This window comes from Bos indicus, chromosome 29, assembly GCF_029378745.1.
Source record: "Bos indicus isolate NIAB-ARS_2022 breed Sahiwal x Tharparkar chromosome 29, NIAB-ARS_B.indTharparkar_mat_pri_1.0, whole genome shotgun sequence".
In the NCBI taxonomy this organism is placed as follows: Eukaryota; Metazoa; Chordata; class Mammalia; order Artiodactyla; family Bovidae; genus Bos; species Bos indicus.
Window position 1 is genome coordinate 49,062,947 of NC_091788.1, and position 61,757 is coordinate 49,124,703.

Here is a 61,757-nt window from a genome sequence, read left to right on the forward strand (position 1 = left end):
CCAGCACAGCCAACAAAAATATGTTAAAAAGAGCTGCCTGTAGCACAGGGAGCTGTTTGGTGCTCTGTGACTAAGGGGCAGGATAGGGTATGTGGGAGGGAGAGTCAAAAGGGAGAGGAAGTGTGTGTTTCTACCACTGTTTCGGTTTCTTGTACAAAAGAAACTAAGAATGTTGTAAAGTAATTATACACTTTTTTTTTTAAAGAGAATGACGTGCAATAGAGACCAGACTGTGGGTTGTCAAGGGGTAAGGGGAATGGGAAAGGATGAAGTGGGAGGTTGGTGTTAGCAGATGGAACCTTTTTAATATAGATTATCCACAGTGTCCTACTGTATAGAACAGAGAACTATATTTCCTATCATACTATATTTAATATGACAAGTCATAAGGGGAAAGAATATTAAGAATGTATATAACTGTCATTCTTGTACAACATTGTTAATCAGCAATTGTACAAAATGTTAATCAACAGTTCAGTGGCTCAGTCGTGTCCGATTCTTTGCGACCCCATGGACCGCGGCACGCCAGGCTTCCCTGTCCATCACCAACTCCCGGAGTTTACTCAAACTCCTGTCCATCAAGTCGGTGATGCCATCCAACCATCTCATCCTCTGTCGTCCCCTTCTCCCGCCTTCAATCTTTCCCAGCATCTGGGACTTTTCCAATGAGTCAGTTCTTCGCATCAGGTGGCCAAAGTACTGGAGTTTCAGCTTCAACATCAGTCCTTCCAATGAACATTCAGGACTGGTTTCCTTAACGTGAATAAAAATTGAGTAAAAAAAAATAAAAGATTCCCAGCATGCCCGGGGCCAGCGGCGTCTGCGCGCGGGTGGTTGCCTAGCGACCGGGCGGATCCCGGAAGGCCGGCGGCTTGGGGGCGGGATTTCCGGGGCGGTGGTTGCATCAGATTCTGGGAAGCCGCGGCGGCCTCCGCGAGTGCGGGATTCGGGTGATGGCAGGGTCTACCACGGAGCACGGTGAGCGCGCGCGAGGGGCGGGCGGGGCAGCCTGGGCCGCGGGGCCCGCGGGGCCACGCGGGAGCCGGGGGCGCCGGGTCTCTGAGGGGCGGGCCCCAGGGCGCGCAGAGGGCGGGCCCGGACCCCCGGGTTTTCCCGGCGGGTGCGCTCTTCCAACCCCGTCCGGGCCCTGCCGGGGCCGCCCCTCCCCAGGTCCTCCCAGACCTCGAGGCCTCCGGGTCCCCCTGCGCCCCGACCCCGGGGGCTGGTTCTGCGTTCCCCTGCCGGCCGCTGGGGCGGACCTCACCGCCTCCTGCCCCCTGGGATTTGGGGGGACAGGCACAGCCAGGGTCGTTTGGGGCCGCCCAGCCCCACGTTGACACTTAGGAACGTGGGGCCGAGGGAGCCGGACGCGGACGCACGGGAAGGGGTTGGGGTTTCACGAAGGCTGTCATCTGCGGCTGCAAGCAGTGGCCACGGGGACCTGCGCGGTCGCGGCGTTACTGCCCCGCCTTAATCGCCGCCCCCGGGGTTCCGTGAGCGTCTCAGGCTCTGTCCCCACGGGTCACTCGTGTCACCAGCCGGCAGACAGGCCGCCACCAGGCAGCCTCAGGGGCATGCTGGTTCCCTGCTCACCCTCCCTCCTGCAAGATCGCGGGGTGCCAGGCAGAGCGGATGTAGTCCCCGGATTCCGGAGTCCGGGGCAAGCTTTCCTTGGGAAGCACTCTCAGGGTGTCGTTTTATTCTCTGGCTGCCCTGCTTAGACTGTACACACTTCCCTGGCCTCTGGGGTCTCTCTTGTTCCTGGGGTTCCTGGCTGGGAGCTCTAAGCAGCTGGACCCGGTGACGTGGGAGGCCCCTGATGACAGGGTTGCTGGGGTACCCACCATCCCGGCACCCCACATTCCATCGGACAGGTGTGCCTGGATTCCAGCATTGGCTCCACCCACCCAGATCCTCGGCCTTCAGAAGTCCCCCCGGACTCCTGAAAAATAGCAGCTTGGTTGATAGCCCAGTCTCTGGGGCTGGCAGGGCTGGGGTTCCACCTTTGCCCCTTCCCCACGTGGGGCAGATTTAAAAAGTCGCAACTAGGAGGATGCAGTGAGCCTTATAGGGGTTGGTAGAGGTTAAGAATACTTGGCTGAAATGGGTGCTGTGTCCGGGTTGAAAGCCCAAGATTGTTTCTTTTCTTCCTTCCTCCGTCTCTCTCTTCCTTTTTCATTTGACATCAGAAATGACATATTCAGTTTTTTAGTTGTTTTTAACTGCTTCAGAACTGGAGATTTTCATAGCCTTAGTAAGAATTGTCCTGTTTTTGGAAGATTCCTGCATACATTAAGCTGTCTGGGCGGCTAACAGGTTGTCCTGGTCCTAAAATTAAGGACCACGTCTCCTAGCCCACACTCTGCCCTCTCTTGTTTTAGAGCTGACGCCCCCCCCCTGCCCCCCAACCTTCCCACACACACCCCTTGTCTAGGCTTTTCTCAAAGACAAGAACCTCGCACCATCCCCTGAGGAAACAGGAAACGAAATGGTAAGGGCTTCATACAGCTTCCAGAGTTCTAGATGTTCCAGGTTTCCGAGTTCTGAATGCTTTTTCCCCATGAGGTTAGAATCATCGATAGTGACCATCTTCCCAGAATTTTTAAGGAGTCCCTCATTTAGAATAACCTTCCCATTCCGTATCGTCTTTCTTAAGTTGGTAGTCCCCTGCGATGCCACTGGGCTTAAAGCTTCTCCTTTGTACCCTGAACACGAGGCCCATTCCTGGGTGTTTTAGAAAGTTGAGTCTCATCCCTCATGACCCCCAGGGTGGACTGAGCACATCTCAGAGGCCTTGCCCTGCAGGTCAGGCCTCTTCGGTGGCCGTGAGTTAGGTCAGACCTGCAGTTTAATTTTTTATACTGTAGAATTCCAAGTTGTTCGTAATAACAGTTGTTCAGTCGCTCAGTCGTGTCCAACTCTTTGCGACCCCATGGACTGCAGCACACCAGGCCTCCACGATCTCCTGGAGTCTGCTCAAATTCTTGTCCATTGAGTCAGTGATGCTCTCTAACCATCCCATTACAATACAGGTGCATTTAGCATTTTTCTCAGCATGAGTCTGTGCTGAACACATCTGTGGGGGCCTTTCATCCTCAGAGCACGCCTTCGTGGCTAATACTACCCTTGCCGTGCAGGCAGGAATCCTGAGGTTCAGAGCAGGTGAGTGATTTGTCTGAGGTCACACAGCTTGCCAGGGTCTGTATGACAGTAGCAGCAACCTTGAGTACTCTGCCTGGGTGACTCTGTTCAGATTAGCACCAAATGCCCCAGTTCCAGAGTGGGTCACGGCAGACAAGGGGAGCAGGCTGTATTTTCTGTGTTTCCCAACGAAAAATGAAATGCACGTGTGTGTAGACTGCAGATATTTGCTCATCCATGCACTCACGTCTCCCGGTATTCCCAGTCTAAGAGTCAGGGGAGATAGTGTCCTTGGGTGGTGATGAAAGCGCCCAGTGTCCACGCTCCCACCCCGCCCCACCCCTCCCCAGGCAGCGGTGCCATGCAGACACGTGTGTCCGGGCATCAGATGGTGATGCTCCCCAGGACCAACGAGTGCCCCGTGAAAGCTCACACCTGCTGTTTCGGGGGGAACTTGTCCAAGAGTTCTCAACAGTGTGCTCACATGGACGTGTCTCTTCATTTGTTCAGGAGACATGCTTCACAGCAGGGCACTTCCGTAGGTCTTGGTTCATTCGGGGATGTGCTTCAGGCACCGGCTCTGCCGGACGCTGCTGGGCGTGGGGCTGCGGCCGGGGGCAAGACTGGGCGTCGGGCTTTTGTGGGCTTAACGTCCAGCGGGAAGGGGTGGCCAGGGCGCAGAAGCCCAGTGCTGCCCCGGCATGGACCATTTCTTTCTTGGTCACTTCCCCGTGTGCGTGCTGCTGGCTGGCCCGAGTCCGAGGAGGTGGTTCAGGGCCAGGGCCCCTTCCTCTGAGGCTGCAGAATCTGGCAGAACCTCGGTGAGTCCTCCCCTGCCAGCCGCCCACAGCAGGGTGGAGCACGGGCGATCACTGTGGAGACTCTGCTGGGCCAGGTCTAGACGCGGCGGGGGTCATCCATCCGTCTTCCGGCCAAGCCCAGCCCTGCAGCCCGGAGACGGAGCACCATGTGGGCAAGTGACATCTGGACGTGCAGGGCTGTGCTCAGGAGGTGGGGCCCTCACTCCCGGGGGTGGGTGGCGTCGCCGCTGGTGCAGGAGAGCAGGGGTGCACGCGTCTCTCTGGTCCCCCAGATTCCTGTGTGTGTGTTGGGGGGGATGCTTTTGTTCCAGAAGGCTTCTCAGACCAGGAACCCCCTAGGAAAGAGAAATGGGCCTGAAGGGTCCCCCGGTGACAAATGGCAGCAGAGGCGGGTTTGGGAGCTGAAGGGGCCTTTCCAGGAAGGGCCTGACCCTCAGGGCGGGGTGCTCCCGGGGCCTCGCAGCCAGCGAGGGACGGGTGCAGACCCCCACTGCGCCCAGGCGGTCTTGGACAGAAACAGACCTGGCCTGGGCGCTTAGGAGGAAGGCAGGCCTGCGGGGAGGGGCCTGAGTGTCAGCAACTGCCTGTGGGCTCTTAGCCACTGAGGTCAGCAGGGCAGGGGCCAGGGTAGCCGCCTTACCCCCAGGCTCTGATTCTGAAGGTCTCGGGAGGCCTGGATCGGGTGCTTCTCGTAGCTGGTGGTGCTGCCTTGGCGCTGGAGCTTCCCCAAGCAAGAGCCTAGCTGGAGCGCAGCAGGAGGTGGGGGGGGCTGTTGGCAGGTGCGGGCAGCTGTACACGCTGTGGGGAAGGAAGGAGCTGGGGCCACGGCCTGTGTGCCTTGGGCTCCTCACCTGGCTCTCGGATTTGTGTAAGCTCAGCTCAGCGTTTTCTAAACCGTGGTGAGCACGGTGCACGATCAGGGCCTTCCCACCGTTGGAAGCTGTGTGTCTGGGTGGCCCCGCAGTGGGCTGGTGGATGCAGTGCTGGGAGTCGTGTGTGCGCGGGGCTCCCGGGGGAGGGGGGTCGGGGAAGCGATGGGCGCCCCGCTTCTGTGTCCACTCATTGCCTTTGGCATCACGGGCTCACTGCCAGACTGCAGTCTGGCCCAAACCCACAGCCACTTGAAAGCTGACCTATTTTTAAATTTGTTTCCTCAAGTTAGGCTGGAACGCAGCTACCACAGTGACCTGATGACTGGCCCTCTGCCCTGCGGGCTCCCTGCTCCAGACGGGACTCTTAGTAATAAACGCGTGTGTGATCCCTGGGTAAACTCCTCCAGGGCCATTACAGCAGTAACAACACAGGAGCGAGTAAAATAATAATGATGATAATAATAGTAGCTGATGGGCGCTGGCTGTGCGCCCGGCAGTATTTCAAACAGTTTACAAGTGTAATCTCACTAACACCGCGGCTTTACGAGGCGTGTGTGTGTGTGTGTGTGCGTGCGTGCGTGTGCATCTGTTTACCTGGGAGGGGGTCCGCCCAGCCAGGGAGGGGTGCAAACCCGCCGAGCCCTTGTCCCCTGACCTGCTTCGTTAGCGCTTTAAAGCCATCCAGTTGGTGAAACATTTGATGTGTTTTTCTTATTGTGAAAAGGACCTGTGCTTATTGCAGAAAACGCGGGCAGTGAGAGAAAAGAGGGAGCCTAAACGCCCCGGGAGCACCTCAGCCCAGGGCAGCCACTGTCCAGGTGGGCGGGTCCTAGGGGGTGCCTCTTCCCTGGCGTTCACCCGGAGTGAGGGCAGTCTGTCTGTCCAGTGCGATTCTGGGGGCACGAGGTGGGGGTCACGGGGGGCAAGGCTTCTTTGCGCTCCGGTCCCGGCCTAGGCGGCTGCAGCAGAGACGGGGAGGGTGGGCTTGGGGGGCGACGTGGGGCAGCCAGGTGCTCAAGGGCAATGTAGCCCCCGTGGGACGCGCACTGGCCCTCCCCCCAGCTCCATTCACCCGCCGGCAGGCCCTCAACGTAGCTTTCTGAACTGAGTCTCATCCAGCACGAAAGAGGAGCCCGCGGTCAGTGTAGGGAAGCGGGTGGGGGCGTCCGTGTGTCAGGAACTAGGGAGAAGAGAGAGCAGGAGGGGCCAGGCCCCGGGTGCGGCCGGGCCGGGCTCCTCCTGGCACATTCGGGCGCCTCCCGGCTCGGCGCCTCTGTGGAAGAAAGCGAGACCAGCCCCCTCCCCGCAGCCACGGGGCCTGTGCCTCCGCCTGCCCTGCCCCCCGCAGGAGGCGAGAGCACCGGACAGTGGCTGGAGCCGTGACACAGGGTCACGCAGTGACTGGGGGGCAGGAGCTGCGTGGCGAGCAGGCTCGGTGGGGTCGGGGCAGGATCTCAGGGTGGTCAGGGCCCAGGGCCTTCTGCTGGCAGAGGCTGCCGGCTGGTCCTCGCTCAGGCTGGGGTTCTGTCCTCCCACACCGGTCCTGTGGCTCCAGGGCAGAGCAGTGGCCTCGGGCCCCTGCCAGGGGCAGGCCTGTGCCAGGCGCTGGCCAGTTGGCTCCTCTCCGGGCAGGTGGAGCCGCCTCGAGCAGGCATTTCGGGGCGGGCTGCAGGCCTCCTCGGAGCTGGGCCTCGGCCGCTGGAAGCCTGGCCAGTGCTGGGTTTAGAGGGCTCTGCATTTCTCACCGCTGCCCATAGCCCACCCGGCGTGAGGGGACCGGTCAGCACCGGCCGTCTGGCACCCAGTGCCTAGCAGGGGTGTGTGTGTGCACGCGCGTGTGTAATTGAGGTGAGCATCACCAGCCGTGAGGTTAGCCACCTCAGTGTGCAGCTCACGCATCTGTGACATTCACAGCCTCCTGCAGCCGCGTTTGTCTGGTTCTGAAACATCCTCGTCCTGCCTGGAGCCCACAGGCAGTTGCTCCACACCTGTCCCTGCACCCCGGGCTTCCGCCCGTCCTGGGTGTCTCCTGCCCGGAATGGGGAGCCCCGGCCCTGATCCTGGGCTCGCCCAGGTCCCCGGGCCCACTGACATGCGTCCTCTGTCTTTGCAGCTCCCGACTACACGGCCATCCTGGGCATTAGTGACGAGGCGGCCCGGTTGCGGGCGCTGGACGCGTACCTCAGCACGCGTAGCTACTTGCAGGGCTTTGCCCTGTCTCAGGCGGACGTGGATGCCTTCAGGCAGCTCTCGGGCCCTCCGGCCGACCCGCAGCTCTTCCACGTGGCCCGCTGGTTCCGGCATGTGACCGCGATCCTGGGCAGCCCCCCCGCCGCACGCCCGCCCTGCGGGCTCCAAGCAAGTGAGTAGCAGAGCAGCTTCTGGCCGTGAGACCCTCCTTGCTGGCCTGGGGGCCCTGCCAGCGCCCCAAGGGGAGGTTAGGATGGAAGCCGAGGCGTCGACCCCCCAGGATCACGACCCCGCACTGCTGTGGTGGAGCCGCTGGCGGGTGGGGGCCCGCCTTGGCCGTCAGCTCCCTGACCCCGCTTGGACTTGACTTGCTTCTCCTTAAGTTTCCCCTGAGGTCACAGGTGTGTGTGCATCCACCATCGGATCCTGAAGCAGTGTTAGTGGTGGGAACCCTGCGCACCCAGAGCGAAGGCATTTCTGGGCTTTGAGAGGAGGGGGCTCAGAGCTCTTGCTCCCCCCGCCATCCCGGTTGTGGTGTGCAGGGGGCATCTGGCTGCTGGGTGGTCTCTCCCCTCCCATGAATCTGTAGATGAATCCGTAGTGGCCGGTGCCCTCGAGCAGCTGTCCCCCCAGCCTGGCTTGGGGTGTGCACCCCCTTGAGCGGGGGGTGGGGAGATCCACGTGCGGTCTCCGTGGTCCCTGCTGGACTGGGCAGACTGCAGGGTCTTTTCTAGATCCTTCAGCGGGGACAATCCCCTGGAGAAGGAAACGGCTACCCACTCCAGTATTCTGGCCCGGAGAATCTCATGGACTGTATGGTCCATGGGGTCGCAAAGAGTCGAGTGAGCGACTTTCACTTTCACCTGGACGTTGGGGACCTGCCCTCTGCCGGTCCCCTCTGTAACGGGGTGGAGGTGGGGTGGTGTTCCTCCTGGGTGGGGTGGGCTTTGGTTTCTGGGTGATCCTGCCGCAGACGCCCCTTCCCCAGTGGAGGTGGTGCTTCTCCCCAGGGCGTGGCCTCCCGGGTGGGGTCAGGGTGGGCGGGGCGCAGCCTTGGCATGGCCATCTGTCTGGAGCTGCAACCTCCAGCCTGGAGCTTGTGGGGAGAGTGGCACAGGAACCCATTGGGAAGGGCGGGTATCCGCCCCTGCAAAGGAGGGAGTGGGTTCCCCAGGGCAGGGAGGCCTTCCTGGTGCCCCGACACGGACGCCTCCAGGGTGCCTGCGGGGACCCCGAGTGGCAAGATGCCTGGTGGACTGGGGCTCAGAACCCTCAGGGTCGGTGTCCTCTGCTGAGTCCCTGGGTGCCAGTGGCCGAGCGTCTGCCTCGCTGGTGCGTCTCAGACGTCCCCCAGCCTGTCCTGGGCGGGTGCCCCCCACCCCGGGGCGCTCTCTGTCGCCCCCCACTGCCCCATCCCCCTCCCAAGAGGAGTTTCAGGGCCTGCTCTTGCCCACAGAGGGTGGCTCATGGCCCTGCGGGTCCCCAGGGTGTGACCCTGTGAGCCGCCCCTCTTGCGAGGCTGTGGTGCGTGTGGCGCCCGGGGTACGCAATCGCGGGCTGGCACGTCCCCTTTGTCCCCCCACTCCCAAAACCCTCCCAAAACCCTCCCTGCCCGGAGCCTCACTCTCCGGGCCTCAGCGAGCCGGGCATGCTGGTGGTGTGCTGGTGGGTCAGAGCTGCGCTTCTGCACGTTCCCGGACGGGGGTGCCAGGCGCAGGCGTGTGTGCTGTTCCCAAGCAGCCAGAGGAAGGCTGGGCACAGCTAGGGGGCTGCGCCCGGCAGAGACCATTGGTGCCGGGCGTGGGGCAGTGGGTCCCCCAGGGCCTCTGGCGACCCCCCCATCTCATTAAGCCAGGGCCCTGGGGACGCCTCCCGACTCTCTTTGGCCAGGGGATTTTGAGTGCCCATTTCTGTGACTGCTCACCAGCTCTTGGGCAGTAGCTGCTCTCCGGGGGACGCAGAAGTCCGAGTCTGACCCTGTGTCCTGGAGGGTGTCCCCCTGCATGTGCCCGCTGCTGGGTCCTGTCGCTGCCGCCCCCTTGCACGAGCCTTCAGTCCTGCGAGCCCCGCCTTTGCCCCGGCTCCGGGCATGCGTGTGAGCAGCTCCGGCCAGCTCCCCGTCACCCCCGTGGCAGCGGCATCTCTTGTGTGGGGACCTGCAGCGTCTCGGTGGGGGGAGCAGCAGGCGGCGTCCCAGCGGGCTCTGAGGCGTGTCTCCGGTGAGGCCTGGGCAGCTGCTGACCACAGGAGCCCTTCCGTGTGTCCGCAACTTGGGCCTGGAGTCGGGAGCTGCTGGGTGGTTCTGTCTGTCCCCCCGCACCCGCTGGTGTGCACACACGCACACACACACACAGCCGTCTCCCACCCCTTCACCGGTCAGTTGCATCCTCTGGGTGGCCTGTAGCCGGGCCCAGGGCTGAGTGTGACCCTCGGGGAGCAGCGGGAGGTCCTCTGGCGGCAGGACGGTCGCCTTGCAGACGCGGCAGCGGGGTGGGGGTGGCGTTGAGACCAGGAGCCTGTGCCCTCAGGGGTGCAGGGGCCGCGCAGGCCGTTGAGCTCGGCCATGTTAGGCGTGCAGCAGTGCCTCGGGGTGGCAGAAGGGTCACTGGTGCCCCGAGTGGGGGTGGAGGGTGTAAAGACTTGGTGTCTCTCCCGGAGCCTTGGGACACAGCTACCCCCCAACCCCACCCACCTCCCAGGCCCTCGTTGCAGACCGTCAGGCCTGCCCTTCATGCATTGGGAGGCTCGGGCTCACAGCCACAGGGCAGGGGAATGGCCAGGAGGAGATCGGGGTCAGGGAGGAGGGCGGGGCTTCCCTGGTGACTGTAACCTGAGGAGGCTGGGCTCCGTGAGCCCCCTCCCCGCCCCCGTGACATGGCCCGCGGGCTGTTCCCAAAGGCTCTGGGACCAGGTGGAGGTGCACCCAGGGTGCACATCAGAGCCATGCCTGGGAGCCTGCATGTTTCGGGGGTGGGGAGCCGGCCGCCTGCTGATGGAGATGAGCCTGGGCTGCAGGCCATGCTACTGACCATCCACAGCCATGGGCCAGTGGCTCCTTCTAGCCTGATCTGGCTCCTGGGCCTGCAGATGGTCCCCATCCCCCGAAGCCTCCAGAGAGGTGTCCTCCCGGGGGCAGGCGGGCATCAGTCCAGCCCCGTGGCCTGCCTGTGCACCTCCGGCCTCACGGGTGCCCCGTGCTTGGAGCCAGCGGGGGGAGGTGGGTGTGGCGGGCCGAGGGGAAGGGGTTGTGGGACGAGCTACCGCTCAGACATGAGCAAGCAGAGCAGGGGTTTGGGTTGGTGGCACTGGATCGGGCCACACCATCAGAGCTCCGTGGTATCCCTTCATCCCGCACTGACCCAGCTGTGCTCTCCCCCAGCAGGCGGAGGGCGGCGTGCACAGCCCACATGGTCTCCTCCAGCTGGGTCTGAGCCATGCCAGCTGCGCCTGTACAACAGCCTGACACGGAGGAAGGTAGGGGGCTGCGGGGGGCAGGGGTGGCTCTGGAGGACCCCTCGGCTGGTGGGCGAGCGTCCTCCGCAGGGCTGTGTTCGGGAGCGTGCGTGCACACCCGTGTGGCACACCTTGAGGGGCTGCCCGTCAGCTTCCTGGCTCTGGGTGTGCTCAGGGCCAGGAGTCTGCGTGCCCTCTGGGGGACATGTGGTGGCATCTGCTGTCATGGTGCCAGCCAAGCGGAGCCATTGCTTTCGGGAGCCCGGCAGGTGTGAGGGCGAAGGCAGGTTGGCTCTGGACTGGCCAGGGCTTGCTCAGCGGGATCAGGGGCTCCAGGGGTTTTGCGCAGGGCTGATGGGTTTCTGTGGGCCAGCACCCTGAGCAGATGGGCGGCAGGGTCCCCCTTGTGGACTGGTTGGAAACAGCAGGCCCTGAACTGACCTGAGACCTTGGGCAGTTGGCAGGAGGCCTCACGCCCTAGGCCGGCTCCTCCAGGAGTGTGGGCCCCGGGCAGCTGGGAAAGGAAAGCTGCCTCCTCCCGTTGTTCTGGGAGCGAGTGCTGGACAGTCAGCGCGCTCGGCTCTGGCCTGGCTCACAGCAGGTGCCTGATGAATGGAGACTGCTCTCGTTAAAGCAGCAGAATCCAGACGCTCGTCTCCCTGACCCCCAGCCTGTGTCCGTGAGTGGAGTCCCAGGGAGGAGGGGGCCTGCTCCCCGGGCCCCTGGGTCGTGGAGCTCACTGTTAGGGGTCTGGTGCGGCGCCCCAGCCCTAGCCCGGACCGCGGCTTTCTGCGAGCTAAGCGATCCTGTGAAGGTGCGCGAGCCACTCATGGCCGCTGACACTGGTCCTGTGCCCCTCGTGACGGTCATTCCCTCGTTTCCAACCAAGGACGTGTTTGTGCCGCAAGACGGAAGGAGGGTGACATGGTACTGCTGCGGGCCCACCGTCTACGACGCCTCGCACATGGGGCACGCCAGGTAGGAGCGCCCTTGGGCTGAGCGGAGACGCGGTGCCCAGCTCTAAAGGTGGAAGCTTCTCATTCCGCTAGTACTCTAGAAAAGCTAGAGTCCAGGCAACCAAGCAGAAGTAGTTCCCGCAGCCCCAAGGCTGCCCTCTGGACTCTGACCAGACGCTCTCCTTCCTGCGCCTGAGAGTCCTCCCCACCCGCTTCCCTGGGGAGGGCCGGGCCCTTCTCCCGCCGCGCTGCTGTGCGGGTGAAAAGGCGGGCTCCTCTATCCCCGCGCTGCTGTGCGGGTGGAAAGGCCTGCCTCCCGTCGCCGCAGGTCCTACATCTCCTTCGATATCCTGAGAAGAGTGCTGAGGGATTACTTCAAATTTGACGTCTTCTACTGCATGAACATCACGGACATTGACGATAAGGTAAAGGGAGTTCTTAGGATTAAATTTTAAATACAGTGGATGGCATGAGGGAAGAAATGACCTTGGGTGAGTTAATAAACCCATGTTGGCTTGAGCCAGCTCAGCTCAGTACACGCTGTTTGAACCCCCGCCCCCCCCCCCCTCCCCGCCCCCCCCCCCCTCCCCGCCCCCCCACGGTACTTGTATTGCGATTTATGCGGATGACGCTTTGTGTTAACCTGCTTTGATGCTGTTGAAAACCCCGGTAAATGTGAGCAACCCCCAGGGCAGGAGTCGGGGAGGGTGGGCTCAGGCTGACACCACCCCCCCACCCCCACCCCCCGCCCCGCGCTCAGAAGGGCGAGGGGGAGCCGCGTTCTCAGATATCGCCTGTAGCAGCCGCGCCCCCGCACCCCGCACCCCCCACCCCCCCCCCCGCGTTGCCCTCTGCGCGGGCACCGAGCACCACCCGGCTGACCCCGCTTTCCTCCTCTGCTCCCAGATCATCAAGAGGGCCCGGCAGAACTTCCTGTTCGAGCGGTACCGGGAGACGCAGCCCCAGGCAGCGCAGCTGCTGGAGGACGTGCGAGCCGCCCTGCAGGTGGGTCGCTGCCGTTCAGGGTCCCCATGTCCCTCCCGTCCACCCCATCCCCAGCACGGGGACCGTCGTCAGCGGGCTCCGTCACACGCAGGGTCACGAGGTCACCGTCATGGAGCTCCTCCGGGCCGTGGGGAAAACCACCAGCAGAGGCAGCGAGGGGCGGGCGGGGGCGGGGGGCGGTGGTGACCACTCCTGCCCCTTACGGGAGACGCTCAGCGCCGGTCACCCTGGTCAGCGCTGACCTGGGAACCTTCCACATGGAGTCACGACTGAATCAAAGGCGTGTGACCAAGAGGCGAAGCTGCCGGGCTTCTTAAGTGGGTGGTCCTGGAAGTTTTCACAGTTATCTGAATAAATTAGTTCTCTCCAGTCTAACATTTTGTTTTGAAAAAACAGTATTACAGATTATGGTTATTATATTTTGAGGTCAGATAAGGCAAGTTCTCTTTCTTAATCACCACCTTTAGTAATTACAGTAACGATTGCCCTTGTGCTTATGATGTATTATCTCCGCCAGAAAAAATAGGAATAAAATTAGAGCTTAGCAGTCATCCTCTAGGCTGAGCGGTGGGGCCTCTGTGATGGAGGCGTCGTGGGGGACACCTGTGTGTCCCGGCCGTGGCCTTAGGGCAGCTGCCTCAGTCCAGGGTCACATCAGAGGGACGGGCCCTGCGCCCTTAGCACCACCTGCCTGCTGGGGACACGCGGGATGACGCCCTCGGGACCCAGACCCCCGGAGGCCGCGGGCGGGGGGCAGGACTGGCCTTTTCCGCGGGGGGCAGGACCGGCCTTTTCCGCGTGGAGCTGGCAGGGAGCCCGGGGCTCTGCTGAGCGGGGCTAACGGTGTGGCCTCTCCTCACACGCACAGCCGTTCTCCGCGAAGCTCCAGGAGACTGTGGACCCGGACAAGAAGCAGATGCTGGAACGCCTGCAGCACGCGGTGGCGCAGGCCGCGGAGCCGCTGGAGGGCGCGCTGCGGGCCGGGCAGGCCGGGCAGGAGCTGGACGGCCGCGTGCAGGTGAGGCTGAGGTGCGTCCGGTCAAGGCGGCGCCCTCGGCAGGCGCGGGGGGCTGGCTTCTCAGGGTTATTCCGGCCTCCTCGGGGTCTCTGGCCAGTGCCTGTAGCAGCACCGCCTGGAGAAGCCGAGTGGAGACGCCGCGGGTCCCCTTGGGTGTGAGCGTGGTCTGCTGCCCCTGAGGGCAGCGGTGTCCTTGGGCCTGAGTCGCACACCCCGTCCCCCTCTGCACACCCCGTCCCCCTCTGCACACCCCGTCCACCTTGCCTTCGCACATCCCTTCCTCCGCGGTCCCTTCCTCCTCCGGCCTGAGTCGCACACCCTGTCCCCCTCTGCACACCCCGTCCACCTTGCCTTCGCACATGCCTTCCTCCGCCGGCCTGAGCCGCACACCCGTCCCCCTCCGCACACCCCGTCCCTCTCCGCACATCCCTTCCTCCGCGGTCCCCGCCTCCTCCGGCCTGAGCGCCCCCCGGGTCCCCCGGCCCTTCTCCTCGACTCCGGCGCCCCCTGCTGGCCGCTCACGGAAGGTGCAGCCGACCAAGCCGGGGAAGGTGCAGCCGTGTCGGGGTGCAGGCCTGCGGGGCCCCCGCTCCTGGGTGTGCATGTCCCGAGCGAGGTGAGGGGTCGGGGGCACAGGGTCATGGGGACGAGGCTTTCCCGCGCCTGCATCTGAGACCACACACAGGATCAGGGATGCCTCAGGCTGGCCAGAAGCTGGGTACATTTCTGTTTCCAACAGCCATGCTGGGAATTTTCTTCGGCGATTCCAGTAACGTCCTTATTAAAACTGTACACTACGCGTAACATGCAGTTTCCCAGCTTAACCGTTTTTAAGCACATTCACGTCGTTGTGTGAACACCACCACTGCCCATCTCCAGAAATGCTTTTCACTTTCCGGAGCTGACATGCTCGCTGTCTCTGGGAAATGCTCACTCCTCGCCCACCCCCAGCCCCTGGCCCCACCTGGCTGCTTCCCAGCCCCGTGGATCCAGCTGCTCTTGGGACCTCACAGATGTGGGATCATTCCGGATTCTTCCTCTAGTGGCTGGATTATTTCACATAGCAAAGTGTCCTCAAGGTTCATCCAGGTCGTATGTCGGAAGGTCCTTCTGAGACTGAGTGACACTTCGTCGCGTGGGCTGGACCGCGTTTTGTGTATCCCTTCGTCTTTGATGAACGCTGATTTCACCTTTGTTGTGAATCTTGCTGCTGCGAACACGGTGTGCAGATCCCTGCTCTCTGTTCTTTTCTGGGTGTCCCGAGAAGCAGCTCGTACAGAAGCTCAGCTCAGCGTTCTGAGGGACCGCTGTGTTAGTTTGCAGTAGGAAGTGTTACTTCCTGGGTTTGCAGGACATGTGGTCCATGCCAAGAGGTCCTTGAAGTTTGGTTCCCTGATAGCTCAGTTCGTAAAGAATCCACGTGCAATGCAGGAGACCTGGGTTCTGTCCTTGGGTTGGGAAGATCCCCTGGAGAAGGGAAAGGCTACCCACTTCAGTATTCTGGCCCGGAGAATCCCACGGACTGTAGAGTCCACGTACAGTCCACTGTATAGTCGTGTGACAGTCCACGGCTGAGCGACTTTGACTTTCACACGTCCATGGCCATTCTTGGTCCATGCCAAATGGTTGTAGGTGCAGCCGCCCTTCAGAGCCTTTTGGTGTGGACCGATGCCTGCATGTGACTGCACCCTCCTCGCGTGTTCCCGTGTCCCGCTGGTGGGCCTGTACAGCAGCGCGCTGTGCGGCCAGGCTCGTCCCTGCGTGTCAGATGCAGACTGGCAGGTGGTGAGTCCCGCGGGGTGAAATTCCGTTTCTCTTGCCTCTCGTGGGACTGAGTACCCTTTCGTGGGTTCACTTCCTGGTCGTCATTCTGCACAGGCATCTTCCACGCCTGGGCGGTTTGTCTTCTTACTGGTTTGTAAGCATGCTTATGTTTCCTGGACGCTAGTTGTTTGTCATTTAAATGTGTTGCAAACATCTTCTCCTAATTTGTGGCTTCTCTTTTAATAACACAGAGTCTTAGTTTTAATGCAATTAACTCTATCAAGCTGCTTCTTTTATCCTTAGCATTTTTGTCTTAAGAAATTTTTCTTACCCTGAAACACGACTACATTCTCCAGTATTTTCTTCTAATGAATTTAAAGTTGTACAGTTCACATTTAAGTCTTTGATCCCCCAGAATTTGTTTGGGTTTTGAGGGTTTTTTCTGTGCGTGTGTGTGTGTGCATGTGTGCGTGCGTGTGTGCATGCGTGTGCACGTGTATGTGTGCGTGTGCACATGTGAGTGCACGCGTGTGCGTGTGTGCGTGCACGTGTGCGCGTGTGTGCGTGCGTGTGTGTAGCTGTGCCAGGTCTTAGTTGCGGCACGTGAACTTCTTTTTTAGCTGTTTATTTTACATCGGGGTGTAGCTGATTAACAATGTTGTGATGGTTTCAGGTGGACTGCAGAGGGCCTCAGCCATACGTATACATGTACCCACTCTCCCCCAACCCCCCTTCCTTCCAGGCTGCCTCACAGCAATGAGCAGAGTTCCCTGTGTCCGTCTTAAATACAGCAGTGTGTCTGCCTCAATCCCAAACTCCCTAGCTATCCCTTCCCTGCATTCCTTCCCCGCTGGTGACCATAAGTTCATTCTCTGTTAGTCTGTTTCTGTTTTGTAAATAAGTTCATTTGTATCATTTCTGTCTCGGTATAAGTGAGATTTCTGCTTCTCTGACTTCCTTCCCTCACTGTGACAATCCCCGGCTTCATCTGGAGGCATGTAAGATCCAGTTCCCTGACCAGGGATTGAACCTGGGCCTCCTGCACTCGGAGTGTGGAGGCTTAGCCACTGGACCATCAGGGGAGCACCCAGAATTAGTTTCGGAAGTCATCTGAGTAGGGATCCAGTCGTCCCCAAACATGGCAAGCCTCGCTGTCCTCGGGGACTGCATACCCGTCTGCTGCGTGTCGGGTCTCAGCTCTGCCCCTCTGGTCGGTTAGCTGCCCTGCATGAGTGTCGTGGTGTCTTGTCACCGATGCTGGGAGGGCAGGAGGCCTCACCCTGGTTTTGTTCTCCAGATGTGTTGTGAATGCTCCTTGGCTTGCCGATTCCCACACAAGACACCTTGGACTTTAAATGTTATGTATTGAAGGATCGTTTCAGAGATCCGCCTCTGGCTGTGTCGAGCCTTTCTTTCTGTTTCAGTAAGACTTTTAAAAAGAGTTTTTTCTTAAAGCAGTTTCAGGTTCCCGGTGAAAGGGACAGAAAGGCGCAGAGGTTTCCCGTGGCCCTCCCCGCCCCAGCCCGCCCCCACGCACACGGAGCCTCGCCCCCGTCAGCGTGCCCCCAGAGCTGTGGTTTGTTACGGCTGGCCAAGCTCCACTGACACGTTGTCACCGCCCAGGGTCCCCCGTTTACCCTGGGTTCCCTCTTGGTGGTGTGCCTCGCGCAGGTCTGGACACGTGTGTGATGACACGTCTCTGCCCTCGTGTCCTCACACAGAGCAGGCTCCCTGCCTGAAAGTGCTCTCTACTCCATCTGTTCGTCCCTCCTCACCCGCGAACCCTGGCGCCCACTGAGCCTTCTGCTGGCTCCAGAGTGTGGCCTCTTCTGAGTATCACAGATGCGGACTGTTGCAGCGCGTGCCCTACTCAGATCGGCTGCTTTCACTTAGTGATACGAACGGGAGGTTCCTCCAGGTCTCGCGGGGGCTTGAGAGCTAGTTTCTCTTTAACACTCAAGGTTAGTCCACGACTGCATGGACTGCAGCGCACCTATCCATCCACCTACTGAAGGGCACCGTGCTTGCTTCCAAATGTTGGCAGTTACGCGTAATGCTTCTGCGAACACCCACGTTATGTGTGGACATAAATTTTCAGCTCCTTTGGGTGAATACCAAGGCGCTTAACTGCTGGACCACGTGGTGAGAGTGTGTGTAGTATGTTAAGAAGCCCGCAAGCTTCCGGAGCGGCTGCACCCCCTCCAGGGACGGTGCGAGTTCCGGTCGCTCCAGCTCCTCGCCGGCACCGTGTCGTCGGTGGTCAGCGTCTGGCTGTTGCAGCAGCTGTGCGGCGGGCCCTTGGTTTCGTTTGTGTTTACCTGAAAACACGTGAGGTGGGGCACCTGTAGGGGTGTTTGCCGTCTTGTATCATGTTTGGCGGAGTGTCTGTTAGCATCTTTGAACCATTCTGCAATCAGGCAGTTTTCTCTTCATTGAGTTTTGAGAGTTCTTTGTTTGTTTTGGATAACAGTCCTTTATCAGACGTGTCTTTTGCAAATAGTTCCTCCTGGTCCGTGGCTTGTCTTTTCATTGTCTTGACAGTGTCTTTCCCAGAGCAGAAAATTTTAAAATCGTCAAAGAACCCAGCCTATCAATTCTTACTTTTCAAGAATCGTGCATTGGTGGTGTTGGGAAGAAGTCATTCCTGAACCCAAGGTCATCTAGGTTTTCTCGTGGATTATCTTCTGGAAGTATCATAGTTTCCCGTTTTATGTTCAGGTCTGCGTTCCAGTTGGAGTCAGCTCTCCTGAGGTGTGTGGCGGCCGGCTATGGTTCGTGGTTTCTGTGCGGTGTGTGGCGGCTGGCTCTGGTTCGTGGTGTCTGTGAGGTGTGTGGCGGCTGGCTGGCTGTGGTTCGTGGTTTCTGTGCGGTGTGTGGCGGCTGGCTCTGGTTCATGGCTTCTGTGTGGTGTGTGGCGGCTGGCTGGCTGTGGTTCGTGGTGTCTGTGAGGTGTGTGGCGGCCGGCTGTGGTTCGTGGTTTCTGTGCGGTGTGTGGCGGCTGGCTCTGGTTCGTGGTGTCTGTGCGGTGTGTGGTGGCTGGCTCTGGTTCGTGGTGTCTGTGAGGTGTGTGGCGGCTGGCTGGCTCTGGTTCGTGGTTTCTATGAGGTGTGTGGCGGCCGGCTGTGGTTCGTGGTGTCTATGAGGTGTGTGGCGGCTGGCTCTGGTTCATGGCTTCTGTGTGGTGTGTGGCGGCTGGCCGGCTGTGGTTCGTGGTGTCTGTGAGGTGTGTGGCGGCTGGCTGTGGTTCGTGGTTTCTGTGCGTGCGGCCCAGCTGTTGAGCACACTTTGTCAGAGACCGTTTCCGCTCCCTTTTCCTGCTTTTGCTCCTTTGTCAACGAGCAGTTGACTGTGTGTAGGAGTCTGTTTCTGAACTGTGTTCTCTTTCATCACTTTACTTGTTAGCCCCACACTGTCTTTTTGGTTTTTTTGCTGCGTCGGGGCTGCAGGGTCATTCCCTGTGGTGCGTGGACTCTGCAGTTGTGGCACACGGGCTTACTTGCTCTGCAGCATGTGGGATCTAAGTTCCCTGACCAGGGATTGAACCTGAGTGCCCTGAATGGCAGGCGAATTCTTACCCACTGGACCGCCAGGGAGGCCCAGCGCTGCCCGTCTTGATTGCCTGAGCTCGACGGCGAGTCTTGGGGTTGGGGAGGGTCAGTCCTCCAGCCTTGTGCTTCTGCCTCAGTCTTGTGTTGGCTTTCCCGGGTCTTTCGCCTCCTGTCCTTGTAAACTTTAGATTCAGTTTGTCAATACCCGTGAAATGACTTGATAGGAATTTGATGAGATTGAACTGAATCTACAAATCAAGTTGGGAAAATCTGATACCTTGACGGTGTTGAATCTTTGTACCCACAGACGTGAACTCTCTCTCCATTTCTCTCTTCGGAGGTTTGTAGTTTTCCTCATGTAGATCTTATACGTACTTTGTAAAACTCACATGTAGGTATTTCATTTTGCAGGAGCTAACGTAAATGGTATTGAGATTTTAATTTCAAATCCCAAATGTAGTCTTGGCATATAGTTCTGTCCTTTTCCCCAGTCGATGTGCAGGTTGTCCCCGACCCTGGACAGTACGACTTTCCAGATTTTTTGGTTTTAAAATGGTGCAAAAGTGATAAATATCTGGTAGAAACCGAGCTTTGAACTTGGATCTTTCTCTGGACTAGCGGTAGGCAGTCTGCTGCGATCCCGGGTTGCTGGGCGTCAGCAGTGAGCCTCAGCTCCCAGCCAGCTACTCGATCACCAGGGTAAACAACTCATGTACCAGATTTCCCTGGCGGCTCGGTGAGGAATCTGCCTGCCGGTGCCGGGGACGTGAATCCCTGACCTGGGAAGGTACCACATGCTGTGGGGCAACTAAGCCCACGAATCACAACTACTGAGCCTGTGCTCTGGAGCCTGGGAGCCATAGTGAGAGAAGCCACCATAATGAAAAGGCCACGCACTGCAACTGGAGAGGAGTCTCCACTTGCTGCAACTAGAGGAAAGCCTGTGCAGCAGTGAAGACCCAGCATAGTTCAGCTCAGTTCAGTCGCTCAGTCGTGTCCGACTCTTTTCAACCCCGTGCACTGCAGCACGCCAGGCCTCCCTGTCCATCACCAACTCCCAGAGCTTGCTCAAACGCATGTCCATTGAGTCGGTGATGTCATCCAACCATCTCATCCTCTGTTGTTCCCTTCTCTTCCCGCCTTCAATCTTCTTCAGCATCAGGGTCTTTTCAAATGAGTCAGCTTTTCGCATCAGGTGGCCGAAGTATTGGAGTTTCAGCTTCAGCATCAGTCCTTCCAATGAATATTCAGGACTGATCTCCTTTAGGATGGACTGGTTGGATCTCCTTGTAGTCTAAGGGACTCTCAAGAGTCTTCTCCAACACCACAGTTCAAAAGCATCAACTCTTCAGCGCTCAGCTTTCTTGACAGTCCAACTCTCACATCCATACATGATCATTGGAAAAACCATAGCTTTGACTAGATGGACCTTTGTTGGCAAGGTAATGTGTCTGCTTTTTAATATGCTGTCTAAGTTGGTCATAAATTTCCTTCCAAGGAGTAAGTGTCTTTTAATTTCATGGCTTTAATCATCATCTGCAGAGATTTTGGAGCCCAAGAAAATAAAGTCTGACACTGTTTCCATGTTTCCCCATCTGTTTGCCATGAAGTGATGGGACCAGATGCCATGATCTTCGTTTTCTGAATGTTGAGCTTTAAGCCAACTTTTTCACTCTCCTCTTTCACTTTCAAGAGGCTCTGTAGTTCTTCGCTTTCTACCCTAAGAGTGGTGTCATCTGCATATCTGAGGTTATTCATATTTCTCCCAGCAATCTTGATTCCAGGTTATGCTTGCTCCAGCCCAGCGTTTCTCATGATGTACTCTGCATATAAGTTAAATAAGCAGGGTGACAGTATACAGCCTTAACGTACTCCTTTTCCTGTTTGGAACCAATCTGTTGTTCCATGTCCTGTTCTAACTGTTGCTTCCTGACCTGCATACAGATTTCTCAGGAGGCAGGTCAGGTGGTCTGGTATTCCCATCTCTTTCAGAATTTTCCACAATTTGTGGTGATCCACATAGTCATGGCTCAGCTGGTAAAGAATCCGCCTGCAATGTGGGAGACCTGGGTTTGATCCCTGGGTCGGGAAGATCCCCTGGAGATGGGAAAGGATACCTACTCCTGTATTTTGGCCTGGAGAATTCCATGGACTCCACAGTCCATGGGGTCGCAAAGAGTCAGACACAACTGAGCGACATTCACTTTCAGGACTTCCCTGGTGTCTCAGATGGTAAAGCGTCTGCCTACAATGCTGGAGACCTGGGTTCAATCCCTGGGTCAGGAAGATCTCCTGGAGAAGGAAATGGCAACCCACTCCAGTATTCTTGCCTGGAAAATCCCATGGATGGAGGAACCTGGTAGGCTCCAGTCCATGGGGTCGCAGTCAGACATGACTGAGCAACTTCACTTTCTTTTCTTTCTTTCTACACAGTCAAAGGCTTTGGCATAGTCAATAAAGCAGAAATACATGTTTTTCTGGAAATCTCTTGCTTTTTTGCTGATCCAACGGATATTGGCAATTTGATCTCTGTTTCCTCTGCCTTTTCTAAAATCAGCTCGAACATCTGAAAGTTCACGCTTCACATATCATTGAAGCCTGGCTTGGAGAATTTTGAGCATTAATTTACTAGTGTGTGAGATGAGTGCAATTGTGCGGTAGTTTGAGCATTCTTTGGCATTGCCTTTCTTTGGGAGTGCAATGAAAACTGACCTTTTCCAGTCCTGTGGCCACTCCTGCGTTTTCCAAATTTTGCTGACATATTGAGTGCAGCTCTTTCATAGCATCATCTTTTAGGATTTGAAATAACTCAACTGGAATTCCATCACCTCCACTAGGTTTGTTCATAGTGATGCTTCCTAAGGCCTACTTGACTTCACATTCCAGGATGTCTGGCTCTAGGTGGGTGATCACGCCATCGTGATTATCTGGGTCGTGCAGCTCTTTTTTGTACAGTTCTTCTGTGTATTTTTGCCACCTCTTCTTAATATCTTCTGCTTCTGTTAGGTTCATACAATTTCTGTCCTTTATTGTGCCTATCTTTGCATGAAAAGTTCCCTTGGTATCTCTAGTTGTCTTGAAGAGATCTCTAGTCTTTCCCATTCTATTGTTTTCCTTGATTTCTTTGCACTGATCACTGAGGAAGGCTTTCTTATCCCTGCTTTCTATTCTTCGGAGCTCTTCATTCAAATGGGTATATCTTTCCTTTTCTCCTTTGCTTTACACATCTCTTATTTTCTCAGCTATTTGTAAGGCCTCCTCAGACAGCCATTTTGCTTTTTTGCATTTCTTTTCCATGGGGATGGTCTTGATCCCTGTCTCCTGTACAATGTCATGAACCTCCGTCCGTAGTTCATCAGGCACTCTGTCTATCAGATCTAGTCTCTTAAGTCTATTTCTCACTTCCACTGTATAATGGTAAGGGATTTGATTTAGGTCATACCTGAATGGTCTAGTGGTTTTCACTACTTTCTTCAGTTTAAGTCTGAATTTGGCAATCAGGAGGTCACCCTCATCTTCCACCATAGTTTGGCCCCAGGTTAATAGCAGGGCATGGCTTGGTTTCATTGAGTTAGACAAGGCTGTGGTCTGTGTGAGCAGATTGGCTAGTTTTCTGTGATTATGGTTTCAGTGTGTCTGCCCTCTGATGCCCTCTCGCAACACCTACCGTCTTACTTGGGTTTCTCTTACCTTGGACGTGGGGTATCTCTTCACGGCTGCTCCAGCAAAGCGCAGCTGCTGCTCCTTACCTTGGACGAGGGGCATCTCCTCACCACTGCCCCTCCTGACCTTGAACGTGGAGTAGCTCCTCTCGGCCCTCCTGCGCCCATGCAGCTGCCTCTCCTTGGACGTGGGGTTGCTCCTCTCAGTGGGGTTGCTCCTACCGGCCAACGCCCTAACCTCGGGCGTGTGGTAGCTTCTCTCAGCCGCTCCTGTGCCGACGCAGCTTGGCACTCTCAGTTGCCGCCCCCAACCTTGGGCGAGGGGTAGCTCCTCTTGGCCATGCTTCTGTGCAGTCCATCTCAGCCAGTGTGCTTCTGTGGAAAATTCTGAAAGAGATGGGAATACCAGACCACCTGACCTGCCTCTCTGAGAAACCTATATGCAGGTCAGGAAGCAACAGTTAGAACTGGACATAGAACTACAGACTGGTTCCAAATAGGAAAAGGAGTACGTCAAGGCTGTATATTATCACCCTACTTATTTAACTCATACACAGAGCACGTCATGAGAAACACTGGGCTGGAAGAAGCACAAGCTGGAATCAAGATTGCCGGGAGAAATATCAATAACCTCAGATATGCAGATGACACCACGCTTATGGCAGAAAGTGAAGAGGAAGTAAAAAGCTTCTTGATGAAAGTGAAAGAGGAGAGTGAAAAAGTTGGCTTAAAGCTCAACATTCAGAAAACGAAGATCATGGCATCTGGTCCCATCACTTCATGGCAGATAGATACGGAAACAGTGGAAACAGTGTCAGACTTTATTTTTTTAGGCTACAAAATCACTGCAGATGGTGATTGCAGCCATGAAATTAAAAGACACTTATTCCTTGGAAGAAAAGTTATTACCAACCTAGACAGCATATTAAAAAGAAGAGACATTACTTTGCCAACAAAGGTCCGTCTAGTCAAGGTATTGTTTTTCCAATGATCATGTATGGATGTGAGAGTTGGACTGTGAAGAAAGCTGAGCGCTGAAGAATTGATGCTTTTGAACTGTGGTGTTGGAGAAGACTCTTGAGAGTCCCTTAGACTGCAAGGAGATCCAACCAGTCCATCCTAAAGGAGATCGGTCCTGGGTGTTCATTGGAAGGACTGATGCTGAAGCTGAAACTCCAATACTTTGGCCACCTCATGTGTAGAGTTGACTCATTGGAAAAGACTCTGATGCTGGGAGGGATTGGGGGCAGGAGAAGAAGGGGACGACAGAGGATGAGATGGCTGGATGGCATCACTGACTCGATGGAGTGAACTCCAGGAATTGGTGATGGACAGGGAGGCCTGGCGTGCTGCGATTCATGGGGTCGCAAAGAGTCGGACACGACGGAGTGACTGAGCTGAACTGACTGAAATAGCAGGGAAGGAATGCAGTCCTGCCCATCAACAGAAAATCATTAAAAGATTAAAGATTTACTGAGCACGGCCCCGCCCATCAGAACAGGACCCAGTTTCCCCCTCAGTCAGTCTGTCCCATCCAGAAGCTTCTTATCCTTCTCCATCAGAGGGCAACAGAATGAAAACCACAATCACAGAAAACTAACCAATCTGACCTCATGGACCACAGCCTTGTCTAACTCAATGAAACTGAGCCATGCCACACAGGGCCACCCAAGACGGACAGGTCATGGTGGAGAGATCTGACAGAATGTGGTCCACTGGAAAAGGGAATGGCAAACCACTTCAGTATTCTTGCCTTAAGAACCCCATGAACAGGATGAAAAGGCAAAAAGATAAGACACTGAAAGATGAACTCCCCAGCTCGGTAGGTGCCCAATATGCTACTGCAGATCAGTGGAGAAATAAATCCAGAAAGAGTGAGGAGACGGAGCCAAAGCAAAATCAACACCAAGTTGTGAGTGTGACTGTTGATGGAAGCAAGGTCCGATTCTGCAAAGAGCAATATTGCATAGGAACCTGGAATGTTAGGTCCATGAATCAAGGCAAATTGGAGGTGGTCAAACAGGAGATGGCAAGAGTGAATGTCGACATTCTAGGCATCAGCGAACTAAATGGATTGGAAAGGGTGAATTTAACTCAGATGACCATTAAATCTATTACTGTGGTCCAGAATCCCTTAGAAGAAATAGAGTAGCCCTCATAGTCAACAAAACAGCCTGAAATGCAGTACTTGGATGCAAACTCAAAAACAACAGAATGATCTGTGTTCGTTTCCAAGGCAAACCATTGAATATCACGGTAATCCAAGTCTATGCCATGACCAGTAATGCTGAAGAAGATGAAGTTGAATGGTTCTTTGAAAACCTACAAGACCTTCTAGAACTAACACCCCCAAAAAGCTGTCCTTTTCATTATAGGCGACTGGAATGCAAAAGTAGGAAGTCGAGAAATACCTGGAGTAACAGGCAAATTTAGCCTTGGAATACGGAATGAAGCAGGGGAAAGACTAACAGAGTTTTGCCAAGAGAACACACTGGTCATAGCAAACACCCTCTTCCAACAACACAAGAGAAGATTCTACACATGGACATCACCAGATGGTCAACACCAAAATCAGATTGATTATATTCTTTGCAGCCAAAGATGGAGAATCTCTATACAGTCAGCAAAAACAAGACTGGAAGCTGACTGTGGCTCAGACCATGAACTCCTTATTGCCAAATTCAGACCCAGCACAGCCTTAAATAAACAAGTAAATAAAAAGAACAGTGGTGCATTAAAAACCAAACCCTGACGCGCCTGCAGTGGCTCTGTGCCCACACATGCATTTTGGTCTTCGCTTTCAGTACAGCACTCAGTGCATGACATGAGGCATTCAGCTCTTAATTACAAAGCAGGATCGGTGTTAAGTGGGTTTCCAGCTGTGGCTAGTGCATTCCGAGCTTGTCTGAGGCACACCAGGCTAAGCTGGGACGTTTGGTAGGTGAGCGGTGTTAAATACATTCTTCAGCTTAATGGTATTTTCAACTTAAGAAGGATCTATAGTCCTGTCATGAGTTAACGAAGATCTGTGTCTTTTCCCCCCCTTTTTCTTGACTGATTGCATCAGCGGGGACTTCCAGTTCGATGTTGGGAGAGTGATGAGAGGGGACACGCTTGCATTACACCTCCTCTGAATGGGAAGGCGTCACATTTCTCGCCCTTACGTCTGATACTAACTGCGGGCTTTCTGTAGCTGTTTTCTGTCAAGTTGAGGAAGCGCCCCTCTCTTCCTAGTTGACTGAGGGTTTTTGTCGTGAATGGATGTTGGATTTTGTCTAGTGCTTTTTCTGCATTGATACGAGACGATACTGATACTGATATGGTCATACGGTTTTTCTTTTTTGGTCTGTTGGGTGATAACTTACAGTGTTTGATTTTATAAAGTTGAACCGGGCTTGCATGCGTGTGATGAGCTTGGTTGTGGGATACGATTCTCTTTCTGCTTTTGTAGATTCAACTTGCTGTATTTGTTATCGGTTTTTAGTCTATGTTCGTGAGAGAGACTGTTTTCTTGCACTGTCTTTGGTTCCCGTATTAGGGATACTGTCCTCTTCTGGCTTCTTAAGGTAAAATCTGATTTCAGGTATCTTTTTCTTCTGAGAAACGCATTCTGCGTTACAAATTTCTTCGGAACACTGCTTTTGCTGTGTCCTGTGAATGTTGATAAGTTGTGTCTTCATTCTCTTTGAGTTCTAAGTATTTAAAATTTTTTCTTGAGGTATCTTTTTTGGCCATTATGTTATTTAGAAAGGTGTTGTTTAATCTCCGTGTGTTTGGGGGATAGTCCAGTTACCTTTCTGTTGTAGGCTTCCAGTTTAATTTCACTGCGATCTGATAACACACACTGTTTGATTTCTGTTCCTCTTAAGTGTCTCTGGGTGTGTTTCATGGCCCGAGGGCCCTCTGTCTTGGTAGATGCTCTAAGTGTCTCTGGGTGTGTTTCGTGGCCCAGTGTCTGCTTTCTCTTGGGAACTGCTCCACGTGACTGGAGGGGAATGTGTCTTCCTCCTGTTGGTGGGTGAAGCAGTCTCTTCACAGGTGTCAGTTACATCCGGTTGATTGATGGTGGTGTTGAGTTCGGCCGTTCCCTCTGATTCTCTGGATCTGCGCACTAGTCTCCAGCCGTGACGCTGGATCCATCTGTTCTTCCTGTAGCTCTGTCGGTGTCTGCCCCGCTGTGTCTGATGCTCTGCTGTGAGGTGCGTACGTATCGAGGGTCACGGTGTCTCTGTGTAGAGTCGCCCCCTTTATCATCATGTGATGCTCTTCTCCGTCCTCCCTTACGGATCCACCAGGAGTGGTTGACTCCTCTCTGCGTGACACCCTTTCAGTCGTTGTAGGAACAGGGTGGCGGCTTTCACTGGGAGGCGGAGCTGGAGCCCGAGTCCCTGTTTCATCAGCCGCTGCCCCATCTCTGCTACCTGTTTCATTCTTTTCTCTTTGGGTTTATTCTGCTCCTTTTCCTCTCACCACTTAGGAGTTTAGCTCATTTTTTGGTTTAAGCATTTAAGGCCATAAATTTTTCTCTAGGTAAAGTTTTTGCTGCTTCTATCTATATTGACATTCTTTTGCTTCTCAATAGGTTTTTATTTCCCCTTTGATCTTGTGTTTTGAAACACATGAATAATCTAGGCGTTCGTTTGATTGGGACCTCCTTCCTCTGCTCTGTCTTGTTCTGTGTTGATCCTGCCGGCAGCGGTGGGCTTTCTGCCCCTTCACGTGGGGCAGGCCCAGAGCTCACTTCCAGCTGCAGCCTGACAGCGCCTGCCTCCCTGGAGCCCTGCCGTCTCTGCCTGCCCGCCCTGGGCACCAGCTGGGTCCTGGGAGGTTTCCCAGGAGCTCTGCTCTGTCTGGGGGCTGCTCCGGGGCCGCCCCGCCCACCTCTGCCCTCCAGGGTCCCTGCTCCTTCCCTCCCACCTTGTTCTGTGCCTGCGCCCCCAAAGGTGGAGCACAGACCTGGACCACAGACTGCCTGCCCGTCTGCATACCCATCGCCGCTCTAGCTAAGGAGCCGAAGCCCTGGATCCTCCAGGGCAGAGCGCCGGGGCCGCTGGGTCGCTGGGGCTGGGGCGCAGCCCTGACGCTGTCTCATCGTGTCTCAGATGGCGGTTTCTGGGTGTGGCATGAGGACCGCCGTGACAGGACGTGACTCGTTCCGATGCTGCGTCATTGTAGTCGTGACGTGGGGCCTTCAGCTGATGGCACGTGCCCGGCAGAGCGGCCTGGGCACGGAGACCTGCTTCTGGATCGCGGCTCCGTCAGCTGCTCTGAACCTCCCCTCCAGCAGGCGTCCCGGCCGTCGGTGACCACACCGCGTGCCCTCTTGCCCTGCACCAGGAAGCCCTGATGCACTGCTGGGCCTCCCCAGGCGCACCCTGACCCTCCAGGCACACGGTCAGAGCTCCAGCCTCTGGACGGCCAGGCCATCCGTGGGAGCTCTGGGGTCTCCTCCCGGGTCGGGTGCTGGCCGTGCACGGCGAGTCTGTACGCGTGAGTGGACACGGACGCACGTAGACCGCGCCCGCCGTGGGCCCTGGAACTTGCATGCGGGTGCACACATCCTGCTTCCTTTTCTTCAGGCGTTGCTGGAAGAAGCAAAGGATGTGCTTTCTGACTGGCTGGATTCCATGCACGGCAGTGAGGTGACGGACAATTCTATTTTCTCTGAACTGCCCAAATTCTGGGAGGCGGAGTTCCACAAAGACATGGAAGCCCTGAACGTAAGTGTCGCCCTGAATGTAAGTGTCGCAGATGGTCTTGACCTTGGTCTCTTGGGCCGAGGGCTCCGTGACCGAAGGCCTCTCAGGATCCAGACCCTCTTCATTGCGTGTGCAAATTCATTTTGAAAAGACAGCGGGGCTGGGGGTGGTGCATGGGGGAGGGGCGGGGCACCGGGGCCCAGCGGTGCTCAGGCTTCTGGAGCCGGGCTTGCCTTGTCCCCAGGTCCTCCCTCCGGACGTCCTGACCCGGGTTAGTGAGTATGTGCCAGAGATCGTGGACTTTGTCCAGAAGATTGTGGACAACGGTTACGGGTGAGCTCAAGGCTCCAGGAAGGTGTGCCCAGGGGCGCGGGTCTCCGCTGGCTTGGAGAGGAGCAGGGAGGCGCAGGGAGCCGCCAGGGTGGTGGCGGCCCTGGGCTCCCGTCTCAGAGCTGCACGGCACGTGAGCAATGGAAGGGCCACCGTGCGGCTGCAGCGGTCCTGTGAGGGCACACACCCCTTGTCCCTCCCTGAGCCCCCAGCTCCTCTTCTTAAAAGGACACCAGTCTTGCTGTGTCAGGGCCCACCCTGGAGGCCTCGTTTTAACTCGAGCTCCTCTGTAAAAGCCCTTTTTCCAAATGCAGTCAGACGGCGAGGTGCTGGGGGTCAGGGCTGGCAGGCAGAGGCGAGGGCAGCATGCAGGGCAGAGTCACCCGGGCAGGGGGCAGGGCACGGGCCGGGCCGTTGGGGAGTCGGGGGCCCCCATCCCAGCCACGCTCGTCACAGCCCCGTTTGGCCCACTCGGTGGCCACGTTGGAACAGCCTGCTGGCCGGCCTGCTGCACAGGGTGCGGAGCAGACCCCTGTGGCCTCTGGGTCCCCAGGCTGGCCAGTCGGGCAGCTCGTCACACCTTCCCTAACGGCTTTGTGTTCCAGGTATGCTTCAAACGGGTCTGTGTACTTCGACACAGTCAAGTTTGCCAACACTGAGGGGCACAGCTACGGAAAGCTGGTGCCCGAGGCCGTCGGGGACCAGAAAGCCCTGCACGAGGGGGAAGGTAAGTGGACCGGCTGGGGTCACAGCCCGGGGAGCCGTGGCCTCACCCTGCACGGCGTAGGGGCCTAGGCTCACGGGGACCCCGGCTTAAAACTTGAGGGATTTTAGGAGCTCTCTACACGGAACTCCTGAACTGCGTTGTTGCCTAGGGGACAGAGCAGTGAGCAGCCGCCGTGCGGCCCCGCAGAGCAGACAGGCCTCGGCGCCTGGGGTGGGGCTGACTGTTCTCTCAAGGGTCGGGCTGGGCCAGGCTGGACTCCTGCCCGGGGGTGTGGAGAGGACACAGACGGCGCCCTGCTGAGTGAGCGCCCGGCACCCTCACGGGGCAGCAGGGAGCCCGGGGAGGGAAAGCCCCAGAGCGCTTTGATGGAAGGCAGGCAGGGCACCCAGAGGGGCGGGAGACACAGGCTGTTCACTTACAGACCCCAGAAGGCGCCTGGGGCGGACGCCGAGTCGGGCAGGGCAGCCCCTGTCCTGGGACAGGAGCGAGCAGTCATTATCTCTATGGTCGCTGCAGGGAAACCAAGGTGCGGGACTTGGGCCACAGTCAGAGCCTGTTCTGATCTTGAAGGCTCAGCTCTGGGGGTCTGAGCACCTGTGTTTAATCCGTGTAGAGTTTGTTTGCGTTCCGTGTCATAGTATGCTTCAAGCATAGCTCAGTTGCAACGTGTATGAGACTGTCGTTTACACCAGGGATTGCAGTTAGTACTAAACCGTAGCCCGTCGTCCACCGTGATCACTCACACTGCCTACACGAGAGCCCTTGGGCAGAGCTTGGCAACAGGACGGCACACTGGAGAAGGCCGGGCAGCCGCTTGGACGGCCGTGTTGCTGCCACCGTGACGGTGACCCGCGTGTAAAGACAGCCCCCCCCGCCCCACTTAACCCAGACGTGTTAAACAGACACGAGACTTTTCCTGGACCACGCTGGGCTCTGTCTGTCTTTCATTCATAAGTGTTTTCTCCACTCTCACCCTCTCACACCACCAGATGCGCTTGTTGCTGCCAGCGTTTCTGGAAGGCACTGGGGCTGTAAAAATGTTTATCTTGCCTTTTTTTTTTTTAACCATGGATATAGTTTTCACATTTTATTGTCTTTACATTTAAACTTCACCATTAGCTACATGGAGCCTAAGTACATAGCGGACCCTAGTCAAAATTTTTGAAACGTGATGCTGAATGGATGTGTGGCTGTAAGGATTTATGACATATTGTAGAAGATAAAGGTTGTTAGTGGGTGTTTGCTTCTGTCTGTCTGCACTTGCAGCCAGGCAGACGTATGAGTCTCTGGGTCGTAGTTGGAGGAAGCACCGTCCAGGACTGAACAGGGGTCCCTGCTTGCTGACTGAGTCTCCACAGACTTGGGAGTCTTTGTCCCGATACGAGGGCGGCTTCGTTATGCAGGTTACAGCTTCCTCAACGTGCGACTTACAGTGTCATACGTTTGGGTCCAGTGACTTCTCCTTATGGGCTCTGTTGTAAAGAGATTCACTTCAGTCGCTCAGTCATGTCTAACTCTTTGCGACCCCATTGACTGCGGCACACCAGGCCTCCCTGTCCATCACCAACCCCCAGCATCTACCCAAACTCATGTCCTTTGAGTCGGTGATGCCATCCAACCATCTCATCCTCTGTCGTAAGCTTCTCCTCCTGTCTTCAATCTTTCCCAGCATCAGGGTCTTTTCCAATGAGTCAGCTCTTTGCATCAGGTGGCCAAAGTACTGGAGTTTCAGCCTCAACATCAGTCCTTCCAATGAACACTCAGGACTGATCTTCTTTAGGATGGACAGCTCAAGAGTCTTCTCCAACACCACAGTTCAAAAGCATCAATTCTTTGGCTCTCAGCTTTCTTCATAGTCCAACTCTCGCATCCATACATGACCACTGGAAAAACCATAGCCTTGTCTAGATGGACCTTTGTTGATAAAGTAATGTCTCTGCTTTTTAATATGCTATCTATGTTGGTCATAACTTCCCTTCCAAGGAGTAAGTGTCTTTTAATTGCATGGCTGCAATCACCATCTGCAGTGATTTTGGAGCCCAAAAAATAAAGTCTGACACTGTTTCCCCATCTATTTGCCATAAAGTGATGGGACCGGATGCCAGGATCTTAGTTTTCTGAATGTTGAGTTTTAAGCCAACTTTTTCACTCTCCTCTTTCACTTTCATCAAGAGGCTTTGTAGTTCTTCATTTTCTGCCATAAGGGTGGTGTCATCTGCATATCTGAGGTTATTGATATTTCTCCCAGCAATCTTGATTCCAGCTTGTGCTTCTTCCAGCCCAGCGTTTCTCATGATGTACTCTGCATAGAAGTTAAATAAGCAGGGTGACAGTATACAGCCTTGAAAGTACTCCTTTTGCGATTTGGAACCAGTCTGTTGTTCCATGTCCTTCTCTAACTGTTGCTTCCTGACCTGCATACAGGTTTTTCAAGAGGCAGGTCAGGTGGTCTGGTATTCCCATCTCTTTCAGAATTTTCCACAGTTTATTGTGATCCACACAGTCAAAGGCTTTGGCATAGTCAATAAAGCAGAAATAGATGTTTTTCTGGAACTCTTGCTTTTTCCATGATCCAGTGGATGTTGTCAATTTGATCTCTGGTTCCTCTGCCTTTTCTAAAACCAGCTTGAACATCTGGAAGTTCACGGTTCACGTATTGCTGAAGCCTGGCTTGGAGAATTTTGAGCATTACTTTACTAGCGTGTGAGATGAGTGCAATTGTGCAGTAGTTTGAGCATTCTTTGGCATTGCCTTTCTTTGGGACTGGAATGAAAACTGACCTTTTCCAGTCCTGTGGCCACTGCTGAGTTTTCCAAATTTGTTGGCGTATTGAGTGCAGCACTTTCACAGCATCATCTTTCAGGATTTGAAAGAGCTCAACTGGAATTCCATCACCTCCACTAGCTTTGTTTGTAGTGATGCTTTCTAAGGCCCACTTGACTTCACATTCCAGGATGTCTGGCTCTAGGTGAGTGATCACACCATCGTTATTATCTGGGTCTTGAAGATCTTTTTTGTACAGTTCTTCTATGTATTCTTGCCACCACTTCTTAAAATCTTCTGCTTCTGTTAGGTCCATACCATTTCTGTCCTTTATTGAGCCCATCTTTGCATGAAAAGTTCCCTTGGTATCTCAAATTTTCTTGAAGAGATCTCTAGTTGTTCCCATTCTATTGTTTTCCTTGATTTCTTTGCACTGATCACTGAGGAAGGCTTTCTTATCTCTTCTTGCTATTCTTACGAACTTTGCATTCAAATGGGTATATCTTTCCTTTTCTCCTTTGCTCTTCACTTCTCTTCTCTTCTAAGCTATTTGTAAGGCCTCCTCAGACAGCCATTTTGCTTTTTTGCATTTCTTTTTCTTGGGGATGGTCTTGATCCCTGTCTCCTGTACAATATCATGAACCTCCGTCCATAGTTCATCAGGCAGTCTATGTATCAGATCTGGTCCCTTAAATCTATTTGTCTCTTCCATTGTATGATCATAAAGGATTTGATTTAGGTCATACCTGAATGGTCTAGTGGGATTCTCTACTTTCTTCAATTTAAGTCTAAATTTGGCAATAAGGAGTTCATGATCCGAGCCACAGTCAGCTCCCAGTTTTGTTTTTGCTGACTATATAGAGCTTCTCTGCCGGGGTCCAGCCCCGGTGGATCCAGGGAATTCGAAGCGGGGACGGTGTCGGCGAGGATCAGCAAACAACTGCTTAATTAAATGTTAATTAAGGATATAAAGAGTAGTAGAATAAGGATAGCTCAGTGAGGAAATTCAGTGGAGAAAAGAGGCTGAATAATTCAGCCATAAGGTGAGAGAAAGAACTACATGGGGAGACCAAGTTTCGGTGAACAAGGCCCGCACTTTATTTTCCAAAGTAGTTTTTATACCTTAAGTTATGCATAGAGGATAATGGGGGAAGGGGTAGAGTCATGCAGTAAGCCAGGCTTTCTTCCTGCAAACTTATCATATGCAAAAGTTTAGGTGATTTGCATCATCTTCTGGCCCGGAGGCCTGTTAACATTTTAAGAAACTTATTTTTTTCTAAGGTAATTATTCTAAAGTCAGGCGCCACCCTCCAAAAGCATTAGATAAAGTTGCATTCTTATAGGGCAAAGGTGTGGTGGGCTATGACAAGAAAAAGAATTAACTCAAGGGTCCCAGGTTACAAACATTAAAGCTACTACTTACACCAATTATATTAATAGATACACTGCCAGGGACACAGCAGGTAAGGGATATGGAGACTTAGCAGCAAACATTGGCCCAACAAGTGAAAAACCCTCACCAATACAATTTCTCATCAATCTTTTAACTACTCAAAGGAATCTGTATTCAGACAGCTTAGAACATCTCATGCCTCTCACAGTTGGGAGGCTCTGAACAATCACATGTGGTGGGAAAAACCTATTCAGGCAGGCTAGAGGACTTCCAAAGGAGTTTGTAGGTTGAAACACTGTCACACCCAGGAATTATTAACTGGAGCTGTAAGTTAACTCTTTTTTCAGAGAGAGGTAGTGGGGGACAGCCCCCCGTAAAGTCAGAGGTGTAGGTGAGAGCACAAAGCAGAAAGTAGGCAGACTCTGGTTTTGGGGGCAGATGCTCGAGAATTTCCAGGGGGACTCCTGAGGCTCGATCCTGCCTTTGCGTATGCCGAGCCTCCTTCCTCATGACCTTTGCCAGGGGTGGAGCTCCTACTCCCGGCATCTCCCCCTTTTTTATTTCTTAAAACAGCCAGATGCAGCTCAGTTGTGAGCTTCTGAATGTTCTGCCAAAGAATCCTGACAATACAAGGAAGAATGCTCATGAGAAGATTAGACAGAATGTTTTTTCCAGAAATAAAGTTAGAGAAGGTGTGAAAAAAGTCATTAGCTGTTCCAGCGGCCATAAAATCCAGTCGAGAGTGTTCCAGGGTCTGTATTTGATTATGAAGTTTCCCTCAGTCCAGGCCAATGTCAGAGCTGTTCCAAACACCTGAGATATGATTTTTGATTTTTTCCCATTCATAATCTGTCTCGTTTACCTTTAAAGATGTCACACATATCCACCGGTAATCAGCGTGGCAAGACAGAGCCATTTTCACTTTTAAAGCCTGTAATCAGTCCCAGTATGCATTATTGCCTCTTATAAGGCATCTACTCTCATCTCTAATTTCCTATCTATAGCTTCCTGTGTTGCTAGAGTTAGAGAAACATTTTTAGACATGGTATCAACATATTGGGCAGTATGCACTTGTTGAGTCAGTGATATTGCTGTCACAGTAACAGAAGCAATTGTGGTTATTAAAGCTGCTATTCCCAGGATAAGCAAGCCCACAAACCATCACGATCGCATTAAATCCTGTAGTTGTTGTAATACAGCAAGACCAAAATTAACATATCAATAAGTGGTTACATCATAAGATAAGGTGGACGTTGTTACACTACAAAGGGGCAAACATTATACTGAGGGTTTAAACAAGATGAGAGCATGCATTGTTCACAAGTCACTACATTGGGTCCACCAGTGAAAGTCACATGTACATTAAGTTTTCCAGAATCGTTGGTAAAGAGAAAAACATAAGGAGAGGGTAGACAAGCCAAAACAGAATAAGTAGAATTATTTTCTGGTTGGAGTTCGCGCTGCAGCAGCCTCGTCAGTCTCGCCGGGATCTCGATGTTTATCTTGCCTCCCCTTCCGGCGGGCTCCTCTTTTGTGATCGAAGCAATGAGGGAAGCGGATGTCTGGGGGACTGCAACATGGTGGATCAGCCTGTCCCGGATCTAAATTGGAGAATCTGCATCCTGTGGAAAAATACAAGCGCGTCCTCGACCGCTAGTTAATAATGGGTCAGGACCCTTCCATTGTCCGGAGAGGAGGTCCTTCCATTTAACTAATGGTTTTGCATTCAATTGCTCGGGACACAAATGGCGAAGCATTGCAGTAGTTCTGGCTGAATCAGTATTTAAAATATTTATTACGAAAAGAGCGTGTTGCAAGATTTGATGGGGAGAACTATACTTAAACTCCCCTTCTTTAATTTTTTGAATTTGGATTTTTAATGTTTGATGTGCTCTTTTCACAATGGCTTGTCCCTGGAGATTATAAGGGATGCCTGTATTATGTTTAATTTGAAACTTTATACAAAATTCCTGAAAAGACTTAGAAGTAAAAGCAGGAGCATTGTCAGTTTTCAAAGCTTTTGGTAGGCTCAAATATGAAAAACAAGTAAAGAGATGCTGTATTACATCTTTAATTGCTTCCCCTGTACGAGCAGTTGCAATAATAACATGAGAAAAGGTATCTACAGTTACATGAACAAAGGACAGTTTTCCAAATGAAGAGACATGAGTTACATCCATTTGCCAGAGTACGTTAGGTTTGAGACCGCGAGGATTGACTCCCACAGGTAGACTATTATAAACAGTGGGGCAGTGTAAGTAAGAATGCACAATCCCTCGAGCAGTCTCTCTGGGAATTTGGAATTGATATCTTAAAGCAGTAGCGTATTGATGATGGAGTAAGTGAGAGGCTCTGGCCTCCTCAATCACAGTAGCCACTGTGTTTCTGGTTAACAAGTCAGGCAAATCATTAAAGGCATTTAAAGGGCCAGGCAATCCGGAATGAGCCCGAATGTGTCCACTGACAAATATTTTATTTCTTTTCCAAATTTGTTGCTGTAATTTAGTTAACAGATCAAATATGGTAGTCTTATTTTCAGGCGAAACCACAGTTTCAACGTGTGGAAACAACCTGACAATATACTGAGAATAAAGGTTAAATTCCTCATCTGCAAACATAGCAAAAGCCTCTACGACTGCTGTTATTTCAGCTCTTTGAGCTGAAGTTTTTTGTGTTTTTAAAACTTTTTGGTGATTTTTAGTAACTATGGAGGCTTTACCGTCTGTTGACCCGTCAGTAAAAACTATTTGAGTGTTTGGAACAGGAGATTGTTTACGTCTGACAGGGAAAATAACTGGATGTCTGGATATAAAATTTAGCAAAACATATGAAGGTAAATGATGCAAAAATTTGACCAAAATAGTTTTTCATAGCAATCTGTCAATTTTTAAACATTAGAAGAGCATCAGGTTGTTCCTTATTATATGGAATTACAATTTCTGATGGCTCTTTACCAAATAATTCAATGCTCCGCTTTTTTCCTTTGATATCAAAATAGCTATCAATCCTGGATAAGAGGCCACTACTTTTTTAGTTTGAGCGGGAAGATGGACCCACTGTAGGGGGCCATCTTGCCATAAAACCAATTTTTTGTCTGGTTACCCCAATTACACCTATGGGGGTTTTATGGCAAAGGAATTGTCAAGCAGTTGTCAATTTAATTTTTTAAATTTTTAAAATTTACATTTTAACAACATAAATTTAGAGATATGTTAATTTAGGTCTAATGTTTAGTTTAGGTCTCGGTATAAATTTAAATAATAAATGTATAATCTCCTTATCTCATTTTGGTATACAGATATATCTAAATGCAAAATGTATTTATATATGTATTTTTATATGGCAACAAGTATAAACTTATTGACATAATCAATGTACTTGAATTAATCTTTATAATTAATACATTAATTAATATATATTACAGCAATACAACACGTACACAGCTAATACCAACCAACACAAACCAATGTACTGCAATAATATATGTCACACATATATAATATAATTATACAGTATATAGAACATATATCATCACAGCACATCAATCCGTACCAATTAATATCAGCCACACACACATTATATTACTGCAATATATATTTAATTATACAGTATGTATATAATATGCATATATAGTATACATATTAATGTATATACAAATTAAGTATAGATCTATAAGTAGAATTAGGTATACCTTTATTATGTTTTATTTATACCTATACCTAATTAGGCAAACTGTAATTAGGCAAATATATTTATATTATGTATTTATAATAATATATAAAGTATTGTTAATTGTACCGCCTGTTGATAACTAAGAAATTGAGAAAACCCTTCTCTGAGTATCTCCTATTTGAGACAGCATGTCCCTCCCCCATAGGGTAAAAGGGAGCGTAGGAACTACATAGGGTTGGAAAGTTCCACAGGTATCCTCAAACTGCCAATCTAACATTTTTGAACTTTTAACTACTGTGGGGGCTTGAGGGCAAATGAAACAAAATTTGACCCCTGAAATCTATCAGGGCAACTTGCCAATCATCACTATTTTGTAAAAGACTTGCAGTTGATCCTTATTGAATGGAATTACTATATTTGCTACTTCTTTTCTAAAAAGTTCCACACTTCTTTTTTCCTCCTTTTATAATTAATTGTGCCACCAAGCTGGGATAAGATAAAACTGTTTTTCTTGGGGTCACTGGTAGATGGAACCAATGGGCCTTTTTGTCACAATCACCCTGTAGGTGTATGTTTTGGGGCAAGAATGATTTAATCTCATCTTTTGGTAATATTAATCCTAATTAACTGATCATTTAAAGTCTCATCTACTTAAACAAGAGCCAACTCTGTCTCATTAGTCAACTTTCTCTTAGAACTGGAATTAGGATCACTTTTTAAACAATCAAACAAAGGCTTTAAATCTACAGTAGTCAGTTTTAAATGTGGGCGTATCCAATTAATGTCCCCTAATAATTTTTAGAAATCATTTAAAGTTATTAAACAATCTCTCCACAGCTTCAAAGGGGCATTATCAGTTTTCAAAACTTTTGGCAGACCTAAACATGAGAAGCAAGTAAAGAGGTGTTGCACAACATCTTTATAAGCTTCTCCAATTACCGTTTTGTAACGTAAATCTGGTCTATAGCTTTTTAGATGACAAACAACCATCTAATCTTTGCTTGAATACTTCCAGCAACGGGGAACTCACTACTCTTCAAGGTTTTAAACTCTCCCTCACCTTTTTCTCTACAGCATTCCCACCCCGCATACCACTTTCTCTAATGCCACCAACTCATTTTCAGTAGTATGTGTTGGCCAGGAGCTGGGTCAGTCTTTCCCAGAAATGTTAAGAGATGTCTGTTCCTGTGTCTAATAGCCCTGACATTTTACTTTCTTGAATTAAAAGATCTTTTAAAGGCCTTGGAGCTGTGATTTCCTGCACCCAAAAACTAGATTACTAGATCCAAATCCTCTGGGGCCCCTAGCTTGAGAAGTCAAGGTTTTTCTTGTCTGATGTAAGGTAAAAGCAAAAACTGTTATTCTCTGACCTTTATTAATTTGCACAGTTTTAGTAGGCGGTGAGATCAAAACCTTTAATTTCTCAATATAATCAGAATCTACTACACCATGCACCACCGAAATTCCTTGAAAAGAAAGCGAACTACACCCTAGCACAAGTCCTACAAGGCCCTCAGACAGGGGGCCAGCCACTCCCAATGGAATTGGAGCAACCAGCATGTTAGGGGTTAATACTGTTGCTAAATCCCCTTACCGTTCTGCTTGGTCATAAGAGAAACACTTTTTATTTGTAGAATCCTTTTCTATTACGATTATTTTTCTTTCCTTTTTTCTTTTTTTCACTTTTTTCTTTTTTCTTTTTATTTTTCTCCTTTTTTTTTTTTTATACTTGGGTGAGGCCCCCCTGAGGGGTTTTTCTGCAAGGAGCAGGCTCTGTATATTGTGTATTCTTGAAAAGCTCCTTAGTTTAAAAGAAAATTTTTTTTTGTCTTTTTCAGCCTTAGGCAGTGGTCTGGGAGGCTTTGGATGTAAACTGGGGAATTCCTAGGCCCTGGGAGGTGCAAGTGGAGGTGGGGTAGTCGCCTTAAATCAGAAATTGTTGGATAAATTTTTAAAGGTTTGTGTAGAGGGGGAAGGGGGCTCACCAGGGCGCCCGGCCTCAGCGTCCTGTAAGCCCTCTCACTCCTCAGGAGGTAGAGCACAGTCTCCCTCCTTTTCTTCGTCAATGGCAGAAAATATGATCTGCACAGAAGGTGGAGACCCACTACCATCCACCGCTATAGCCTCTCCCATAGGCTATCCTACAGCCTCATGACGAGGGTCCAGAACATTTTTAATCATATTTATAGGATAAGTTTTTAGTTGTTTTTTTTTTTGCTTTTGTTTTTTTTACCTTCACCCAAGTATCTAAATTAAGAATACCCTCTTCTGGAAACCAAGGACACTATTCTTATACAAATGAAAAAAATGATTGAATGGTAGATTTTTTAAACTTTGATTCCTCTCTTAATAACTGCAAAATTACTCCTATAAAGAGCTGTCTTTCATTTGATTCAGTGTTTGATTTCGGTGTTGACCATCTGGTGATGTCCATGTATAGAGTCTTCTCTTGTGTTGTTGGAAGAGGGTGTTTGCTATGACCAGTGCATTTTCTTGGCAAAACTCTATTAGCCTTTGCCCTGCTTCATTCCGTATTCCAAGGCCAAATTTGCCTGTTACCCCAGGTGTTTCTTGACTTCCTACTTTTGCATTCCAGTCCCCTATAATGAAAAGGACATCTTTTTTGGGTGTTAGTTCTACAAGGTCTTGTAGGTTTTCACAGAACTGTTCAACTTCAGCTTCTTCAGCGTTACTGGTTGGGGCATAGACTTGGATTACTGTGATATTGAATGGTTTGCCTTGGAAATGAACAGAGATCATTCTGTCGTTTTTGAGACTGCACCCAAGTACTGCATTTCGGACTCTTTTGTTGACCATGATGGCTACTCCATTTCTTCTAAGGGATTCTTGCCCGCAGTAGTAGATATAATGGTCATCTGAGTTAAATTCACCCATTCAGTCCATTTAGTTCGCTGATTGCTAAAATGTCGACGTTCATTCTTGCCATCTCCTGTCTGACCACTTCCAATTTGCCTTGATTCATGGACCTAACATCCCAGGTTCCTATGCAATATTGCTCTTTACAGCATCGGACCTTGCTTCCGTCACCAGTCACATACAAAACTGGGTGTTGTTTTTGCTTTGGCTCCATCCCTTCATTTTTTCTAGAGTTATTTCTCTAGAAATAACTGATCTCCAATAGCATATTGGGCACCTACCGAGCTGGGGAGGTCATCTTTCAGTGTCCTATCTTTTTGCCTTTTCATACGGTTCCTGGGGTTCTCAAGGCAAGAATACTGAAGTGGTTTGCCATTCCCTTCTCCAGTGGGCCACGTGTTTTAAAGACACAGCAGATGACACAGAAACGTGGAGAGAAGATCCAGTGGCATGTCAGGCTTGGCCGCTGCGTGGGGTGGGGTTGTCGGGCAGACAAGTCAGACCACAGGGCACATGTGGGACCAGAAGTGACCCTGGAGTGGGGCAGAGGGAGGCTGGAGCACAGAGCCGGTGTCACGAGGCCGGGACACTGGGGACACGTGAAGGCTGGGGGAGGAGCGTGTGGGACAGAAGAGCCTGTTAGAAGCCTTCAGAGTTAAGTTTATAAAGTTGGAAACACTCGTGGCCACGTGTGTTATAACGAAGAACGTAAAGCCCCCAGTGTGAGTTATCTGTCCTGGGAATGGTGGGCAGAGAGGGTTGGTACTCCAGGTCAGGTCACGTGTCTGAGAAACTGCCGACGCCGGGGTGATGTGATCACGGTGAGAACAGGCGTGCGGCCCATAGGGGCACGTGTCCCACTCGGTGGGCGCCTGGGCTCCCCTTCTATGGATGAAAACCCCACAGACCCGCACGTCAGGACAGCAGGATGCCCGCAGTCGTCGCGTAGTTCTTGTTCCGGCGCATCCGCCTGTGGAGTGTCTTCCTGGGTCTGTCGAGTCTCCCAGGGGCTCTGTGTTTAGCGCCCGGCGCCCGGCGCCACCCCTTGGTCCAGAGGGGCCTCCGTCCAGCTCTTTTCTCGGCCGCTGACACGCTGCCTCCCAGGCTCCTCCTGCTGTGGCCGCGTTTGCAGCCTGGACATGAGAGTCCGTGTCACTCCTGTCCTGGAGTTTTCCACCAGGGACCTGGAAGACCCTCTCGGGCCTGAGTGCCTCAGCCAGCACAGCCCCGATCCCCAGGGGCACGCTCTACGTGCAGGCTGGGCTCAGGGCGGGTGTTATGTTCACAGCAGCTGCTGTCCCCATGTGGGCTGGGGGCTCTCCTGTGGGTGGGTTCCCTTCTGGGGGGACCGGCGGGGGTCCCGACTTGCAGCCTCCAGGCCCAGTGCGCTGTGCAGAGTGGCCCGGCTCACACCTCCCAGAATCCGGCCCAGAGGCCACCGATGTTAGTACAGGAGCCTGCCCACTCGAGCCGGCGTCCCCGAGGCAGGCACGCGGGAACAGCCCCTCACCCCTGCACCCGAGGCAGGCCCTCGAGAGCAGCCCCTCACACCTGTCCCTGAGGCAGGCCCGCGGGAACAGCCCCTCACACCTGCACTCCGCTCCATCATCATCCTGATGCAGGGGCTGCAGGGCTGGGGGGCAGTGGGGTGCAGGGGTGGGGGTCCAATAAACACATAACTCATACATCCCTGGGCTGAGATGATCCCACGCTCCCCACGTCCGCAGGCGACCTGAGCGTCTCTGCAGAGCGCCTGAGTGAGAAGCGGTCCCCCAATGACTTTGCGCTCTGGAAGGCCTCCAAGCCCGGGGAGCCGTCCTGGCCCTGCCCCTGGGGCAAGGTGAGTGTGGCTGGGGGTGGGGTGGAACGCATCCCTGCAAGGCCCACTCCCCATGGGGTCATCACCTTCCCCCTGTGGCCGGTGGGATGGGACTGGAGCACCTTGGAGCCCTGCATCCCGACCATCTCTGACCTGAGCTGTTGGGGGTGTCCGCCCTCTAATGTTGCCTGTGACGACGGTCCTGGTGGCGCGAGCCGCGGGCCAGGGGTGTTGGAGCAGGGGCCCGGCAGCGACACGGCCTCAGCCTTCACGGGGTTCGCCGTTCCCTGCGGTCTTTCCGCGTGTGGGACTCGACCCCCTGCTCCCGCGGAGCTCGGTTTCTGGGGGTCGCGGCCACGGAGGCCAGGTGGGGCGCTCCCTCACTGAGTGTGGGTCCCCAGGGGCGCCCCGGATGGCACATCGAGTGCTCGGCCATGGCAGGCACCCTCCTGGGAGCCTCGATGGACATCCACGGAGGGGGCTTCGACCTCCGCTTCCCTCACCACGACAACGAGCTGGCGCAGTCAGAGGTAGGGGCCTCGGCCGCTGTCTGGGCAGGTGGGTGGGCAGGGGGTGCGCGGCGAGAGCTCTCCAGCAGAGCCTGGCCTCCGAGTCAGGGCAGTGTGAATCGGATTGTTTGGTCTGATTCGCACATGAGCAGCCTGGCCTTCGCAGCGCAGGCCTGGACCCACCCGTCCTCACTTCCTGCCAGGGCCCTGCCCAGCACAGGGTCCCCTCTCTGAGCCCCCTGGGCCTGCGGAGGTGCCCTGAGCCCCGCCCCCGCCCCTCCCGCCCGTGTGTGCAGGCCTACTTTGAGAACGACTGCTGGGTCAGGTACTTCCTGCACACAGGCCACCTGACCATCGCGGGCTGCAAGATGTCCAAGTCGCTCAAGAACTTCATCACCATTAAAGACGCCCTGAAGAAGCACTCAGGTAAGGAGCCCCCAGCGCCCCTGTCCGCGCGGGTGCCGCCGGCTGGGGCGGAGCCTCAGGCTGCCCTTCTGCCCGCAGCCCGCCAGCTGCGCCTGGCCTTCCTCATGCACTCGTGGAAGGACACGCTGGACTACTCGGCCAACACCATGGAGTCGGCGCTGCAGTACGAGAGGCTCCTCAACGTAGGTCCCGCTCCGCGCCCCTCGGCCTCGCGAGGGCCTCGCTCCTCCTGGACAAAAGGGGATGTGGGGGCTGAGCTGGGGGGCGGCTGAGCCGCTTTGCCGGTGCGCCCCATCTCACCTACGTGGGCGCCTGCCGGCCACCCCAAGGGACCCCAAAGCCGAGATGGGACTCTGGTCCTGCAGAGAAACCTTTTGGTCCCCTTCCTGCCCCCTGCTGTGTGCGGGGCTGGGTGGTGCCCAGAGCAGCTCAGGCTCTTTTCAGAAATTCTCCTGAACGGGGTTTTCTAACTTCAGGAGTTTTTCTTAAACGTGAAAGACCTCCTCCGAGCCCCCGTGGAGGTGGCCGCTCAGTTTGAGAAGTGGGAGGACGAGGAAACGGAGCTGAACAAGAGGTGAGGCGGCACCTTGTCCCTGGGCCTGCACGGTCCCCCATCGTGCCCACTGACGGGGGGTGAGGGGGCAGCTGGTGACTCCGTCCCCGCTGTCCATGCGGAACCGCGCTCAGAACCATCACGCTGCGGGCCGCCCCAGGCAGAGCTGTCCGGCTGACGGCGCCCCGCCTTCCTCTTCCCGCTCAGCTTTTACAAGAAGAAGGCTGCGGTTCACCAGGCGCTCTGTGACAACATCGACACGCGCACAGTCTTGGAGGAGATGCGGGCTCTGGTCGGCCAGTGCAACCTCTACATGGCGGCCCGCAAGGCCGCCCGGAGGAGGCCCCACCGCGTCCTGCTGGAGAGCATCGCCCACTACCTCACACACATGCTGAAGGTGAGCGGCCCACACCGGCTTTTGTCCCTCTTGTCTGGGGTTTGACGAGCAGAAGTACTTGCCAGCAGTCCCCAATGCCTCGTTCAGCATGCTCTCTTCCTGCTGATGAGTCCTGGGGGTCCCTGCAGGGGGCTCTGTGGTCCAGTGGCCTTGGCTGGGGGCCAGAGGGGTTGTGGGAACCGGACCCGTCCTGCAGCGGTGGGCGGGCACCTCAGCCTGGGTCTCAGTCTCTAACTGCCCTGCCACCACCCGCGCCGGGTAGGGCCTGGGGCACCGCCGCCCGCGCATCGCAGATGCGGTCCCTGCCTGGCGTCTCTCAGCCACGTGTCCTGCACGCTTGCTTCTTTCCCTAGATCTTCGGGGCCATAGAAGAGGAAAGCTCCCTGGGTTTCCCCATCGGAGGAGCTGGAACCAGCCTCAATGTGAGTAAAGCCCTCCCGGGCCAGGACTCCCTGCTGCCCCTGCCCCCAGGACCGCGTTCCCTCCTGGATGTCTGAGACCAGGCTTCTATGAACCCCAGGCTCAGGCCACTGGGGGGGACCCTCTTACTGTCCTGCCTGTGCCGCCATGCGGGCGCCCCCACGCCTGTGGCCCCGTGTTGGACAGGCTCGCACATCTGTTGGCAGCCCCGCCCTGAGGCGCGTGTGCCGGGCTCTGACCTTCACAAACAGGGCGCCGGTCACAGCAACCCAAATGTTCTCTCTGCAGCTGGAGTCCACGGTCATGCCCTACCTGCAGGTGCTGTCGGAGTTCCGGGAAGGGGTGCGGCGGATCGCCCGTGAGCACAGAGGTGCGGTGTGCCTGGCGGGGCTCCGTGGCCTGGGGCGTCCGCAGGCCGAGGACTGGAGGGGTCCTGTCCTTGGCCACAGAGGCCCGTGGTGACTGCACAGCGTCTCCTGGGGCGGCTCTGGAGTCTGCTCCGGCTTTGCTGTCTGCACCCTGCCTGCCCCTCGTGCTCGCCCGAGAGCCTGAGGATGGGGGGGTGCAAACATGTCCTCTCGGGCGGCTCTGAGCGGTTGTCAGACGGGCAGCTAACCGCGTCAGAAAGGCAGTCCGCTTCCCCCTCTGCTGGTCTGGACTCATGGCGACCAGCAGGGCTGACCTGAGCCTGCAGTGGGCAGCGAAGCCCCGGGCTGTGCAGGCGGGGAGGGGCGAGGCTGCAGCTGCAGGTGTGGCGAGGCGGTCCTGAGATGGCCACTGCGGGGCGTGCTCCTTCCCGCCTGGAGCTGGGCTCAGAGCTTGGCACCTGCAAGGCCGAGAGGTGCCCCAGGGACGTCGCCTGCTGGCCCACGTCCAGGATGCCCATTCTCCTTGCTGGCCTCCCTGGCGGCCACGTAGCTGCGTCCTTCCAGGAGGCCTGCTGGCCCCTGGCCGCCCTTGCTCTGTGCACAGGCTCCCCCACCCCACCTGGAGCAGGTCCGCCCAGTGCCCTGCACCCAGCCCACTGCTGCGCCAGACTTGTGGGCCGCTCCTCCAGCTTGGACTCTCCGGGTGGAAGCCTTGGCTTCACTCCTGCCACCGTGGCGGTGGCGGGGCTGGAAGCTTCCATCGCCACCTGCGAGCTTCTCCCCTCCCTGGAGGCCAGCTCCCCCTCTGTGCTCCTCTTTTAGGGTCGTGTGAGTTGTTCTCAGAAATTTGTTGCATTTAAGAGTCGGTTTATTGAATTCCTCGGAAATATCCAACTGGGGTTTTCCCTTAAAAAAATAGTTTATTGAGGTGAAATTCACATGACGTAAAAGCGGCCACACTGAGGTACCGTTCGGGCTCCCAGGGCCTTCCTGGCCCGTGCAGCGCCGCCGCCTTCCGGCCCCCAAACGTCCCCACCCTCCAGAGGCGCTCCCCTCCCCCAGCCTCCGGCTGCCGCCAGCCTGCCCTCTGTCTCGGGGTTGTCCCGTTGCGGGCGTGTTCCGTAAACGGATCACGCAGCAGAGGAGATGGTCGGATGGCATCGCCGCCTCAGTGAACGTGAGTCTGAGCCAACCCTGGGAGGTGGTGAGGGACAGAGAAGCCTGACGTGCTGCGCCCGTGGGTCGCAGAGTGGGATTCGTCGTGAGAGCTGAACAGCAAGAACCGCTGCGTGTAACCTCGTTTGTTTGTTTCCCACGTTCCCTGGGAAGTTCAGAGAGATGCCAGGGTCGGTAGACTCCCTGGGATGCTAACCCGGCGCTCCCGTCTCTTCAGTTCACTCTGTTCTCCCAGATTTCTCTTGAGTCTCATCCAGAGATAAAGATGGGGCTTTTCGCCAGCAGGGGCAGGGAGCAGACCCCTTCCAGCCTGTTCTTTGGCTGCTTTTGTCTGGCTTTTCAGCAGAATGTTTTCGAGGTTACCCACGCTGTGGCACGTGGCTGTGCCCCCTTCCTCTTTAAATCCGTGATTCTCCACTGCACGTGCGTGCCGCCTTCTGTCCATCTGTCAGCCCTGGGTGGACGGATGGACAGTGTGCACCTTTGGTGCACGGCACTGCTGTGAACGCGTGTGTGTAAGTGTCAGCTTGGCTCCCTGTGCTCAGGTGTTTTGGGTGCACGCCTAGGAGAGGAGTTGAGGGGCCTTTAGTAGTTCTGTGTCTAACGTCTGTGTAGTGAGTATACTGAAAAGTGCTCAGTTGTGTCTGACTCTGCGACCCCACGGACTGTAGCCTGCCAGGCTCCTCTGTCCATGGGATTCTCTGGGCAACAATACTGGAGTGGGTTGTCATTCCCTTCTCCAGGGGATCTTCCCGACCCAGGGATCGAACCCGGGTCTCCTGCATTCAGTTCAGTCAATTCAGCTCAGTCGTGTCCAACTCTTTGCGACCCCATGAATCCCAGCACGCCAGGCCTCCCTGTCTATCACCAACTCCCGGAGTTCACCCAGACTCACGTCCATCGAATCAGTGATGCCATCCAGCCATCTCATCTTCTGTCGTCCCCTTCTCCTCTTGCCCCCAATCCCTCCCAGCATCAGAGTCTTTTCCAATGAGTCAACTCTTCGCATGAGGTGGCCAAAGTACTGGAGTTTCAGCTTCAGCATCAGTCCTTCTAATGAACACCCAGGACTGATCTCCTTTAGAATGGACTGGTTGGATCTCCTTGCAGTCCAAGGGACTCTCAAGAGTCTTCTCCAACACCACAGTTCAAAAGCATCAATTCTTCGGTGCTCAGCCTTCTTCACAGTCCAACTCTCACATCCATACATGACCACAGGAAAAACCATAGCCTTGACTAGACGGACCTTTGTTGTCAAAGTAATGTCTCTGCTTTTCAATATGCTATCTAGGTTGGTCATAACCTTTCTTCCAAGGAGTAAGCGTCTTTTAATTTCATGGCTGCAGTCACCATCTACAGTGATTCTGGAGCCCAAAAAAATAAAGTCTGACACTGTTTCCACTGTTTCCCCATCTATTTCCCATGAAGTGATGGGACCAGATGCCATGATCTTCGTTTTCTGAATGTTGAGCTGTAAGCCAACTTTTTCACTCTCTACTTTCATTTTCATCAAGAGGCTTTTGAGTTCCTCTTCACTTTCTGCCATAAGGGTGGTGTCATCTGCATATCTGAGGTTATTGATATTTCTCCCAGCAATCTTGATTCCAGCTTGTGCTTCTTCCAGCCCAGTGTTTCTCATGATGTACTCTGCATAGAAGTTAAATAAGCAGGGTGACAATATACAGCCTTGATGTACTCCTTTTCCTATTTGGAACCAGTCTGTTGTTCCATGTCCAGTTCTAACTGTTGCTTCCTGACCTGCATATAGGTTTCTCAAGAGGTAGGTCAGGTGGTCTGGTATTCCCATCTCTTTCAGAATTTTCCACAGTTTATTGTGATCCACACAGTCAAAGGCTTTGGCATAGTCAATAAAGCAGAAATAGATGTATTTCTGGAACTCTTGCTTTTTCGATGATCCAGCAGATGTTGGCAATCTGATCTCTGGTTCCTCTGCCTTTTCTAAAACCAGCTTGAACATCTGGAAGTTCACGGTTCACCTATTGCTGAAGCCTGGCTTGGAGAATTTTGAGCATTACTTTACTAGCGTGTGAGATGAGTGCAATTGTGCGGTAGTTTGAGCATTCTTTGGCATTGCCTTTCTTTGGGATTGGAATGAAAACTGACCTTTTCCAGTCCTGTGGCCACTGCTGAGTTTTCCAAATTTGCTGGCATATTGAGGGCAGCACTTTCACAGCATCATCTTTCAGGATTTGAAATAGCTCAACTGGAATTCCATCACCTCCACTAGCTTTGTTCATAGTGATGCTTCCTAAGGCCCACTTGACTTCACATTCCAGGATGTCTGGCTCTAGGTCAGTGATCACACCATCGTGATTATCTGGGTCGTGAAGCTCTTTTTTGTACAGTTCTTCTGTGTATTCTTACCACCTCTTCTTAATATCTTCTGCTTCTGTTAGGTCCATACCATTTCTGTCCTTTATCGTGCCCATCTTTGCATGAAATGTCCCCTTGGTATCTCTGATTTTCTTGAAGAGATCTCTAGTCTTTCCCATTCTGTTGTTTTCTTCTATTTCTTTGCATTGATCGCTGAGGAAGGCTTTCTTATCTCTTCTTGCTATTCTTTGGAACTCTGCATTCAGATGCTTTTATCTTTTCTTTTCTCCTTTGCTTTTTGCTTCTCTTCTTTTCACAGCTATTTGTAAGGCCTCCCCAGACAGCCATTTTGCTTTTTTTGCATTTCTTTTCCATGGGGATGGTCTTGATCCCTGTCAAGACCATTACCCGTAGGGATAGGTCAGAGCTGCAGAGAGGGATGTGGAGGGCCCGTGGGCCCGGGTCTGCCCACAGCTGAACCTGCCTTGCCCCGGGGCCGGGGTCTCGGGCCAGAGGGTCTCAAGAGCAGCTCTTGGCGTCGGTAGGATATGGGTTTAGCTGGGGTGAATTTTTAGCCCTTACAAGGGCAGCTTGTAAGCAAGCCCTTCACACCCGGTGCAGACAGGCTGGCCTCTTCCCCCCAGCTGTGTCCTCCCTGGTCAGGGCGCTTCCTGCGGACGGGGCCTGGCTGGCGTTGGCACTTCGGGGCCATTACAGGGCTCTCACAGGGTCCCCCTGCTCCTGGGCCAGGAAGGGAGTGAGCCAGGGGTTGCTCGTGTTGCTTGTAGGATGAACAGAGAGACTAACGTGTGGGTTAGGATTGTCCGGACGTGAGGGGCCTGTCGAGGCCTTCCCAGGGCCTCCCAGGAAGTGTGCTTGCCCTGCCTGCTCTGCTGCTCTGAGTCTTTCTTACCTCCTGGGGGTCCTTCAAGCTGGGCTCTAGGTGGCCCCCTCCCTTGGGTGGGGTGGGCCCAGCCAGGAGAGCTGGTGCTCAAGGCAGAGTCGGGCCAGGGGGCCCTTTCCTGTCCCTTGCTCGGCCAGGATCTCTGGGTGAGAGGCGCAGGCAGCCGTGGGGGTCACCCCCACCTGCAGGTGCACGTCGGTTCCTGGAGAGCCCCGCCTCCACTCCCGCCTTTCTGGGTCCTGCCCGCAGGTCCCTGGGCCTGGCGTGCCGGCTGCTGTGAGCCGACAGCAGGGAGCTGGTCCGGGGCTGGTCGTGACCTCGGGGCTCGGAACAAGCCCCTGGTCCCGGGTGGAGAGACGCGGCTGCCTCTCCCAGGATCGCTGCGCCCTGGCCATGGGGCTCAGTGTTCCCGGGGGCCCCTCTGTGCAGCGGAGCCCTGGTCTCCCCGGGCCTGCTGTCACTCCGGGCTGTCCCCACGCAGGGTCTTCGGGGCCAGGCTATGTGCCCGCCACTCAACAGGGCCCCGAGCTGTGCCTGCTCTGCGCTCAGCAGTGACTGTGGTGTCCGTTTCGGCTTCGCCTGCCTCCACTGCCAGCGGGCAGTGCCCGGGCATTCCCACGCCCGAGGACTGAGCCGTGTCCTCTGCCCACAGTGCCTGAGGTCCTCCAGCTGAGCGACGCCCTGCGGGACGACGTCCTGCCCGAGCTGGGGGTGCGGCTGGAAGACCACGAAGGTGGGTCCTCTGGCTGTGATGTGGGCGCCGGGTGGGGGCTGCCAGGTGCGGCTGGCTCTCAAGAGGGGAGCTGCTGGGATGGGTCCGAGGGCACCGCGCCTCTTACAGGGTCCGCAGGGCCGGATCGTGCCTCTTGGGCCTCACGCCAGCCCCTTCTGTCTGAAAGACGACATCTGGGGCTCTGCTCCTGTGGCCTGACTGCCCGGCACCCCGATTCTGCAGGAACCTGTCCCTCGGGAGGCAGCCTGTGTCGTGTGGATCGTCAGCGAGTTTCGCAGCTTGTCTTTTGACTTGGCTGGGGTTTGGGCTTCACAGAAAATGATGGGGTTTTAAACCCTCAGGAGAAAGTCTCACTGTGATGCCTGGCTCTTCAGGCCCCAGCAGCACAGTTAACGTGTGGTCTCTGGGAGCAGTAACGGGGGTTTCCCTGCTGCCCTCTGGGGGCCCCGAGGGCAGGAGCAGTGGGCACAGGGCTGGGCTCGGGACTCCCACGGCCATTTGCCTTTCAGGTCTGCCCACCGTGGTCAAGCTGGTGGACAGAGACGCCTTACTGAGAGAGAGAGAAGACAAGAAAAGGGTGAGTGAGGCCGCAGGGGCCGGGCTGGCCGTGTGCTGGCGCGATGACCACGGGCGTGTGTGCACTGCACACGGGGGAGTCAGTGTTTCCAGTCTTACTAAGCCCCAGTGTTTGTAAACGTTGAAAGGGAGGACGAACAAGCTAGGCAACCACTTGGCAATTAAACAACAACAGAATCAGCTCCTAACGAAGAGCGCGGAGCGTGAGGGAAGGTCTGTTGCTTCTGGTGACCTGCAGACGTGTGGTCCCACCTGCCGGTCACCTGAAGTGTCACCCCGGCCCGGGAGTGAGTGTGTGTCCATCCTCCCCGTCCCCGGAGTGAGCGTGTGCCCCTCCATCCTCCCCGTCCCCGGGGTGAGCGTGTCCCCCTCCATCCTCCCCGTCCACGGGGTGAGCGTGTCCCCCTCCATCCTCCCCGTCCACGGGGTGAGCGTGTCCCCCTCCATCCTCCCTTGTCCCCGGGGATGAGCGTGTCCCCCTCCATCCTCCCCATCCACGAGGGTGAGCGTGTCTCACCTCCATCCTCCCTGTCCCCTGGGGGTGAACTCACCTCCATCCTCCCCGTCCCCTGGGGGTGAACTCACCTCCATTCTCCCCGTCCCTGGGGTGAGCGTGTCTCACCTCCATCCTCCCCGTCCCCAGGGTGAGCGTGTCTCACCTCCATCCTTCCCGTCCCCAGGGGTGAGCATGTCTCACCTCCATCCTCCCCGTCCCCGGGGGTAAGCATGTCACTTCCATCCTCCCTGTCCCCAGGGGTGAACATGTATCACCTCCATTCTCCCCATTCCCGGGGTGAGCGTGTCTCACTCTCCATCCTCCCTGTCCACGGTGGTGTGCTTGTCTCACTCTCCATCTTCCCCGTCCCCGGGGCTGAGCGTGTCTTACCTCCATCCTCCCCGTCCCCAGGGTGAGCGTGTCTCACCTCCATCCTCCCCGTCCCCGGGGGTGAGCGTGTCTCACCTCCGTCCTCCCTGTCCCCGGAGGTGAGCGTGTCTCACCTCCGTACTCCCCGTCCATGGGGCTGAGCGTGTCTCACTCTCCATCCTCCCCGTCCCCGGGGGTGAACGTGTCTCACTCTCCGTCCTCCCCGTCCCTGGGGTGAGTGTGTCTCACCTCCATCCTCCCCGTCCCCAGGCTGAGCGTGTCTCACTCTCCATCCTCCCTGTCCCCAGGGTGAGCGTGTCCCCCTCCATCCTCCCCGTCCCCGGGGTGAGTGTGTCTCACTCTCCATCCTCCCCGTCCCCAGGGTGAGCGTGTCTCACCTCCATCCTCCCCGTCCCCGGGGGTGAGCATGTTGTCACAGCTCCCTCCGCCCCAGCACGCGTCCTTGTCACACATCAGACCCCCTAGACCTCTGGGAGCAGGATTGCTCCGTGAATCAGGACCGACCCTGCTCTCGGGGACTCAGTGTCCTGCAGAGAAATGGGACGGAGCCGGTGCCCTTCGGCAGCTCTGGGCACAGCTCATGGGCTGGGCCCACGGGGCTGTAGGAGGAAGCCGCTGTCGACCTGCATTTGGGGGCCAGGAGGAGCCTCCGCAGGTGTCCGGGAGGGGCGTGGTGAGGCAGCAGGGCTGCCTGTGCCCCGGGGCGCCGCCGTGGATGCCAGGAGGGGTGTACACGGCGGGGGACTCAGCAGACCCATGGTGGGCTCCAGGCCGCTCTGTGCGGGCATGGAGCCCAGCACCCAGGCCGCCCTCCCGCCCCCGGGTGGCGCCGCCCAGCGGGGCTCTCCGGGCCATCCCTGGTCCCACCGCATGGCCGGGCAGGCCTCTGCTCCCTCCTTCATTGTGGCCGTGCTGAGGGTGACCTCACGTGTGGTGCCCACTCCCTGCCCTGTGTCCACAGCAGGCCGGGCAGGGGGCAGCAGCAGGGGGCAGCAGGGGGCTTGTCCCATTTCCCTCCCCCTCGAGCGGGGCCGGGGCGGCTCAGCTCACGGGAGTCTGCTGTCCCACAGGCGGAAGAGGAGAAAAGGAAGAAGAAAGAGGAGGCTACCAGGAAGAGACAGGAGCAGGAGGTAGCATCTGCCTGTGAGGGGGGCTTCCGGCAGGAAGGCACTTTGACCCCCACTCTGCCGTCTGTGTCTCTCACAGCCTAGCTGCCCCCCACCTCTGTCCCCCACATCCACGTGGTGCCCCAGGGAGGCGGCGGCTGCGGGCTGGCGCCTGCCACCCTGACCCTGCCGTGTGCCCCGCACCCCTCTGTCCTACAGAAAACCTCCACTTTCCGCCTTTAACTCCCTCTGCCTGGGTGTCGCCTCGGTCTTTCTGTCGCTCCCTGAACTTGGGGGCTGGCGTGGGGCCCCCCTCTGGGCTCGGAGCAGTGACCCCACGTGTGTGTTCCAGGCAGCAAAGCTGGCCAAGATGAAGATCCCACCCAGTGAGATGTTCTTATCGGAAAGCGACAAATACTCCAAGTTCGACGAAAATGTAAGAGGAGGCTTTTTTTTCTTTTCAGGACGTTGTTAGACCATGAAACGGGGATGGCAGGGGTTTGAACTTGGCTAAGGAGTGTCTCTGCCCAGGAAGACGGGCTCGTGTGGGCTGTTAGGTCCAGCCTGTGTGCAGGGCTGCCCTCTGTCAGCGCGGGGCTGGTTAAGGGGTTTGCAGAGCCTGTCCCCGCAGACGGTCCGAAGGGCATGGCACAGCCGTGCCCCTGGCCAGGGCTTCCCCAGTGGGGCCTCCCGAGACCCTCCGGCCCGCTGTGCTTTTAAGCTCACACGAGCAAGGAGGCCGCCGACCCACCTGGGTGCCATGCCTCTCAGCCCGGGGCAGGAGGGTGCTCCCCAGAGGCCCCAGCGCCGCGGATCAGGGTGCTGGGTGCAGAGTGTGGTGTGGGGGCGGGGTGCCCGGGGTGACCGCCGTGCTCTCGCCCCCCAGGGTCTGCCCACGCACGACACCGAAGGCAAAGAGCTGAGCAAGGGGCAGGCCAAGAAGCTGCGGAAGCTGTTCGAGGCGCAGGAGAAGCTGCACTTAGAGTACCTGCAACTGGTTCAGAACGGGGGCCCCCCGTGACCCCCCCGGGACCCCGCCCGTGCTCCCGCCTGTTTACAGTGGCCCTTGGCCCCGAGTGAAGCGCTCTGTCCACAGAGGGCCGGGCCGCCTCCTGCTCTGAGTCGTCAGTAATAAAGTCTTCCCAACCGGGGGCTGGGCTTTGTCTGCCGTCAGCCTGCACGGTCAGCGCGCGCCGGGCTGGCGGGGCTGCTGGGTCAGCAGGTCACGACTCGGGGGCTCAGACCGCCGAGTGGCTTCAGCCAAGGACCGTCCCCCAGCACCCCCCACCCCGCCAGTACTGATGGCTATCAGCTAATCTCTGTTGTGTGGGCACATTGGGAGGCATTTGAGCAAGAGAAAGACGGGCTCAAACTGGCAGAGCCTGCGGCGCCGCACACAAAGCCTGCCCGGCCGGGCACTCGGGTCATGCTAGCTCAGCTCGCCGCCCTGTCTCCACCGCGATCCTGCGGGCGAGCGGACGGCAGGGCCGGCTCAGCACCCCCAGGGTGACATTGGGGCCGCAGTGTTCCCGGGTCCCCGCCCGGGAGTATGTCCTCTCCACCCCCGTTCACGCGTTTTCACTCCCGGGGGAGGAGAATCCCCACTGAGCTCCACGGTGGGTCTCCAGCCTTGGTCGAGGCAGGGGCACCGAGGGGCCAGGTGGGCTCCGCGAGGACCACGGTGGGGTCCTCAGGGCCGGGCCGACGGGCTGCGGGTCGTCATCCTGCTCTCGTGTGGCAGTTGGTGTCGTGACCCGGCCCATGGTCGGGGGGTGTCGGCCATGCCCAGGGCTGGGCATGCTCACCCTGCACCCTGCCCACAGGAGCACTGCTGGCAGAGCAGGTGGGAGCACGTGCCCTCCCGCCCTGGCTGCACTGGGGGGCCCAGCCCCGTGGGGGTGCAAGGGTAGGACCCCCAAGGACAGGCTCTGGGCATCGGTGTTGGTATGCATGCTAGGGCGCTTCACTTGTGTCTGACCGCAACCCCCTGGGCTGTGGCCCCCCAGGCTCCTCTGTCCGTGGGATTCTCCCGGCAAGAATAGTGGAGTGGGTTGCCCACACAGCACATCCTGCAGGGGATCTTCCCGACCCAGGGATTAATACGTTCAACGACAAAAAACATAAACACCAGTAAGAAAAAAAAGCCCAGAACAAAGTGAAACAAGCCCAGGCTAGTTACACGGTGCTGCCCCGCAAGCCGCCCCCGCTCTCGGTGCTGACGCGACAGTGACCGTATTGTTGAGCCTGGCCCCGCCTGGCGGGTCTCGGTCAGGGCCCCCACTGGGTGCGCTCAGGGCGGGATCTGCGCTCTGGAGCCGGGGTGCTGGGTGGGGGCCCCAGGTCCATGGCCTCGGTGCTCCCCAGAGAGACACGCACCACGTGCCCTTGGGTGTCTTAACTTCAGAGGTCTCAGGGCGCCCCCCATTACCCTCCGAGGCGGGGGGCACGGCGAGGGCGGGGAAGAGGGCAGCAGCCGTTTAGGAAAGCGCCCCTTCACCCGGTTGCAGCAGCTCCGTGGGTCGGGGTGAGAACGCACCCCTCTGCTGCACGTCGTTGGGGGATGTTCCGAGGCCAGAGCAGGAGTCACGTGGGACCCCAACGCTGTGTCGCTGCGCAGAGCACCGCGTGGCTGTCACCCCCGCGAGGTGCGGGGACAGAGCTCCGAGGGAGAGGAGGTGTCCAGGAGGGAGGAAACAGCAGGCGCTCACCCTCGGCTTGTTGACACGGTGCTTCCCAGCCCTGCAGGCTGAGGGGCTGCCCTGGTGAATGTGAGCACCCAGACTGGTTCCGGCTCTGAGCGGCAGCCCCCTCCTGGGAGGAAACGTCCTGGAAGGAAGGAAGGCATGGGGCAGACCAGGAACCACACAGTGATGGGGGCTCTCCAGGACATCAGGCAGAGGGTCCCCCATGGTGAGATCCAGTGAGATGACCTCCTCAAGAGCCCGGAGGTGCAGAGCGCACCTGGTGGGCCCGGGGTGGGGGCTGGCTAGAAAGGGCAGCAGGAGGGGTCTTCATGGTGGCGGGCAGTCTGGACCCCTCACCCCTTGGCCGCGGTGGTGGCTGCAGGAGTCCACGCCCAAGGCCATGTGCCCCCAGGGCTGGTCTCCGGGCACTGATCTTGGGTGAGACGTAAGCACCAGGAAATCATGTGGAGGGCACAGGGACCCTTTTGCTGCAGCTTCCTGGAACCTCTTACTGTTTCAAAGTCAAAAGCCTCAGCAGTCTCCCCCAGCCCAGTCTGGGAAGACCTGGGCACTGAAAAGAAGGAGCCGTTGAAATCCGGCGTCCACACTTGCCCTCGAGGGCAAAGACGACCAAGACGTCATACCTGTCACCGTGGGAGGGGACATCTGCCCCACAAACTTGGTTTTACTAAGTGGCAGGATTAAGCATCTCCGCCCCCATGGACACTGCGCTTCAGGGCCCCCAGTGGCTCCACCGAAAGGGACAGCAGGCCAGCGGACGGGACAGAAGCGGACGGAACAGGGCGGTTGGAACAGGGCGGTTGGACAGCCTCTGTTCCCGGGCCCTGAGTGCAGCGCCGACTCGGGCCAGGGCCATCGGTGGGCTCAGCTGAAAGTTGGGAGCTGACGGTTCTCAACGATGGTGGAGCGTCATCCCGCAGGTGGCTCAGAGGTGACAGGGACCAGGAAAGGTGTGCTCTGCCCGTCACCCTTTCCCGCATCTCTCAGTCTCCGCATCCCCCGAGAGGGACACCGGGGCCTGAGGGGTCCCCTGCGGGGGAGAGCCGGGCTAACCTGCACAGAAAGGTTTTTCCACTAAGAACACAGAGTCAGCACCGAGTGAAGCTTCCGACCCGTGCCGCCCAGGCAGACCCTGGCTGGGACGTAGCTGAGGCTGGAGAGCGCACCGCCCCCAGTGCTCGGGTGAGGCCCCTGCCCCTGTTCGGGGGCCCCTCCTGGAGGCCTTACGTCCTGCTCACAGGCTGCACTGGGGAGCCAGGCACAGGCAGGCGGTGCCCACGGAGGCGGGGCCCGAGAAGTGCCAGCACCACCCCCAGCGTGTGGGCCTTGATGGTGCCGAGCAAACCTGCCGCAGAGATGTCCGGGGACATTCACGTGTGGACTGGGCGTGGCGTGACTAAGGGGTTCTCGGTTCTGTCCGCGCAATCGTGCGGGCTGTGTCTTCGTGTCTTAGTTTAGGGCAGCGCGGTGTGAGGTCCCTCATGGAGTCACCTTTGGCCGAAACAGCAGATGAAGCCAATCAAGCACGCGCTCGTCACATCAGAGCCACCGGCGTCTGTCCCTAGGTCATGCTCTCTACCTTCCCGTGTGCGAGACTCTTCACGATCTGATATTCTTTGTAACATGCCACCAGGGAATCCTCTTGTCTTTATTTTATTTATTTGCTTATCTTTTTGGCTATGGCCGCACAGCATGCAGAGTCTTAGTTCCCTGACCAAGGACTGAACCCACGGCCCCTGCATTGGAAGCATGGAGTCTTCAGCACTGGACTGCCAGGGAGGTCCTTCACCCTCTTGTCTTTAGTGGAGACCATGAGCCCTTTGCCAGCTGCAAAGGACGGTGGGGAGTAGGGGCTGGCCCCGGCCAGGGTGCCTGCGGAAGGTGTGGGACCCAGGAGGTTCCCCACCCCACCGCAGCCTGGTCAGGGTGCCTGCGGAAGGTGTGGGGCCCAGGAGGTTCCCCACCCCACCGCAGCCTGGTCAGGGTGCCTGCAGAAGGTGTGGGGCCCCGGGGGTTCCCCGCCCCACCGCAGCCTGGTCAGGGTGCCTGCGGAAGGTGTGGGGCCCCGGGGGCTCCCCGCCCCACCGCAGCCTGGTCAGCAGAGTCCTTGCTGTCCGCTTTGCATTTGGCCTTTGTACCCTCACAAGCCACAGCAGAACCTTTTGGAACAAGATGGGGTGAAAAACTTTTTTTAACTTGGAAAGTATCAATTCACTAGTAAAATTTTGTTTCTTTCATGTGTGTGTATGAAACCTCTTTCCAGCTTTAAGAGCCAGAGTTGTCTTCCTGGATGGGTGTGTGCTCATCTGCTTCGGTCACGTCCAACTCTGCGACCCTACGGACCACAGCCCGCAGTCGCCTCTGTCCATAGGATTCTCCAGGCAAGAACACTGCCGTGGGTTGCCGTGCCCTGCTCCAGGGGATCTTCCCAACCCTGGGACTGAACCCACCTGTCTTACGTCTCTTGCATTGGCACCTGGGTTCTTGACCACTGGCACCACCCGGGGAACCCAAAGTCTTCCTGTTTCTCTCCAAAGAGAAATCTTCCAAGTTTTCATTATTAAAAAAAATAATTACAGATTCACAATTTAAAAATCAAATCATGGGACTTCCCTGGGGTTCAGTGGTTAAGAATCTGCCTTAATGCCAGGGGATGCGGGTCCAATCCCTAGTCGGGGAACCAAGAGCCCACGTGCTGCAGGGCGGTTGAGACCAGGACAAAACTGAGGCTGCGCGCCACGACTGAGACCCGACACGGCCAGATATGTTTTTTTAAAAATCAAATCATGCAGCAAACTACCAGAATAAAATCGCAACTGTCTCCTTAAGGCCATCTCTGAGTGAGCCTGTAACACTTTGGGCACAAGCTCCCGGCTCCTTCCCTCTAAGGGTGTGCGTTTACAGACACAGCCCGCGTCAGGCGCCCCTCGCTCTGCACGGAATAGGCAGGACGTCTTCTGGTGTCAGTATACTGCGGTTTTCTACTTCCTCTGTGTGTCCACATGTCTTGTGTCACGAGAGCATCGTGACCTGGGTGCCACCACCCTGGGGAGGCACATGGGTGCTTCTGGGCCAGGCTCCCCCTCTCCCCCTCTTCTACCAGCCCTGTGGGCTGTTCACTGAGCAGTGGTCCCCCCAGGCGGCGAGGACCAGGGTCCCCCCCAGGGCCAGGTTGCTTAATTTAAATCCATCTGTGGCTGTGATGTGAGGAGCGGGGCAGAAAATACAGTCAGAGTGCAGGCAGGTGAGGATGGCTGCCTGATCTCAAGAGAGACGTGGAGAGACTGGGTGCAGTTTCCAAAGAGCTGCTGCGACGAGGCCAGCTGCAGGGGGTTCTGGTTCCCGCTTCTGTTGGGGAGTCCAAGACCCAGTGCCTGAGATCTGAGATGTCAGACCCAGGCAGGGGGCTTGGGATGGCAAGGCTGGCATCACTCTGAGCCCGACACCTGCCCGTCACGCCCACGGGCAGGCGGGGACACGGCATGCCGCCTGGCCCAGCGAGTACCCCGGGGCACCGGCCCCGGCTCACCTCCCAGTGGGACTCCCAGGCACTATCTTTAGGGCCATGAGCCACCCTGAGCTATTTGCAGGTCCTGGAATGCGGCTGGGGTCATCAGAACAGACACTTGAGCAAAATGTTTTTATATGTTAATACATTGCCTGCATTGAACTGTATTCCCTAGCATCACACAGTGTTAGCACTAAAAGGTCATCTGAAAGATCACTCACCCCCTTTAGTAGATGAGGAAACTACTGTCCAAGACGGTGAAAGTCTTTCTCAAGATCATAAATCCAGGACAGGCTGACCCTCTGGATGCTTCATGATTTACAAGGAACAGTAGTCCAACATCAGCAGGTAGGACGAAAGTTTGGGGCCTCCCTGGTGGCTCAGAAGATAAAGAATCTGCCTACAATGCAGGAGACCTGGGTTTCATCCCTGGGTCGGGAAGATCCCCTGGAGAAGGGAATGGCTACCCACTCTAGTATTCATGCCTGGAGAAGTCTATGGACAGAGGAGCCTCGCCGGCTACAGTCCATAGGGTCGCACAGAGTCAGACAAAACTGAGCAACTTAATACTTTCAGGACAAAAGTTAACACTGGACAAGACTTTAAATCACTCCTAACGTGCAATATAGACACACAGCATCCCCACGTGAGTCCAGCAGAACATTTTCATCTAATACGGAAACACCGCTTTTTCTTCCATCGAATCCCAGATAAAGCCGTTGGCTTGTTTTTAAGGGGCTAAGTTGCATGGGGGAATGGGGAGACAGAAAAAGAAGTACCTTTGACTGAAGGGACTTACACACACACACACACACCCCTGGGTTGTGGGGAAGTAGCACTGTTAAGATCTTTGGATGTAAAAAGTGGTTTGGATAGCCCACCTTTCTTTTATACTTCTACTTGTCTCCTAGTTGTGTGCTTTTTTTTTTTTTTAAGATTTTTTTTAATGTGGGCCATTTTTTAAAAATACTGAATTTTTATAATCCTGCTTCTGTTTTATGTTTTGGTTTTTTGGCTGTGAGGCAGCTGGGAGCTTAGCTCCCTGACCAGGGATTGAACCTGCCCTCTCTGTGGTGGAAGACGAAGTTGTAACCACTGGGCCACTGGGGAGGTCTGTGATTTCCACTTTAATGTATTACTATCACATACAAGTTGCACAGTCCTTGTTGGGCTTGATGATTTCTCTTATTGTCCCTGCTGTAGTTGATTCTGCCGATCATGTTATCAGTAAGTCTTCACCTTAACTAAAAGCAGCCACAGCAAAACCAGGATCAACAGAAACGCCACACCCTAGGCTGTATGTCTCGGGACTGTGCAAGAGTAATGACAAAGAAGGAACTACTCATCAGACCTAAATTTGGATAGTCATTTACACTTAACTGGATTCTGAGAGTGTTGTATTTGTTCCAAGGTAGCTCAAAAACCTTAAAAAGTGCCCTTGAGGAAGTGGGAAAAACAACCTCATTGTAACAAGAATATACACAGGGACTTCTCTGGTGGTCAATGGATGAGCCTGCTGGCCAAGGCAGGGGACACAGTTCAAGCTATTGAGGGAGTGTGCCACAACTACTGAGCCGGAGCTCCAGGGCCCACGAGCCGCAGCCTGCCCTAGAGCCTGTGCTGCACGAGAGGAGCCGTCGCAATGAGAAACCCTCACCCTGCAATGAAGCGTAGCCGCTGCTCACTGCAGCTAGAGCAAGCTCACACACAGCAGCAGAAACCCAGCCCTACCAAATATAAGTAACATTTTAAAAATTACATTAAAACAAGAAGATATATACAGATGTGAAACAGGGAGATAGGGGATCTGGAAAACTGTGATGGCCCTCGCCTCTGGTAGCTGAAAATACAGAAACTACCTGCAAGAATAGGGGCAAGAAAAGTCAGCACAGAGAACCCTTTAAATTCAGTCATGGTTTCCTTTCCAAAACGGAATAGACTCAACTCCTAGCAGTTTTGCTTCTTAAGTAACGTGGCCTCGAGAAAGCCCCTTCACCTCCTTCTGTAGATTTATCTGTTACCAACTACAGACGCTATGCCATGTTAATACATCTCTTTATTTCATCAGTGACGACAGCAAAGTTAGGTGTCCATCCTAGCACCTAAAACTCTGGACTAAAGAGTCCTAATTAAAAACAGTCATTAAAAAAAAAAGTTTCATGTAAAGTTACGCAGGGACCCTAATGCAAAAGTAGTATTTGAATTCTTTAGAGACAAATGCAGCAAAATGTGTCAGTAACTAAGTTGCATCCTTTGTAATTCAATTTTTTTGTTTTTATATTTCAAAACAAAGTCCTTTGTTCAGCTTGTGGGCAGAGTAATTAGATAATGTTTCAGATATCATTTTTGGAGCACAGGACTAAATAACAACTAACTATTATATGGGACTTATATGAGGGTAATGTTTTCTTAATACATGGCTTCCCAGGTGGCTCAGTGGTAAAGAATCCACCTGTCAATGCAGGAGACACAAGAGACCGGGGTTCCATCCCTGGGTCGAGATGATCCTCTGGAGGAGGAAATGGCAACCTGCTCCAGTATTCTTGCCTGAGAAATTTCATGGACAGAGGAGCCTGGTGGGTTACAATCCACAGGGTCACAAAGAGTCAGAGGCGACTGAGTGCACACGCATGAATTGTATTTCTGAACTTGAGTAGGGATACTTTGAACTGTTTGGTCATATGTTAAATAAAATATTTTGTGTTTTTAAAAAGATTCCTGATATTACTCGATTCTTTCTCATGAGCCCTAAATATAATTCTGACTTTATTTCTCAGAACGATCTTCGTCTTTTAGTGGAAAATGTCACTTCATCAATCCGTTAGCAATTAAACTCCTGCTTTGGCTTGATTTTATTTTTTAAAGAGGATCTATGGAGACAGAGAAGGCCATGAGATGCCGCCACAGCCCAGAGCCCCCAGAAGCTGAAAGAGGCAGGAAGGATCCTCCCTGGGAGTCCCCTGGAGGTAACTGAGCCCTGTGATACCTTGATCTCTGCCTTCCAGCCTCCAGAACCGTGAGCGTACACAAGGCTGTTGTGTTTTCTAGGCCCCACAGTTTGCGTCCCTTTGTTGTGGCAGCCGGAGGAAGTTGGGACAGCATTCTCAGTCCTGACACCAACAGAAAGGCTTTGGACAAGGTCGTCCACCTTCCCACCAATTCACTAAAGCGACCCGGAGAAGGACAGGCTGCCTCACTGCAGCCAGTGGAGCGAGGACCAGGTCCAGTGGTCAGCCCACAGCCTGCCCAACCAACTAGTGCTGGTGTGGTGTGGTGGGTGGGGGGCTCCACCAGCTCCCTGCCACCTGCACTGACCCCCAAATATCTGGGCAGGGCCAGACCCGGTGGCCTCGTGAATATGAGTCTTTATTAAACAGGAGGAGGAAGACCCCCTCACCTGAAAATTCTGGGGTTCTTTTCTGTTGCCGTTTACGCCTCCTCCCCCA

General features: G+C 54.9%; 1 protein-coding gene across 3 annotated transcripts; it reads left to right on the plus strand.

The window, feature by feature from the left end:
* Nucleotides 1-848: 848 nt before the first annotated feature.
* CARS1 (cysteinyl-tRNA synthetase 1) lies at nucleotides 849-53,249 on the plus strand. Of its 3 annotated transcripts, none has more exons than XM_070782785.1 (23): nucleotides 850-978; nucleotides 6,948-7,196; nucleotides 10,404-10,498; nucleotides 11,367-11,455; nucleotides 11,762-11,858; nucleotides 12,340-12,438; nucleotides 13,307-13,456; nucleotides 28,010-28,150; nucleotides 28,374-28,462; nucleotides 29,065-29,186; nucleotides 41,619-41,731; nucleotides 42,112-42,240; nucleotides 42,516-42,645; nucleotides 42,724-42,827; nucleotides 43,122-43,219; nucleotides 43,406-43,595; nucleotides 43,949-44,017; nucleotides 44,304-44,385; nucleotides 49,450-49,530; nucleotides 50,040-50,107; nucleotides 52,063-52,122; nucleotides 52,451-52,534; nucleotides 52,985-53,249. In XM_070782785.1, the coding sequence occupies exons 1-23, from the start codon at nucleotides 954-956 to the stop codon at nucleotides 53,117-53,119; spliced, it is 2,499 nt and encodes an 832-aa protein (XP_070638886.1). In that variant the 5' UTR covers nucleotides 850-953; the 3' UTR covers nucleotides 53,120-53,249. The 3 variants fall into 3 exon arrangements, with proteins under 3 accessions (XP_070638888.1, XP_070638886.1, XP_070638887.1); XM_070782786.1 differs by having other exon boundaries at nucleotides 10,407-10,498; XM_070782787.1 differs by lacking the exons at nucleotides 50,040-50,107; nucleotides 52,063-52,122; nucleotides 52,451-52,534; nucleotides 52,985-53,249 and adding an exon at nucleotides 49,639-50,027 and having other exon boundaries at nucleotides 849-978.
* Nucleotides 53,250-61,757: the final 8,508 nt, after the last annotated feature.

What these genes read in the sequence shown, in the direction of transcription:
- CARS1 (XM_070782785.1), top strand. Translation starts at nt 954, where the DNA reads ATGGCAGGGTCTACCACGGAGCACG. An exon ending in ATTGTGGACAACGGTTACGG is followed by an intron (nt 28,463 to 29,064) that starts GTGAGCTCAAGG and finishes TTTGTGTTCCAG; the next exon opens with GTATGCTTCAAACGGGTCTG. An exon ending in GAAACGGAGCTGAACAAGAG is followed by an intron (nt 43,220 to 43,405) that starts GTGAGGCGGCAC and finishes CTTCCCGCTCAG; the next exon opens with CTTTTACAAGAAGAAGGCTG.